Source organism: Ipomoea nil, unplaced genomic scaffold (assembly GCF_001879475.1).
Source record: "Ipomoea nil cultivar Tokyo-kokei standard unplaced genomic scaffold, Asagao_1.1 scaffold2926, whole genome shotgun sequence".
Classification (NCBI taxonomy): domain Eukaryota; kingdom Viridiplantae; phylum Streptophyta; class Magnoliopsida; order Solanales; family Convolvulaceae; genus Ipomoea; species Ipomoea nil.
The window spans coordinates 2075562-2147650 of NW_017619354.1; the positions used below are offsets into that span (position 1 = coordinate 2075562).

Below are 72089 nucleotides of genomic sequence, written 5' to 3' on the forward strand. Positions count from 1 at the left end.
TCTTTCCGCTGAAATTTTACTTTAGGATTTAGCAGAAACACAAAGACGGGATGGGAGACAAGGAAAATGAAGATATCAAATCACAAAAAATTGACTTAACCCCCTATACTGTTCATATTTTTGTTCAAAACCCCAAAATGCACCCCCCCCCCCCCTCCCCCATGTACTATTTTTGTTGGATAATAAGATAATAATAATTTATAGGGTAATATATTCATGTTTTATCCAATGCCTTCTAAATTTAGTATGATCGTATTTAGGAGTTGTGTGGTCTTATGATCATGTGTTGAATTTTGAATAGTCCTAGATCAAGTTTCTATACGCTAATTTTTGAACGCATGAGTCTCAACAACAAAAACATATCAGACATTCAGTAGAACATGAACTTTTATTGATATCATAACATTCACCCAACAACAAAAACATATCAGAAATCACCAAAATACCTAGATAAAATCCATATATCCCGCTAAAACATCAGTAAACAGAATTATATGGACACTCTCTTATCCCTCCTGCTGATCTCCTTTGATAGCTGAAACGAACTTCTCAGCATTCTTCAAATTTTGTTTCAAATTGTTAAGCTGAAACTCCTTGGAAATAGTCTTCTCCGTCATCTTCTATGTTGCGACTTCAAGACCTTCCTCCTTTTTCTTTAGCATCGCATTCAGTAGCCTATACCTCAATGTCAGAGCATTACATCTCTCCTCCAGCTTCCTTTGTTCGGCTTCCAGAACAAAAATGGCCTTCTCCAGCCTATTGATATTTCGAACCATTGATTCACGTGGCCCTGCGATCGGGACCTGGATTCGACTTCCCCTCGGGAAAGGCACCTTCAGGCTAAACAGCATCTCGGTAGTAGTTGGCAAAGGGAGAGTGAGGGGTGATGAGAGAATTAAAGCACGGCCTCCTCATCCGGAACCACAGCATCTCGGTAGTAGTTGGTAAAGGGAGAGTGAGGGGTTGGTAAAGGGAGAGTGAGGGGTGATGAGAGAATCATCGAGAACCACTTCAACGGCATCTCGGTAGAGTGAGAATGAGGGGTGATGAGAGAATTAAAGCACGGCCTCCTCGTCGGGAACTACTTCGTGTGACCTTTGGTCTGTACCAAATTGGCGAGATTCGAGATTTGAACCCATGATCTTCCATGACCACACGCCCCTTCACGTGTGCGGTGGATTCCAAACGCTTATGGGTGGCGCTGAGATTCGAACCCATGACATTTGGTCTAACTCTGATACCAAATTAAAGCATGTGCTCCATCTAAACGAAAAGCCTAAGCTGATAGTTGGATTGCACATTAATGGTTATATGCTCAACAGAGAGGACAGGTCGTACTTAACTATTTATACAGAGAACCACGGTGGAGAAAATATGAAATTCTGTTGTTGCATCGTGCCCACCCCCACATTATCATAAGAGGGAGAGTGAGGGGACACCCCCACGACCATATATAGCCACTTATGACCGTTGGTCTGGCTCTGATACCAAATTGGCGCTGGCGCAAACACGTCCCCTCACGTGTGCGGTGGATTCCAAACGCTTATGGTTCGAACCCATGACCTTTGGTCTGGCTCTGATACCAAATTAAAACATGTGTTCCATCTCAACTAAAAGCCTAAGCTGATAGTTGGATTGCACATTAATGGCTATATGCTCAATGGAGAGGGCATGTCGTACTTAACTACTTGGTGCCCGGGCCAACCCTGCTGTGGCCAACCCTGCCCGGGTCAACCCTGTGGTGCCTCATGCCAACCCTGCAGTATAATGTTGGCATACATTGTCAGCACCCAAAACAACCTTCGAGTGTATTTTTTGGCTTTTCTGTATGCCACAAAACAGCCTTCAAGTGTATTTTTTGGCTTTTCTGTATGCCACAAAATAGCCTGCATCACCAGATAATAAAACATGCCTCATGCAACACGTGGACCATAGTCGCTTATGACCTTTGGTCTGGCTCTGATACCAAATTAAAGCATGTCTTCTCCGTCATCTTCTGTGTTGCGACTTCAAGACCTTCCTCCTTTTTCATTCTTCAAATTTTGTTTCAAATTGTTAAACTGAAACTCCTTGGAATTAGTCTTCTCCATGATCTTTTGTGTTGCGACTTCAAGACCTTCCTCCTTTTTCTTATACCTCAATGTCAGAGCATAACATCTCTTCTTTCTCGCATAACACCTCCTTTTTCTTCAGCATCGCATAACATCTCTTCTTCCTCCCGCAGCATTCAGAGCATAACATCTCTTCTCCAGCTTCTCTGATACCAAATTAAAGCATGTGTTCCATCTCAACTAAAAGCCTAAGTTGATAGTTGGATTGCACATTAATGGCTATATGCTCAACAGAGAGGGCAGGTCGTACTTAACTACTTATACAAAGAACCACGGTGGAGAAAATATGAAATTCCGTTGTTGCATCGTGCGGAGCTACAGCTGTCCCCTACCCCCACATTATTTGGTCGCCAGATTTCGGACTCGCCTTCAGATAGTTTGGGCTCGGACCCAAAACCACTTCATTGGACCAAGGCATGCGCATGGGTCAATTATATCCATTTTACGAGTTGGTCCATAATATAACAATCCTGTGTGGACCATACTATTAATTAATATACATTTTGTGTACTTATAGTATATTAAAATATATATTATAAACCAAGTGGCTTGTGGTCCACTAGTACCCAGTTGCTCTCCTAAATGAGATGTGATAGGTTCGAATTTCACTTGAGGCAAGTAGTGTGTATATAAGGTTATTTCCTTTCTTTATAAATAAAATACTTAGTCTCGAACTACCATTTGACATCCTAAACTATCATTTTTTGGACACTTTTAGTCCTTCTTATGACTTTTAGTAAGGGCATTTTTGTCTCTTCATATTTTTCTTTTGTTATTTTTTCAGTTGCAACCGGTTTAATTGGTTTAGGACTTTACTAAAAATTTGTTGAAAAGTAAGGTTATTAAAAATCAGAGGTTACCTAAAGTTCTAAATGAAGAAGTTCATTAGAAATTCTGTCTAATTTTATAAGGAAATAATAATTTATTAATTATTATTTACACAAATAATAATAATTCGAATATTTATTTTACACCAATAATGATGATGATGATGATGATGATGATGATGATGATGATGATGATGATTATTATTATTATTATTATTATTATTATTATTATTATTATTATTATTATTATTATTATATGTCTTTTTATCTAATTTTACAAAATATTTTTTTACAAACCACTAATACAATCCGCTGGTCAAACCTGCAAACACAATTCGCTACATGTTAACCGCTAGCCGCGGATTACCAAACAAAGCCGAAGTGTATAAATAGGAAAAGGAACACATGCTTTAATTTGGTATCCGAGACAGACCAAAGGTCGTGGGTTCAAATCCTGCTGTGGTCGACCCTGTTGTGGCCAACCCTGCCCGGGCCAACCCTGTGGTACCTCATGCCAACCCTGCAGTATAATGTTGGCATACATTGTCAGCACCCAAAACAGCCTTCGAGTGTATTTTTTGGCTTTTCTATATGCCACAAAATAGCCTTCAAGTGTATTTTTTGGCTTTTCTGTATGCCACAAAACAGCCTGCATCACCAGATAATAAAACATGCCTCATGCAACACGTGGACCATAGTCGCTTATGACCTTTGGTCTGGCTCTGATACCAAATTGGCGCTGAGATTTGAACCCATGACCTTTGGTCTGGCTCTGATACCAAATTAAAGCATGTCTTCTCCGTCATCTTCTGTGTTGCGACTTCAAGACCTTCCTCCTTTTTCATTCTTCAAATTTTGTTTCAAATTGTTAAGCTGAAACTCCTTGGAATTAGTCTTCTCCGTCATTTTCTGTGTTGCGACTTCAAGACCTTCCTCCTTTTTCTTATACCTCAATGTCAGAGCATATCATCTCTTCTTCCTCGCATAACACCTCCTTTTTCTTCAGCATCGCATAACATTTCTTCTTCCTCCCGCAGCATTCAGAGCATAACATCTCTTCTCCAGCTTCTCTGATACCAAATTAAAGCATGTGCTCCATCTCAACTAAAAGCCTAAGTTGATAGTTGGATTGCACATTAATGGTAGGGATGTAGGAGAAATAATAGATAATTTCTAAATTTTATGATGGGAAAGTGGGACCCATTTTAAAAAGTGAGAGAAATTTTAGGGATGAAGATAGCCTTAGTTGAAAAATATTTTGTTAATTGCTTTCTTTTTATGAAAAAAAAAAAGTATCAAAATGAATATTTGATTTCGAGTATATTTATTTATTTATACAAGTTTCTTGTAGTAGTAGCAGCACTGTCCAAGCTCCGTATGGCCCAGTAGTACCACTGTTTTATCGACGGCAATTTATATCCTACACCACGGCGTACATTGCACTATGCGTCCAGATGCAAAACGACGTCGTTTTAATTAATTTTTTTTTGAAATTTCTCACCCCAGTGAATGGCAGTAGGTTTTTCTTTAAAAAAAAACCCGTTGTTCAAGAATGTACATAATGTTATACTTGAATACACATAATGTTATACATGAATATACATAATGTTATAACAAAATATACATACTCTTTTTAAAAGATAATACACATAATCTAACATAATACATAATAAACATAAACTTTTAACATAATACACATCAACTCTTAACATAATACACACAAATTTTCTGATTCGGATGTACATAATTGTATAAAAACAATGTACATAATTGTATAAAAAATACACATAACTGTATGAACCAATACACATAACGTTGTGAACGAATACACATAACGTTGTGAACGAATACACATAATCTCAGCAACTTCCTACCGCGCCTCCCAACACGACCCCAAAACGACGTCGTTTTGGGAGGCGCGCGGCGCACAGTGCTATGTGCGCCGTGGTGTAGGATATAACGATTATTTATCAACCAAACTCCACTCACCATGTGAGATATTGGAACTTGCATATTACAAAATCAGTTATGCTACTTCTTTTAAATTATTAATATTATTATTGGATAGATATATTATAAATTGACCTGGTGCGGATCAACTCGAAGAAAATTGGATCCAATTAGCACCGAGGCTCTGGACCTGGGCATGGCCGAGCCCCGTGCTCGGTCAAGGGCCAGGTCTTCGACTGGTGTGATACGTACGGCGCGGGGTGCAGTCCATCGCGGTTATAACCTCCCGCCCATTTCTCGCGGGGTGGTTGGGAGTCGCTCGGTATAAAATGTTTTCACTTTGTCTTGTTAAGGCATGCAATTCTTATCTTTGTAATAGCTTGACATGGGCCTTAATACACATTGTCTCCGTGATTTACAATTCATTGCCTTTCCATTACGTTACCTCTGTCGTTATCCATTTATTTTTTATTGGGTTGTTTGAGTCGGACCGCCCAGATCAATATAATCCATCATCATCATTATTATTAGTAGTAGTAGTAGTATTGAGAAATCAGGGATGAATTATATTGTATAATGATAAAAATCTGGAACAACTATTTAAGATGATACTTGTGTAATAATCTATAAATCATGCAGAGAAGATGTATATTATGCTTTTGGGTGACTTGTCATTATTATTTAAAGTTGAATATTTGTATAATAGTCTACAAATCATGCAAAAAATATATATAAATTACATTAAAAAGATTCTTTGTGACAAGCTAAAGTATTGGCAAGAAATGATGTTGTCAATTTATTCTGTTCTCATGACCTTATCTTCTCAACCAATTAATTAATGAGGTGTCCAAGTTGCAGATCAGAGCCAAAAGAGACGCATTTTATAATTTTATAAGTGTTTGTAAGATGCTGTAAAGATCATCCATATCCCAATCTGAAAAAGTGTTTTTTGTCCTTGTCTTCTTTGAGGAACAGCATCAGTGGGAAACTCTGGAATTTGGGCCTACTATACATTTATATGGAGTAATATAAACGCATTAACAATAACAGTTTCAAATAAATATGAATCAAAATGAGCAGATAGCATATCCAATGCAGAGTTGCCCTATCTAGAGTTTGAAGATCCAAAACTGTGTGGCTAAGCTAGGCCGGCTAAAATCTAAAAATAGCCTCTACACCCAACTGCAACTTGTCTATACATTTATTAACACCAGGTAAGAGACAGACAGACAGGCCAGGAGAGTGAAAGGCACAAAATGAATGCTGAATTGACTGTAAAATTACCCGGCCACCTCTTTTTGTTCCAACATGTAAGTTGAAGGTAGGGTTTTACCCCCTTCCACTAACCCTTATCTTAAAGTCAGATACCAACATGCACATTATATTGCAGCTGCTACTTGATGAGTGGGGACGAGGAGAATGTCTCCGCCCTCGATTTATTGAAAATAATTTTGAATTTCGTGACAATAACACGGGCCTAATGGTACACGAATTAGGTGATGACGATGGGTAATTCTCATTCTCATTCTCATCCAGGGTTTGGAGTCTTCAATCTCGATATGGTCTTGTCCTTGACATGATCAACTCAAAAGTCTCTAAGGCTATTTTTAAATTTTGAAGGGAGCAATTTGGACAAGTCGTTGTATATAAACCTTGGAAAAGGGATTACAAAAGGTTCAACATTTCCATTAATATATTAATATTCAATACACCGCGTACTAATTCTACCTTCAATTTTTCTCCTAGAAGCTAAGGTTGAATCAAAATTCACAACCTAAGGGCTCCCACACATCGGTCCGACAAAGAATATAGGAGGTCATTGTGACTCAATGACTCAACAGATAGGGTCAAATGTCAATGTGCAGAAGGCATCTGCCCACTTTGAACATAATCCCCACACTACGGCTGTCAAGATCTAAACCTTAGTTTCTTCTCTCCTCTCAAATACTGTCTAGTAAACCAATGAACTAAGCCAACCTAACCTTTGAGTATTAAGTCACAAAACTAACCATAGTAAAACATATTATGCATCTTCCTTTGAATTGGTTAATCAACGGAAAAATGACATAAATGTGTAGGAGGGGGCATGCATTTCCCAAAATGTGTATCCCCTTTTTTTTTTTGACAAAAAATGTGTAAAAGACCTTTCCCACTTGCATTTTATCATATTTCTGGTCAAACTTAAAACGCAAGTGGGACTTGCGTTTTTCGAAAAAAGTAATTTTTTTTTTTAAATTTTGGTTTCTCCTTCGAAGGAGAAGGCAACCAAACTGGTCGCCTTCTCCTTCGTCGGAAAAACCAGACTAGTTTTGGTCGACGAAGGAGAAGGTCACTCCTTTGCTGGAGAAACCAGTGACAAAAAATGATGTCGCTGGCTTCTCCGGCGAAGGAGAAGGCAACCAGTGGCCTTCTCCTTCGCTAGAGAAGCCGGCAACAAAAACTGGTCGATGGTTTCTCCAACGAGGGAGAAGGCGACCAGTTTGGTTGCCTTCTCCTTCGCCGGATAAACCGGCCACCAAAACTGGTCGCTTGTTTCTTCGGCGAAGGAGAAGGCAATAAGTTTTTGTCGGAGAAATTGAGAAAGTCTCACTTGCATTTTAAGTTTGACCGGAGATATAATAAAACGCAAGTGAAAAGGTCTTTTACACATTTTTGTAAAAAAAAAAAAAAAAAAAAAAAAAAAAAAAAAGAGGCACATTTTGAGAAATACATGCCTTTCCTATGCATTTCTGCCATTTTCCCTTAATCAACTGAGTAGTAGAATCGTCATTTCAATATGTAATGTAATGATTATTTAACGATGATTAGAGTGTCTAAGATAGAAAGAGCTAGTGGGAGCGAGCTTGGGTGCTTAGCTGTTTCCCCCCTACTCACATGCCCATACCACTTCGTCTCTTTCCCACTTCACTCTCACGCTATATACCACCAAGCCACTAGTCACACACGGCTAACCAAAGCTAAATTCAACCACAATCAAAGAGAGAGAGAGAGATCAGAGAATGAAGATCCAGTGCGACGTTTGTGAAAAGGAAGAGGCGTCGATTTTCTGCACCGCCGACGAGGCAGCGCTCTGCGAAGCTTGCAACCACCACGTCCATGACGCCAACAAGCTCGCCGGTAAACACCTCCGTTTCCCCCTCCTCCGTCCTCCCCTCAAACAATACCCGCACTGCGACATCTGTCAGGTAATTATCTATCAGTTTAGACTTTTAGTTAACACTGATTAGATTTTTAGTTGAGACAGAACACATTTTTGACAGGAACGGCGTGCATTTGTGTTCTGTAAGGAAGACAGGGCAATCCTGTGCAGAGAATGCGACTCGCAAATACACAGAACAAACCAACATACCCAAAAACACAGCAGGTTTCTTCTCACCGGAGTAACGCTGTCGACAACCGCCGCCTCGTATCAATCCTGCAGCTCCTCCCCCAGCGCTTCCGCGTCAAATGTTGTCGGCTACCACGCAAATCATCATCGTACGCCGGAGATCAATAGCTCTCCGACTTCTGATCACATCTCCTGGCCAAATTCGAACATGACAGAACCCAAACCTACAACGAGTCCAGAGGGTTCCCTTTCCGATACTAGTAGCATATCGGAGTACTTGACTCAGACCCTTCCGGGATGGCACGTCGAGGATTTTCTTGACCATTTGTCTTCTGGTTTTTGTACGTAAAAACATTTTTAATTGTATGTGCAATTCTGCAATTAATTGCAGTGTGGCTATAAAATTGGGAAGATCAGATCACTTCAATTCTGCAAAACTAGACAATTAGTTCTGTCATGCCAAGACCCAGAATATTGAGATTGCAATTCTGTAAGCCAAACGGCCTGTTAATCCCCAAATCAATCTAACGATAATGGGCATAAGTTTGAGTTGTGCACATAAAGTTACATTTTCTAAAACATACTATAAAACTAGTAGAGAAAATAATAAATATTTTTCTCGGCGTTATATACTTACTAGTATTTGCACCCGTGCGATGCACGGAATGAATATGTTGTAATATATTAAGAATATATGAATCGATAAATAATTATTTAAATTAGAACATCAAATATTATATAGTGCACTTAAAGATATGATTTGAATCGTTTATATATTTTGATGTTATCATTGCTTGAATTTGTGCAAATAATTGCTCAAATTAATAGCTAATGTCTAGATGTACGGATGCGGTCCTATAATTTTGAAGATTTTATTTATCATTGTTTAGTATTTTCATACATTAGGTAAATGTGCTTGTTCTCTAACAACTCAGTTATAGGAATGAATTGCTATCCATATTCATTTGTATGGAAGATATATATATATATATATATATATATATATATATATATATATATTGTCTAGATATATAGCAATTTTTCATTTAAAAAAAATTAATATTATCGATTATATTTACACATTATTGAAACCTCTTTGTAGACGACATTGGTAGTGACAACACAATCTTGTTCATCTTCGTCTAGAGCTAACATCTTCTCCATCAGGACGGGTTACTTTGGTGAAAATATATAATGGTAGAATATCACTCAATTAGTTATCCTTTTATATTTTCAGTCAATTCGTAATATCAGATTCATTTTCAGCCAATTATTCTGTTTTATTTTCAATCAATTAGAATATCAAATGCAGTGATATTTTTACCTAACTTCCGTTCCATTTTTAATTTACCTTTACTATTGTTTAAAATATGCATTTACTATTGATAATGTAGAATATTATTATTGGAATATTTTCCTCCAATTTTTAATTTTCATTCCATTTTTAATTAAAATGAAATGATTTTTTAGTCAATTATAGATCATTTTTTATTTGCAGTCAATTATTAATATTCATTTCCTTTTATATTTTCAGTCAATTAGTAATATTAGATTCATTTTCAGTTAATTATTCTTTTTTATTTCCAATCAATCAGTCAATTAGAATATAGATGCAGTGATATTTTTACATAATTTTCGTTCCATTTTAATTTGATGATGTAAAATATTATTAATGAAATATTTTCGTTCTATTTTTTATTTATCTTTACTATTTTTTAAAATATGTATTTACTATTTGATTATGTAAAATATTATTATTAAAATATTTCCTTTCCATTTTTAATTTTCCTTTACTTCTAACCAAAAAAAAAAAAAAAAAAAAAGACTTTGGACTTCTCAATACTTGCCCACATTGATTTTTTTTTTTTTTTTTTGGTAAACCCAGGGTTTCCACCGTTGGACACAGTGACTAATCCCCTCGCTAAATTGTAAGCACCTCTTTTGGGTGGGACAGCTGGCTTAGAGATTTAAGGCTGCTCCATTCCCAAATCCAAGGACACCTCTTTTGGGTGGAACAGCTGGCTTAGAGATTTAAGGCTGCTCCATTCCCAAATCCAAGGATCGAACCCTTGACCTTTGGTTAAGGATGGATGAGTCCTTTACACTCAACCACACCCTTCAGGTTACTTGCCTACATTGATGGGCAAGCAATTATGTTTGTAAGAGGAACATTGCTCCTCTTTTCAAACATTTTCAATGTGATATCAAAATGATCCCACATCATTTACAAAAGGAGCCCGTGACTTCCTTTTGCCTTCTCCTTTTTTTTTTTTTTTTTTTTTTTTTTAATTTTAATTTTATTTTGTATATCGTTTTTTATTATTATTATTATTATTATTATTATTATTATTATTATTATTATTATTATTATTATTATTGACAAATTCATCATTTTAACAATTTATCTTTAATCAAAACACCAAAATTATTATTTAATAACTAAGTAATTTGCTCCAAACTGCTAAAATCTAAAACAACACATATATTTTGAGTTAATCTTTCCTAACCCCCAATAATAAATAATAAATAATAAATAAATAAAACTAAAATAAGAAGACAAAGCTAAGGTTTCTTAAATAAAAACCTTTTGACTTCTCAATACTCGCCACATCGATGAGCAAACAATTATGTTTGTACCTCTTATATAGAAGAGCTCAGGAGCTCATCTTTTCAAACATTTTCAATTTGTGATGAAAATGAACCCACATCATTTACAAAGGGAGCATGTGGCTCCCCTTTGCCTTTTTTTTTTTTTTAATGTTAATTTTAATTTTATTTTGTATATAGTTTTGTTTGGATTATTATTATTATTATTATTATTGTTATTATTATTATTGTTGTTGTTTTGTTGTAATTTGATTATTTGACAAATTCACCAAAATTTTAAGAAATTCGTCTGTTTAATATTTTATATTTAATCAAAAAATCAAAATATTATTTAATAACTTAGCAATTTGCTCCAGACTGCTAAAAACTAAAACAACACATACATTTTGGGTTAATCTATCCAAACCCCCACTAATAATAAATAAATAAATTAATAAAAACTAAAATAAGAAGACAACGCTAAAGCTTCTTAAATAAGAACCTTTTGACTACTTAATACTTACCCACATCGATGTGCAAGTAATTATGTTTGTAAGAGGAGTTTTGCTCCTCTTATATAGATAAGCTCTCTCGTTTCAAACATTTTCAATGTGTGATCAAAATGATCCATATCATTTACAAAATGAGTCGGTGACTCCTCTTTGTTTTTTCTTGTTTTTTTTTTTTTTTTTTTAATTTTAATTTTATTTTGTATATAGTTTTGTTTGGATTATTATTATTATTATTATTATTATTATTATTATTATTATTATTATTGTTGTTGTTGTTGTTGTTGTTGTTGTTGTTATTGTTATTGTTATTGTTGTAGTTGTTGTTATTGTAATTTGATAATTTGGAGAATTCTCCAAAATTTTAAAAAATTCGCTTGTTTAACATTTTATATTTAATCAAAACATCAAAAATATTATTTAATAACTTAACAATTTGCTCCAAACTGCTAAAAACAACACATATACATTTTGGGTTAATCTTAGTAAAACCCCCTAATAAATTAAAAAAAAAAAACTAAAATAAGAAACCATTAAAATAAGGTTTCTTAAATAAGAGCCTTTTGAAACGTGGGCTTCAATAGGTTGAGTAAGTCTATATGAACAGATACTACATGTAACACGGTGAATCGAATAATTATGCTGTGGAACCGTGTCCACTTTGCAAGGTGGACACAATTCTATGTTCATAATTACTGAACTATATGTTCATAATTATAAAGCTAAATATTCAGAATCTTTGAACTTCATATTCATAATTATTGAACTCTATATTCACAATTACAAAGCTCTATGTTCATAATTACTAAACTATATTTCATAATTATAAAGCTATATATTCATAATTTTTAAACTTCATATTCACAATTATTGAGTCTCTATATTCACAATTACATAACTATATATTCACAACACCATATTCATAATTTTAGAACTATATATTAATAATTTTTGAACTATATATATAATTATGGACACGATCTCCACAACATAATTTGACGTGTCAATAGTACTCAAAAAATAAAATATTTGCCTTTGGACTTCTTAATACTTGTCCACATTGATGGACAAACAATTATATTTGTAAGAAGTGCATTGCTCCTCTTATATAGAGGAGCTCAAGAGCTCTTTTTTCAAACATTTTCAATGTGGGATCAAAATGATCCAACATCATTTACAAAGGGAGCTTGGATGATGATGATGATGATTATTATTATTATTATTATTATTATTATTATTATTATTATTATTATTATTATTATAATAAATGTTTGTATATCGTTTTGTTTGGATATATATATATATATATATATATATTCCTAATTTTTTAATTTCATATTCACAATTATTAAATCTCTATATTCATAATTACATAACTATATATTTATAATAATGTTCACAACACTATGTTTATAATTATAGAACTATATATTCATAATTATGAACAATTTTTAAATTGTGTCTACTTTGCAAGGTGGCCACGGTGCCACAGCATAATTTGTCGAGTCAATAATACTAAAAAAAAAAAGAGTCTTTGGACTTCTCAAAACTTGCCCACATTGATGGGCAAGCAATTATATGTTTGTAAGAAGAGCAATGATCATCTTATATAGAGGAGCTCAAGAGCTCCTCTTTCTAAACATTTTCAATGTGGGATCAAAATGATCCCACATCATTTAAAAAGGGGAGCCACCTTTGTCTTTTTTTTTTTTTCTTTTTTTTTTTAATTTTAATTTTAATTTGTATATAGTTTTGTTTGGATTATTATTATTATTATTATTATTATTATTATTATTATTATTATTAGTATTATTATTATTATTATTATTATTATTATTATTTATGAATTAATAGATTTTATTTAATTTCCATTTGAGATTTACTTACCAAATAAGCTTTACTACAAAAGTTTGGGGGGGAAAATGGATTAGGATGATTTTGTTTTTAATTATATATATATAGATATAGATAAATTGATTCTATCTCATTTTTTAAACAAAATATTCCTTAAAGATTAATAGTAAAATGAAGCTAACTTATTAATAACCGATTCTATTATATTTTTTTACGCAGAATTTTTCTTAAAGATTAATATAGTAAAATAATGCTCAATTTTTTATGCAAAATCTTTTCTAAAAGATTAATAGTATCTTAATGATTCTTTTTCTTATACTGCTTATTGATTCTTTTTCATTTTTCAGAGTGTAGAAAAAATTCACATGGCTAACATTTACTTCCATTCATTTCTATTTTTCCATATTATTATTAATATCCTTCCCAATATTATTCTATATTGTTTTGGCGTACGGCTTCCTTCCATTCATTTCTATTTTTTCATATTATTATTAATTGTTTAGGCGGGAACTTGTAAATGAGGATATTGTTTTTATTAATTAATATAGAATATAGATTACCAATTAAAATTAAAGTTTTTATTATAATTGAACAATAATATTACCAATTATTATTTGAAGATTTTGTAAAACAGTAAGTAAAATTGTATTATGGATAGGAAAATATATGTACTTTAATTTAAATTTAAATTATTAATAATTAATTCTATTTTATTTTTTAACAAAATCTTCCTTAAAGATTAATAGTAAAATAAAGCTAAATTATTAATAACCGATTCTATTACATTTTTTACGCAGAATTTTTCTTAAAGATTAATATAGTAAAATTAAGCTAAATTATTAATAACCGATTTTATTACATTTTTTTACGCAGAATTTTTCATAAAGATTAATAGTAAAATAAGACTAAATTAGTAATAACAATTCGTTTTCTATTTTTTACACAAAATCTTCCGTAAAAGATTAATAGTAAAATATCTTAATGATTATTTTCCTTATACTGCTTATTGATTCTTTTTCATTTTTCAGAGTGTAGAAAACATTCACATGAATAATATTTCCTTCCATTATTTTCCATATTTACATATTATTATTAATTTTCTTTCCAATATTATTATTAATTGTTTGGGGGTACGACTTCCTTCCATTCTTTTTCATTTTTTTCATATTATTATTAATTGTTTAGGCGGGAGTTTGTAAAGGATGATTTGTTTTTATTAATTAATATAGAATATAAATATAGATTAATATAGAATATACATTAACAATTAAAATAAGTTTTTTTTTTAAAAAAATATTATATTGAACAATAATATTACCAATTATTATTATTATTATTATTATTATTATTATTATTATTATTATTATTATTATTATTATTATTGGTTCACATAGTTGAATTATTTATTTTTTATTTAATTATTATAAACATAAATGATATTTTACTAATTAATTTATGATATTTATCAAATTTTATTTTTTAAATATAGTGTTTTATCTATGCATTGCACAGAATTTTATTTTTGTTATTATGAATTTAAAATAAAAATAGAAAAAATAAAAAGATGTTAAAATGTACAATATAATAATATAGTTGGACTTTTATATATTTAGTCAAGTATCTATTTCATAACATACAAAATTAAAATTTAAATTTTGTATGGTTAATATATTCTCTAATCATGTACATATTTAGATAAATTTATAAAAAAAATCATATAATTAAGTTGATTTATTCTAAATTGTATTTCATATGTATATATGAAATTTAAAAATATGAATAATAAAAACTAAGAGAATTGTATTTAGAAATCAATAAAAAAAATGTAAATTCTAAATTTTGTATGAATAAATAAATATTCTAATCGGACGCATATCCTTTTATGATTGTATAATACTTTGTATATACACATAATATTTATTAATATGTATATAGGAAAGTCCTATAATATAATTTCATTAATTATAATTTATATTGGTAGATTTATACTTAAAAAATTATATTTAGAAATTTAAAGAGTATATGTATGTATATTTAAAAAAAATTATAAATATTCATGCTTTGTTAATTTTATAATTTCATTTCTTTAATTATATTTCATATTTTATTAATTATAATTTAATGAAAGTGTCACAAATATGTCTACGAAAGAAATCATTTACTTCTCAATTTCATTAATTATATTAATTATTATTACCAAATATTGTGGCAATTACCACAATAATTTCATTAATTATAACATTTGTTTTCTTCCAATGTTTAAATACATTACCATAAAATTACCATAATAATAACACAAAAGAAGGAAAGAAAAATTATGAGAATAATCTATATCTATATATAATTAAAAGTAAAATCCTCCTAACCAAGTTTATCCCCAAAACTTAGGGGCATATATATATAAATTGCATATTTACCATATATGCATATTTTGTGTCTATATAGTATAATTTTTGGTATCAAACATTTGAATGGTAATAAACGGGGGAAAATGTCAACATACAAATGATAATTCTTTCATTACTATACTAATTTTAATGGTAATTCATTAATTACTATATTTCACGATGAGTCAGCCTGTTCATGCCCATCATTTTTCAAGAAACATAGAAATGAAATAGTCAATTATTAAAATTGTTTATGATTTCATTTTTAATTTTTGTCTAAAGTTAAAGATATATATTTTCGGCGATTATAACATTTTTTGTATTAACTGAAAATTTAAAAGTTTTACCTTTTTTGAGATCTCTTACCATTTTATAATTTCAATATTATGCGTTTTTGAACTCATCCATGGTGTACAAATACACTCTATATGACCATACAAAATCCATTGAGGAGACATTTGTACTAAAGAGTAAACTTCTCCTTAAATTAAATTCGGGTGTCAAGAAAATCTCCGTTTTCATTCATAATGATATTCCTATTTCTGAGTCTCCCATCACTGTTCGGTACATCAATGATGTCTAGATTTCTGGGTCTTCCACTGTTCCCTTTGATCCCTATGATTGTGCCATTGCCAGTATTTTTTTATTTGGGTTCAGTACAACGTGGATTTTTTTGGGAGGTTTCTCTAATTAAATTTTTGGTTAAAAATTTATATTTCCTTTGTATTTTATTTTATTACTTTTTTATTTATTTATACTAATATGTGAATGGAGTAACACAAAATCTAAAATTGTATTTGTTATTTATTTCTTCTTTTTAAATAATCATTATTTTTGTGTTTTACAAAAATTTAGAAAAAAATCAAATATAGCGAGATTTTTAATAGGTTAAACAAACACTCTACTCAAATGATATATATAAAAATGCTGTGAAATGCTGTAAAATGAACTCTGCTTGGTAAAAAAAAAAAACATAGAAACTTGAATGGCATGTACAAATCTCGAAGTCAACATACTAACTCTAAGTTTCAGAAAATCTTACAAAATTATCAAAATTACCGTCTTTATCATCCTCGATCGCATCTCTACAATCTTCCATAAAAACTAAACCAATAGGGTTCTGTTACAAATGTTCTTCCTCCTCAATTTCCTTTTGTTGAAGCAGAGCCTCCTTAAGTATCTTCAAACTCATACCAAATGATATAAACTGCAAAACATATTGAAGTATGTGAGAATATAGTTAGAAAAATGTAAAAAATTCATATACAAAAAGAAAGCAGATAGATGAGTCTGAGATTCTTTGATTGAAGAAGCCATTGTATTTATAGGTAGAAAATACTAATTCAAAAGGAAAGTATAATAATTTATTTATTTAAGGGAAAGTATAATAATTTATTTATTTAAGGTAATAACATTATTTATTTATTTATTTATTTATTTTCCATTTGACATTTACTTACCAAATAAGTTTTACTACAAAAGTTTTGGAGGGAAAATTTGTTAGGAGGATTTTACTTTTATATATATATAGATTGTACTTTTTTCTCCTAAATTATTTAAGTGTCAATTCCTGATATGTTAAATGAACATATTTACTCTTAAAATAAATATTTTATTCTCCAACAAATTAAGACCACGATTTGGTTCAAACCGAACAAACACTATAGCAACCAAACATAAAAGTTCTGATTACAATTTAGAACCAGAACTCGATATTTAGAGTTTATTAAAATCGCGAATCAAAACTATCGGTTAATATTCTGAACTGAAAAATAAAATACATTAATTATTGAATTTAGACTATTTTAAAAATAAAAAAATTAAAAGAAAGTTTGAACCAGCAGTTCAAACTGAATTCAAAACCGTGAACCGGCAGTTCAAAATAAAAAAAAAAAAACAAATCGCGATCATATATACTTATATGTGAGAATCAAAATAAATGTGAAAAAGAACATACACTATTTGTAAATATTATAATTCTAATTTTAAGCTAATACTAGTAGTTGTTCCGAATCGAACCTAGCTAATTACCCGTATGATGCGCCTGCGATTCACGAATAAAATTTGTTATTATAATAAAAAAAATTATTATATATTGCACAACTACTTTGAAGACTCATTTTCTAAGGAAGATATGAAATTAATGATTTTGTATAGTATAACCTTTTACAATTAGTTAGGATTAGTAACAGGGCCATCATTTAGGTGCATTGATAAACATGTCCGTTTTTGTTAGTTAGACTTGTGGCCTGTGAGCCGTGGATTTTTATAAGTATGATTATGACGTTTTGTTTAGACTTAGCATGTGCACCTATAGATGTGTAGGTGTGGCATAATATTTCTCGTACTTGTTTATTAGCTTACGCTTTATTTAATTTTAATGAGTAGACTTTATCTCTTCCTTAAGCTTTAATTGGTTTTAAAAGTTGTTGAAAATCGGGGGTGTTACAAAAATAGCCAGCCGGACGGGAAGGCGTGACTAGGCAGTCGAGTCAAGGCATGGCCCGATACTTAGCAGATGGAGAATCTCCAAGCACCCCCCCCCCCCTCATCTTGCAAGGCGTCCTATGGCAACATCTATTCATCTTTTGCTAACTAGCCAGCCCTAGCGGCAGACGTTCACCCAGGTGGGGCTTGATCCGCGCGGATAGACCGACCAGCCCCGGCAACCGGTGTGTCTCCGGCTGAATACCCCGCGGGATTAAGGTGGACGACCAGGCTTCGCAGGTGGAGCGTCCCTGCCCGGGGGAGGGAGCCCCTGAAGGCATCCCCACGGCGGTCGGGGCGTTCCAGGCCGGGTACGTATCTAGAGACGGATATCATCTGATTCTGCGGAGGCTATCTTCGTTCATTTAAGTAGCTTCCTTAATTAGTCTAGACGGTTTAGCGTAATAAGCAGGCAACTGCTCCAGCACTACGTCAGCCCTATCCCACCTTTAGACTTGACTTTACGTCAACCCTACTTACCTTGTACGAACCTCCACTACAAGAAAAATGCACATAGACAACACTAGAAAGACAACAGTTTTTAAGAAAAGTGTTGTCTTTTGTATAAAAGACAACAGTTTGGTCCAAAACCGTTGTCTTTGATACAACACTTTTGTCAAAGACAACGGTTTTTACTTAACCGTTGTTATAAGTGTGTTGTCTTTGTGCATTTTGTGAAAAGACAACACCACAACGACAACGGTTTTTTAAAACTGTTGTCTATGTGCATTTTTTATTAAATAAGACAACGGTTTTTTTAACTGTTGTCGTTGGTGTGTTGTCTTTAAGCGCACTGGAATACACAACACTAGAAAGACAACGGTTGTTTAAAACCGTTGTCTTCGTGCGCTCTTTTTTTGAAAAAAGACAACGGTTTTATTTAACCGTTGTCGCTGGTGTGTTGTCGTTGGGCGTACTCAAATACACAACACAAAAACGACAACGGTTTTATATAACCGTTGTCGTTGCGCATTCTTTATTTGTTTAAGACAACGGTTTTATAAAACCGTTGTCTTTGGTATGTTGTCTTTAAGCGTATTTGAATACACAACACTATAAAGACAACGATTTTAAAAAACCGTTGTCTTTGCGCATTATTATTTAACAGGTATATAAAATAAAGACAAAGATTTTAACAACAAGAGTCGAACCTATGACCCCAACCTTAACAAGTAAGCAATCTAACCAACTAAGCAACACAAACTCTTATGTCTAAAGGTGCAACATCTGATATATAAGTGGGTTGCTTCTGTGTTGTTTGTTAAAACCAAGACAACAATTTTAGGAAATAGTTAAAGAATTCCCTCCAAGAAGAATAGAACCTAAGACCTCTAACATTATAAACTAAGCTAAACCCACTAAGCCGCACCAACACTTATGTATTCAAGCGCAACATCTAGTATATTACCAGTTCGCTTATGTGTTGTCTTTGAGAACCAAAACAATGATTGTATAAAATAAGTTAAGAATGGCACCATGAAAGATGGAACCCAAAACCTTTAACATAACAAACAAAGCTAAATCCATCAAGTCACACCAACTCTTGTGTACTAAAGTGTTACACCTTATTTTTACCTATAATTTAACAAAGAAAGAATACAATTCAAATGTTAATTTAATAGTTCTATTTTCGTTCATATTTAAATATAAAATTATTCACCAAAATTTCAAAGTAAATTCATTAAAGTTTTATTTTCAATTATATTACAATTAAGACCAATCTATGAATTAAAAAATAATAATAATAATTATCAAGTATAAAAAACAATAGATTATATTTATAATATTTTTTAAAAAAATTGGGGGCCCTGTGCGGTCGCGCCGGTCCGACATGGCCTAAAACAGCCCTGCGCGGTGCGGTGTGGTGTTCAGAATGGTGCGGTATGGTGTGTAGGGGTTAAGGGCGGTATGATAGGGGCCGGGGTTGGTAATCGACCATTCCGGCTAGCGCATAACTAACAAGGTTAGCTATATGTTGGTAATCGACCCTTCCGGCATGCATGGGACACGTGGAGAATGGATATAAAAGAGTAGTTGATCGATGCCGTACAGTTAGCTATATCCCATTTCTTTTGCCGCGATCTTAGCTTTGTAATATAATTGGGCCGTGAGTTGTCTGGGTAATAAACCTCCGGGTAATAAAGGGCAAATTATGTTGTGCAACCATGTGCACCATGCATGGTGCACATTGTTCTATGTTCATAATTACCGAACTATATATTCATAATTTTTGAATTGAAATCTATGTTCATACCCGGTACTATTTTAATTGGCCGGGTCTAGCGACCCGGGTAATAAAACTAATATTTTTTTACGAAATTTCCCTCTAAGACAAAATTGGGAACGAAATTTTTGTCTTCCCTCTAAGACAAAATTGCGAACTAAGACAAAATTTCCCTCAGACAAAATTGCGAACTAAGACATCTCCGCCGACAGCCATTCTCGTCAGACTTCTCCGCAGTTAGAGTGCTCTCCGCCATTCTCTATATAAGAGGAGCCGAGTCGTTCGTGAGCCGCTCGGCTCGAGCACGAGCCGAGCCTAAATATTCTAGGCTCGTGACTAGTCGAACCGCTCGCGAGCCGTGTAATATATACTATATAATATAATAATATTATTATATTATAATATATAAAAATAATGATTAGAAATAAAAATTTTGAACAGTCAAAATCCCTAAAAATTTCTATTCTTCAAACTGTCGCGACTCAGACTTCATACATAGAGACTTCGTCGACTACGGAGGGACTTCGCCGACTGTAGAGAGCCGTCGCCGACGCCGCGTATCGCCATCTCCAGGCCGCCGTCGGTAATTGCTCCAGGCCGCCGTCGGTAATTGCTCCAGGCCACCGTCGCGAGTCTAGACCCTAGAGTCCAGAGTCCGCCGTGGCTCCAGGCCGCCGTCGCGAGTCCAGGCCTCCAGGCCGTTGTCGCGAGTCCAGATAGCCGTCGAGGTATTGCGGTATAATGACTTCTTGTTCATACTTCATAGTTTCATACTGCCTACATGTTCATACTTCTTTATATATGTTGTTTATATGTTGTTCGTTGCTAGCTATGTATGTTTGGGGTGCTATTAGGAGAAGGAGCTGAGAAGAAGGCTAGGATTAGGGGGAATCATACTCTAGAAGTGCTGTGAAAGAAGGTAAGGATTCATGGGTGTCCCTATTATTTTGCCCTAAGTTTTATTATTGAAATTATGGGCTATTTTTGCTACTTTAATTCCTTAGAAATTATGTTAATATGGTGTTATTTTGCTTCTAAAATAGTGTATGTTCATGTTTTAAAGTTTGTAATGGTTTATGCCCATCCAAAATGAGTTTGCTCTAACTGTTCCTGCTGTGTATGTATCTGCTATCTATTTATACACTTGTTGGTTTTCAAAATGTTAATTGGCAGCAGGATCTATGCATTTGCATTGGTTTTTACTTATGGAAATTTACGTATATGTATCTACAAATGTTTGGCTACTGGAAAATGCCTTTGACTAAAGTGGAATTGTTTACCATCTGAAAGAGATGAGAAATATGTTCTTAAGTGAAGTTGTTGTATCATTTTAATAATGTCTTATGTATGTGGCATTTGAATTTATTCTCAATTAACTAGTGTTTTAATCTCAAGAAAAAGGATATGATGTACTCTTTTCCAACATGTATATTTTAAAATTCATAGTATTCCTTTCTTGTTTATCTTTTAAAAGTATGTTTATTTTCAAACTACAAATGTTAATATTTTACGGGGCAAAGTGAGCCTTACTTAGCATTTTTATGCTAACTTTGTGTTGTCTGTATGTCTTGAACTTACCCCTTTTCAGGTTCAGAGCTTTGATTTCTTTGAGAGCGCGCAATAGTTGTGATCGTCTCTATGTTCTTCATGGACACAGTCTTGTTTGTCATATGAAGAGGTTTGCATATTTAACTTCATTTATTGTTGTTTTGCTTATTCAGTTTCGATAATTGGTAATTTGTAAAATTAAGAATACGTATAGTATAGGAGGTACGGATGAAGAGTTTTAGGAAACAGTTGTACTCAGTAGCAATGTATTTTTGAGCTGTCATATGGAAAAGATAATCAGAATTCAGAAGTAGTTGTAAGTTGATGTTTTCATGTACGTAGTTGAAGTTGGTTTATGATTTTTTTGATTCATTTTTAAATGGTGGTGCATTTGTTTAGTAAACTGGTTACTGGAACTAGTTTACTGGAATTTAACATGGAATTGTGAGTTTGAGTTCTTGATTTTTCTTCCTTGTTTTACTAAGTTTGACATTCCCAAATCTGTGCACCCAGGTGTGTTTGCATTTCTTTCCCTATATATAATTATGACTCTTCTTCCTTAGCATCATTTTGTTTACACTACTTACATATGCTTGCTGAGGTTAGCTATTCTAGGTTTCTTTTCTAGCTGTTGGATATTGCACTAGCATCAATGGTTCACTTTTATTCTTGTGTAGTGTATAAATACCTCCACTGTTCGCATTTCATTGCAAATTTATTATATCTATACTAATTTATTTACTCACTTTTTACATGTAGTTCCAACAAGTTGATTATGAAAAAGCGGTTATTGATCTGGTGCGTTCAGAATGGGCCGATATTCTATCAAGTTATATAGAGTAGGTATGATTTGACGTTGTAATCATTTAGACTTGGTTCATAGAATTGTTTTTTGTAGTATTATGACTTGGATGATGATTCGATTAGAATTGGTAATGAAAGTATTTTGACTTGTTATTTTGAACCTTGCTTAGCTTCTTCAAAATTATGTAACTACACTGGCCATGGTGAATGGATAAATTGATTTTTTTTATATGATTAAAATTTAAGCAGGTTAAAAATGGGTTGAGTCTATTTTACAATAGACAACAGTTTATGGGCGTGACTTTCAACAACAGCGATTTCAACAACACACAATAGACAACAGTTTATAACTGTTGTCTTTTATAGAAAAGACAACAGTTAAAAACCGTTGTCTATGTGCATCACTTTTAACAACACCGGTTTCAACAACATTGAATAGACAACGGGTCAAAAACTGTTGTCTTTTCTAGAAAAGACAACGGTTAAAAACCGTTGTCTATGTTCGTGACTTTTAACAACACCGGTTTCAACAACACTTAATAGACAACGGTTAAAACACCGTTGTCGTTTATAGAAAAGACAACGGTTTAAAACCGTTGTCTATGTGCGTGACTTTTAACAACACCGGTTTCAACAACACTTAATAGACAACGGTTAAAAAACCGTTGTCGTTTCTAGAAAAGACAACGGTTATTAACCGTTGTCTATGTACGTGACTTTTAACAACACCGGTTTTAACAACACTTAATAGACAACGATTAAAAAACCGTTGTCGTTTCTAGAAAAGACAACGGTTATTAACTGTTGTCTATGTGCGTGACTTACAACAACACCGGCTTCAACAACACTTAATAGACAACGGTTAAAAAACCGTTGTTGTTTCTAGAAAAGACAACGGTTATTAACCGTTGTCTATGTGCGTGACTTACAACAACACTGGCTTCAACAACACTTAATAGACAACGGTTAAAAAACCGTTGTTGTTTCTAGAAAAGACAACGGTTAAAAAACCGTTGTCTATGCGCAGGACTTACAACAACACCGGCTTCAACAACAGAAATTATACCCCTACGACAACGGTTATTAACCGTTGTCTATGTGCATTTTTCTTGTAGTGCTCATACTCATGTATAAATATCCCCACGGGATCACCATGGATCAGATCGGCACTTTTGAGGGCAAAGCCCTAGAGAAATAATATCACATTATTCTCTCTCTCTAATACTTTATCTCTCGTTTTCACTATCTCGCTTACTTACGAAATCAAACACATCTTTTCGGTAATGTTGGCCTGCCGAGCGGCCATCGAGACTGTGAAAATCAACAGAAATTATTGATCTACAGTATAAAAATTATGGATATAGATTTGTGCGCACCATGCAAGGTGAGCATGTGCTCACAGCATAACGAACCCAAGAGCAAATTTTATAAGTTTTTATTTTTAGCTCAATTCACACTCTTAATTCTCTTCCCTTTCTACCTCATTCATCTAAACCTAGCTTGCTCGTGGATTTCAACCTTCCTTTAGACCTAATTAATCTATGAATTGAACCTCCACTCCCTAGCTCCAATCAACTTTGGACTCAGGGCTCATTCCCCATCATAAACTATTACACAAATAATAACTATAGTTTGAAATACATATGATCCCTATTTGAAAATCTCATCATATCCATATATAATTTCAAGTTGGAATCGACAGCGTTGTGATTAAAGGAAATCGCCCCACTTTGCTTTAAATTATAAGGAACTCTTTCCACCAAAGAACAAAATTTTTTCTTTTGACAATAGTATTAGTCCAGCACTTCTTTCAAAACCACCAACTAATCCAACTACTATATATGTGTGAACCGCATTTTTATTAGTCTTAGCTTGTCTCAATATTTCAAATAGCTTTAATTAAGTTAGTTTCTTTATTAAGACATTTAACTACTAATAAGCATGCAAATTCTTACAAGTCAACTAATCCTCGTATAACCTTTTATTCACACCTAATCTAAACACTTTTTAGATATTAGAATCTAGTGCAAATAATTAAAGCTCATTGTATCCCAAAGTTTGTTTTGTTTCTTTTTTATTTAATCATCAAGTGCTTACTCACAAAATGTTATTTTAGAATTGTAAAACCTGAAATTTATATGCACATGTAAATGGAAAAATATGTGACAACCAGTCAACCACACCCACAACACACTACGTACTGGAAATTATGGAATTTCCGACCACATGAAAGTGATCTTAAATCAAGTTGAAAGTAAAAAGTGGTCGGAAATATCAACAAAGGTTTTTCCAGATACCAAAAGTGGTCAGAACAAACTTTCGACTTGATTTAAGATCACTTTCAGGTGGTCAGAAATTTCATAATTTCCAGTAGTGACATCATCATATATGATTAAATCTTAGTATATATAACACTATATATTTATTTAATTTATAAATGGATTATCTCAAGGTGGTGGTTGGCTTTTAAATCTTAGTATATATAACACTAGTAAAAAGTGGTCGGAAATATCAACAAAGGTTTTTCCAGATACCAAAAGTGGTCAGAAGACTCAGAACAAACTTTCGACTTGATTTAAGATCACTTTCAGGTGGTCAGAAATTTCATAATTTCCAGTAGTGACATCATCATATATGATTAAATCTTAGTATATATAACACTATATATTTATTTAATTTATAAATGGATTATCTCAAGGTGGTGGTTGGCTTTTAAATCTTAGTATATATAACACTATATATTTATTTAATTTATAAATGGATTATCTCAAGGTGGTGGTTGGCTTGGTGATGACAGGAGGGAAGTTGGGAGCATTATATTCATGTGGATCCTTTGAGGGAAGTTGGGAGCATTATATTCATGTGGATCCTTTGAGGGAAGTTGGGAGCATTATATTCATGTGGATCCTTTTCTTCTTTTTATGCATTATTTGCAATCCTCAAATTTAATTTCATTTCGTCTAGACTTAAGTTTTCTTAAAATCACCCTGAATAATTTATTGACTTTCAAGATATTCCGATAAAGCGCAGTCACTTAGGAGTGGCACTGAAATTCGAACCCATGACCTTTAGTTTGACTCTGATGTCAAATTGAAGTATGTGCTCCATCTCAACTAAAAGCCTAAGCTTATAATTGGATTGCACATTAATGGCTATATACTCACATCTTGCCTACAATTTAACTCCCAAAAACCAACTAAATTACCCATACGGACTTTTTTCCATTTCTTCAATATTACCTTTAAATGTTTTCCATGCTATTTAGTGACATGGAAATTATTCACGCATGTAATTCATGTATGTAGTTAAGTTTAAATATATATATATATATATATATATATATATATATATATATATGTATGTATATATAGTAAATAAATTCTCTTATTATTTTAAAAAGGTCTTACTTCTAGGGTCCCTAACATTTTTTATTTGCCTAATCTTTCTTAGTAATCCCGATCAAACAAGTGAGTAGGCGAAATGTCTAAACATATTAGACAACTATGTACTTGTTGACCGCAACTTTTGGAGCAATAATTCTGTTCACACCTTCTGGAGGCTACACGGCTGCCCTAAATGGAGTCATACCGGTTTGCATGAGCCAGCTCATGGCAGAGACCCTAGCCTACAAAGAAGTCTTATCCTGATTGAAAGATCGTATGATAATTTCTGTCCTCTTAAAGATTGATTGCTCTTTTGATCTCTACATCGCATTTTAACCACTCCTATGATTGAGCTCCGGTCACATGTTGGTTTTAATTTGCTGCAAGTCATTGTAGGAACATCATTCACTCTTTTTGTTAGTTTAGTTCCTAGAAGTGCTAATATCTTAGCTCACACTTTTAGCTTCAAAATCATATTCTCCAAAATCAGGCGGGTTCACTGTATTGGAACCCTGATGTCCCTTATATATGACTTTGTTTCAGATCTTTTACAGTAATTTATTTACTCGTTTTTGCTTTTTTTTTTTTTTTTTTTTTAAAAATGTACTTGTTGACCGTTATATTGTAGAAGTTAAAAGAAAACAGAACATAATACTAATAAATAAATAAATAAATAAGTGAAGTTGTCTAGGTAAATTTCCATTCACAAGGACGTACTGTGGAAGGTTTGAACTAACAAGGAAAAAGCCATATATGTTCATTTCTTTCCCTATACTAGTTTATATTTGATTTTCTTGTTCCATTATGATTACTCCGTAAAATACACCCATGATGAGGTATTGAGGTGCATGCGCTCCTAAAAAAAATTACCAAATAAACTGGCACAATTTGAGTTTTATTATTCATTATTTTAAATATATTTGTGTACCATATTTGCATATATTGATCATATATTATTTCAAGGAAAAAAACTATTTTTCTTTATTTTTAATAAGAACTCTTTTAATAGTCTCTCGATGTGTTGGTATAGAGGTTATAAAAATATAAATACTCAAAAATGATTCAGTGATGACTATTGACAAAGCCTCACATTGAAGAATGAGAGATATTCAATATATGATTTGAATATCTTTAGTGTCTAATGGTTCGTGAGTTGGTAGAGAGAGATTGAAATTATCATATATGTCATATTTATCAAGAAACAAATTATCTTGCATTGCAAACTATACACTATATATAATAAACAACAAAATATCAATAGATTTTCCACGAACATTACCTAGTCAAAACTATATTATTGTGGAGTGGATTCTTGTCCGTTACCATAAGTTGTAAGAATCGACTTTAATTTGGCATACCAAGTCAAAACTCAAAACAATGAAGATAAGGTATTGTGGTTGTGACATAGGGAGTATATTAATTGCAATAAGAAGTCAACAATCGTAGATTGGAAAATGCATAACCAAAAAAAATGGGCACAGTCCAAAAAGGAGAATTGAATATATATAAATATATAATAGCGACTTTGACGTGGGTTGGCGTGCACAACAAAGTGGCTAACGCCTACTCGCCTAACCACTTGGTTTAAATGATATGAGTTGTGGTCTGCATGGGCAACTCAACTGGTCATAGATGTGAAAGTTTGAAAGAATGATCAGGGATTGAGTCTCATCAACGCAATGTGGGAGTAACCTCTCAAAGTGAGGGACTCCTTATGCGCAGTAAGCAAATGGGTCGCAATGTAGGAGTAACCTCTCAAAGTGAGGGACTCCTTATGCGCAGTAAGCAAATGGGTCGCAATGTGGGAGTAACCTCTCAAAGTGAGGGACTCCTTATGCGCAGTAAGTAAATGAGTCTAATTTTTGTTGTTCATGTTCAGTTGAGTTACCATAATTTACATTCTCCATAATTTATATCCTTCCAGATGTTCTGTCTATCGGGGATGTGTGAATCCTTAGAGTTGGGGTTCAACCTTTCGGATGAATGATATGACTTGTGGTCTAAAAGATCTTTTGTGGAGATGATCATATCTCCACTTAATCACATAGGCTTTCTTACATACATCATACATTATTTAATATTTTTGTATGTTTTTTTGACTTCTACAGCGTAAAAATTGGCTTATTGACCGATCAGAAAAAGATAGCAAGACAAATGACCTTAATTTATAAAATATTAGATTAATCATGTGGTCTTGACTTTTGACACTCATCCAAATTATAGCATCATTAGTAGTTTTATCTCCTTTTCAAGTTTCACTTTTACGTACAAGTCATTACCGCCTTTACAGTTCTACTAAGGCTCGATCGAACCTATATAACTTTACATATGAAAGAATCACTTCAAGCCACTTAACCATAAGATTTTTGGTGTTCACTTTTTATATTATCATTATAATGAAAATTCACTAGTGAAGCTGTATAGTAATATTTAAATTATTTATTTATTTAGGAACTTATATATATGCAATTTACAACATAATTTTTACAATTAGAGATTGTACATGGTACAAATATTTTAATTGCACTGTAATGAAATTACAATATATTTTAAATGAGACTGAATAACATGTCTTATATGTTGATTGTATATTGCCAAATGAAACTATAGTTTAATTAAAATGATAATTTAATTGTACTATGGACCATGTTTGGTAAAAAAATTGGTCTATGGATCAATTTTGACTTATTTGATTACTATTAATTGTTTGATTTAGTTAAAATATCAATATAAGTGTTTGGTTAATTAACTCTTTGTAACTTTAAAATGTTAAAATTCAAAAAGCTAATCCAAACAACTTTTTCAATTAGTTTTTTCATAAAAGAAATTATACAAAACAGCTATTAGCTAACAGCTAATTTACCAAACACTTTTCTACAACAGTTAATGTTATCCACTAGTTATACCCTCTAATTAACACAATCAGCTAACAGCTAACAACAATTTACTAAATAGGGACATAATGAAACTACAGTGTGTATAAAATGAAAATAAATAACATGTCTCACATATTGAGTGTATATTATCAAATGAAACTGTAGTTGAATTAAAATGATATTTTAATTGTGTTGTAATGAAACTACAATTTATATAAAATGAAACTGAACAACAAGTTTAATATATTTGAGTGCATATTGTCCAATGAAACTGTAAATTAAATTTGAATTATATTTTAGTAATGTTGTAATAAAAATATAATGTGTATAAAATAAAATTCAATAACATATTTTACATATTGAGTATATATTGTCAAATGAAATTATAATGAAATTAAAATAATATTTTAGCTGTATTTTAATGAAACTATAGCATATATAAAATGACCAGGACTATGTGGTCTAATGGTATCCGGGTTGGACTTCCATTTGAAAGATTATGAGTTCGAGCCTCAGTGGAGGCGTTATTGGTGAAAGTATATGAACAGATACTACAATGTAATAGGACCAGTAACTTTCAAAAAAAAAAGAAAAAAAATGAATTTGAATATGCCATCAAAATAGAATTAATTGGACGGAACGCCTTTTCATCGAAAGAAAGAGCACCATTTTGATGGTCCACAATAAAATTTGCCAAAAGAGATACTCCGTAGTAACGTAGTTGTACAGTCTGCTGTGCTGTGACTGCTGTCCTATTGTAACGAACAACTCATCATCCGCCAATAATAAGTTGGGCATTGCGACCGATATTTTTAATATCAGCTCCGTGCATACACGCATTGAAACTTGAAAGCCATCGTTTCCGCACGCTCTATAAATCAACGACCCTCGAACTCGTGCCAACATTCACGAGTGATTGTGGAATTTGGTATCTTTCTCAGGCTCAGAAAGTCACAACTCACAAGTACGGTTAGAATTTCGAATCTCTCTCTCTCTCTCTCTATCTGTGTATCTGAGTGTATATATGTGATGGAAATTCAGTTTTGATTTGTAGCGGGGAGATTGATTGCGTCGTGTTTCTCTGCTAGGAAGCGGGTCAAAGAGGAATGGGGAGTTTGGGAGCGATGTTGAAGCATCCGGACGATGTGTATCCGCTGATAAAGCTGAAAATGGCGGCGAGGCAGCTGGAGAAGCAGATTCCCCCGCAGCCGCACTGGGGATTCTGCTACATCATGCTCCGCAAGGTCTCTCGCAGCTTCGCTCTCGTCATTCAGCAGCTTCCAAACGAGCTTCGCGACGCTGTATGTTACTGTTTCTGCATTTACGAGTTTGTTTCCCCCCGAATGCTCGATTATTTTCATTTGGAAATCTATGCATTTGTGTGTCCGTGTGGACTTGTAGTGCTTTTATTGTTTTCTCAGTTTATGGAAATTTTGTGTCTGTTTATGTGTTTTTGTTGCGTAGTGACAGCGTTGAGTTCAGAGCTCATGAATTGAAGTGAATATCGAGCATATGCGCGAGCTCTACCTTTGTCTTTGACTAGGATAGGAATAAAGTTGAGAAGTTTTTCGGTATATGGGAAAAGGAATTAAACGATGAAGGGTCTGAAGCCTCTTTTATTTTGACTGTTTTCTTTGTTTATAGAAGATAGATAGCTGTTTTTAATAAGAAAAAATTAGTTCAAATATGCTAAGCACTTTCCTATTTTACGATTGATTTCTATAAGAAAAGGATAGGCTACTATGGACTTACAGCCCTATGATTCAAGGCATTTTCACTTTGTGGTATTTGCTTTATTATTCTTATTGCAAATGATATGATATAACTTCTCTCAAAATTGCAGGTGTGCATTTTCTATTTGGTTCTTAGAGCACTTGATACTGTTGGTATGTTCAATTATCTGTGCCTCTCTTCTTTTCGTCCTTTAGTAGTTTTGATTAAAGAAGTGTGAGCCCAAATGCAACACAATAAATATGTGCTTGATCCCATTGCAGCTCTCATTGTTCACAAAAGCTGCTTCCCTGTAAACAGTATCATTCATACCTTGCCTGGGATTGTCCAGTTGTGTAGTGATCCTGGGGTTTTGAGAAATTACTCCATACTTCAGTGAAAATAAAAAATAAAAAATAAAAAAAAATTCCCAAACCTCAATCAACAATGATGACTTAGCTGGTTTTCTGTTTTAGTAGTCTACCCCAATGCGATTCACTTGAATGGAATAACCACTGTTGAAGTGGCCACACAAATTTGATAATATCTAGTCTGAACAATTCACCCAGCATATTATTGTAGACTTGTAGTTTGCTCCGTTTCTACAATTCTTTACTCTGGATTCGGACATGGGAGCATTAGGAAGATTCTTTCTAGCTTATATGACATAAAGGTAGAAAGATAGATTCAATCCTCGAAATAAATTCTGAAACAAATTCACAGTTGAAGTAGGTCAGAGTTTTTGTAATATCAGCCACCAATTATTCATAATAATCCATATGAAATTCTATGTAATGATCATATCCTTGCATTAAGCAGGTTACTTTTTCCACATTTCTTACAAATTTTTTTTATTTGTTTTTTCCCTTCTGAATAGAGGATGATACAAGCATTGCTTCAGAGGTTAAAGTACCTATTTTGATGGCTTTTCATCGTCACATATATGACCTTGAATGGAATTTTTCATGTGAGTTTCTGGATATGTGCCTTCGGTTCGTAAATCATGTAATCGCTTGTTCCATTCAGTTCCTCAAATACTTTTTTTTTTTTTTTCATTTTCTGTGCATTATTATATGCTATTTGCTTTTACAAGTTGCAACTTCTTTATCAGGTGGTACAAAGGACTATAAAGTTCTCATGGACCAATTCCGTCATGTTTCTACTGCTTTTCTAGAGCTTGGGAAGAAGTGAGTTTGTTTTAAAACATATTACTGTTTTCTCTAATGAACAAGTCTTTTATTCATTTATTTATATTTATATTTTATAAATACTGTGAATGGACTTGCTCATCAAAGTGATACTTTTAATATTTTGTAGCTATCAGGAGGCAATTGAGGACATTACCAAGAGGATGGGTGCAGGGATGGCAAAATTTATATGCAAGGAGGTATTTTGCAATAAGCAATCTGTGTATGTGTATATATCATGAGATTCACTGCTGCTACTGGGAAGCCGGTTCATGGGTAGAGTATTCATGGAACACTTGCTTGTTACATTCTTGCAGGTGGAAACAGTCGATGATTATGATGAATATTGTCATTATGTTGCTGGGCTTGTTGGGTTAGGGTTGTCAAAACTTTTCCATGCCTCAGGTAAAGAAGATTTAGCTTCAGATCATATCTCCAACTCAATGGGTTTGTTCCTCCAGGTATTCTTGTATTAAAAACGTGTTGCTTCTATCCTTGATCCTTCAAATTATCTATTTACTTGGAGGATTTATAGTTTTTCATTATTTCATTGCTGAATTTCAGAAAACAAACATCATTAGAGATTACCTTGAGGACATTAATGAGATACCAAAGTCTCGAATGTTTTGGCCCCGTCAAATCTGGAGTAAATATGTCAATAAACTTGAGGTTTGTATATTTAATGGAATATTTCTTAATTTTTCTTTTGTGTTTTTCATGTCCTCTGGCATTTCAGGATCTAGAATCAGATTTTAGTTTGGCATGGTGATGGATTTTTTTTTCTCTTTTTTCTTTTAAATCATGCTGGTTGGGCCTTTCTCCTTTATTACATCTCTATTAAAATGTCCATCAGGATTTAAAAGATGAGGAGAATTCAGTCAAGGCAGTGCAGTGCCTGAATGACATGGTCACAAATGCTTTATCACATGTAGAGGATTGTTTGACTTACATGTCTGCTTTGCGAGATCCTTCCATCTTTAGGTTTTGTGCTATTCCACAGGTATGATGTTATAGTAGTTTTAGGTTTCTCAAATTGATCATGATACCCCTCTGCCCCCAACCTGTCATGCACAAAGCATTCTTTTTTTTCTGTAATTACTTCACTATCAGAATAAGATTTATTATTTGCTCGTACTTTCAGATCATGGCCATCGGAACATTAGCCATGTGCTACAACAATATTGAAGTCTTCAGGGGTGTTGTAAAGATGAGACGTGGTATGTTATAATCACTTCAGATGCTCCATTTGGTACTTAATGTATGGCTAGTAGTATGAAATTATTAAGTTGCCTCATAAACACTACACAGTACTAACTGGGTATTGTGCACCCTTTTCTGTAAGTATAGCTCGTGGACTTCAAATGTCTTACAGGGCATAATATATTAATATTGTATGCATAACTACATTGTGTTGGCCCTATAATTTACTTTTTATTTGCAGCTACTTAAGCAAATCTTGTTCTTTTAATTTCTGGTTCTGGATGTTCAGATGCCAATATTTGACATGACTGACACTTCTCAGGGGCAGAAGTTTCTTTACCAGAGCATAACCATATGTGTATTGTAAAGAGCTTCCCTTTCAACTTCCTAGAGGAATCTAATTGTCTTAAAATAAGTTCTTTACATTTATTTGGTTGTTGTGCTCCTATTTGAACTATTTTCATGGAAATGGCAACTATTCTCTATGATTTATTTTCATGATGGACTTTGAGAATTTTGCCACCACCTTGGGATATACATGTTGCTACCTTATTTTGTGTGTGCTGTGCTATTTTTGGGTATGAATATTAAAATGTAGTGTTATGATTAATATATTTTGTTTTGCTTTATAGGTCTTACTGCTAAGGTCATTGACCGGACCAAGACAATGGCAGATGTCTATGGTGCTTTTTTTGACTTTTCTTGTATGCTGATGTCAAAGGTATGGAGATTTAAATATTTAATATACATCGGAACAGAGTTTGAATGTGTTAGTCCTGAAAGTTAATACTTTTCCTAGGCTAGGCAACTGATATCTGCTTAAATCAAGATTGATACTCCAAAGATTTATTGTCTTTTGTGCTACCCGTTTGTACTGTAGGTTGACTACAATGATCCTAGTGCAACCAAAACTGTGAAGAGGCTTGAAGCAATTCTGAAGACTTGCAGGGAGTCTGGAACCTTGAATAAGAGGTTTGTGGCATAATATAACCTCGTCCTCTACCAAACATATATTTTTCTGTATATGAGCTGATGCTTTTGTGTTTCATTAGGCAATCTTACATTATTATGAGGAGGAGCAAGCCCAATTACTCTCCAGCTTTGGTGAGTGTTTGTGATTAGTATATACTCCGTACCTTTCTTTTCTAACCCTTCATGCAATGGACATTTTCTTACTTCTTGAATATGTATTGTAGATTGTCTTCTTTATCATTCTGGCTGTTCTTGTGTACCATTTTGGAAACCAGCGTACTTTCGCATGTAAGTTTCTGAAACTGACCGCAATATTTTTTTTTTTTTTTTTTGTTGCTATTAGTGCTCTTTTCAGCTGATACCTATAATTCTGCAATTTCAGGAATGATGTTATTAGGAGATTAAAAGGAAGTATTAAGCTCACCTTTTCACTATCCCTATAAGCTTGCAGGAAACCAGCAGAATAAAGAAGTGTGTTCTTTGGTTTCTATTAGTATTTTGGGTCATATTATGATGTAAAGCTCACATGCTAGTTATTACAGTACTTATTACAACATTATAGTAGGTTTCTCGTTGTGCTGTGCTGTGCTGTCCAGATGTTATGTTAAAATGACAATACGATAAAGGTGGTCTTTTTTCTTCAAAAGCAGGTGTATGAACTCATATTGGTGCCTTTACAAATTACAATACACAGCCATTCTAATATACAACTGCTCTAACAGTTCAACCACTACGCTCCCTTTGCTCTATGTCCAAAGGGTACCACTTATACTGGGCAATAATAAGTGTTGGAGTAAAGTTTCATCTGCCCTAATTAACATATACGGAGTAGTATAAAAGTGAATGATTTGAAAGGTGATGAATTGAACTGTAAACCATCAAAATTGGCACATATAAACATTGTTATTAGTGTATGTATTTCAATTCCTTGCCAAATGATGATAAAAATCCATTAGTTTGTGAGAGTGTTTTGAAACCGAGACATTACTGAAGTCGCCACCCAACTGCTGACAAACTATTCTCCCCAACAGCAACAAGTCACTGATTACAGAAAAAGTTAAACTTGTTGAAAAAGTGGGTTTTTTGGGCCTACATCCAAAGTCCAAACCAGAAAAGCTTACATATGCACAAGATTCAACGCATTTCCATATACCGAGAATTGAATGGTGTCAACTCAGGCTGCAGGGTGCGCTTTATTTGCACTACTCCAATGGTGCTATGCATGTTGATGTTATAGTCTATCCAATATGGTGTCTTCACCCAATGGCGCAATAATCAAAATGAAGAACAGAAGAGACAGAAAATTAAAGCACATTTTATGTGCAATGCAATTATGCACACAGAGTAGAGACCTGCAAAAGTGCAGAAGATAGTGGGAAGACATGGTGGCCAAAGTGATCTGAAGCACTGAAAGAGTGGAAGGGAGCTGGTGACTGGTGAGTGTTCAGCTCTACCCAAAGTGGGGTTGGGTTGGGGTGAAGTGACCCCTCAACCAAACCCACCATGTGTTTGTTCTATTTCCTCAAAGTCAAGTCAACATTTTTCATCATCCAAGTACACCACCCTTGTACGTATGATCCAATATTCCCTTTTAAAATCTTTGCTTTTTTCCCTTTTTCTTCTATTTGAGGATCTTATAGTAAATGCATACACACTGCACAGATGCTACTCTATGCAAATGCAATCCCTGTTCACCAACAGTTACCTTCACTTGTTGGATTTGAACGTTGCTTAATGTTGATCCCACAGACCTGAAGGACCGGACCCTCTCGCTATATATATATATCACTAAGCTGAATGTATACTGCATTCAATTCCATGAATCTTTTTCTTGTGTTGTGATAAATTTTAACCAATAATGGACGCAACGCGGATCGTTAGCATTGTTTTATTTGTTTTCATCCGACTGCAACACTCATTTGGCACTGCTGCAGTTTCAAGCAATGTAAGTTTCTGTTGTATATATGTTGTTAACATAATGGCTTGTTTATTCAAAGAAGTGCATGTGCAATAAAGAATAATGTGTTAACTAGGACCCTGTCCCCGCTTTCCTGTAAAAAATTTCCTTTGATTGTTTGCTTAAATGTTTAAGGTCCACATTATCTATTTGGGGGAGAGACGTCATGATATGCCTGAGCATGTTGAAGACTCTCATCACAGGATATTGTCCGACATTCTTGGAAGGTTCTACCATAGTTTCCAAAATCCTATTTGTTTATGTGTAGTGTGGCGTAATCTTTATAACTGGCTATTGCATATGGTTTGATTAGTCCGCAGTGACCTTTTGCAAATGGAAATAGGTTATATTCTTTTTGGATCATGGAAAGAAACTTGATAAACTATGGCTGTTTTGAATTTTTTGATGGCAATTAGAATTGTCTAATTTGGAAAAGCTCACTACTCACTTGATTTATATGTAATTCTGTATTTGTGTCCTTAAGTGATTTTGTTTTGATTCAATTTTCTTTATTCAATTGTACGGGGAACTACGTGTAACTTAATGGGGCTTTGGTTGTTAGCAAAGAAGCTGCCGTAAAATCAATTCTGTATAGCTACAAGCATGGGTTCTCAGGCTTCGCTGCTGTCTTAAGTCCAATTCAGGCTAAACGAATTGCAGGTATGCTAATGTGCTACTGAACTCAGTTTTGGTTTATTTCCTGTGTGTTAACCTGCCTCTGTAATTTGTGGCAACCACAGATATCCCGGGAGTTGTTTGCGTATTTCCTCAGAGAATTTTAAATTTGCACACAACAAGAAGTTGGGATTTTCTGCAAGTAAAATCTCATTTGAAGAATGGAATACTAAGAAGGGCTCATTTTGGAGCTGCTTCTATAATTGGTGTCATAGATTCTGGTTAGTGTGTAATGGTGCCCATGGTTGTTAACATTTACATTGCAGCTTGACTTATTATTCAATTTTTGCTTAGTGCAGGGATATGGCCTGAATCTGAAAGCTTCAATGATGATGGGTTTCATAGTGTTCCATCCTATTGGAAGGGAATGTGCCAAGAAGGAGAAGAATTTAATCGTTCCAACTGTAACAGGTAAACACTATTTTCAATGAAATAAAATTGAGAGATGAAGAACAAAAATGGATTAACTTATTGTACATTTATTCCTACAAATGGGCTAAACATTTCCAATTATTTCATCAACAAACCTCTCAATTTGATTTAACCGTTTGGCTAACAGGAAATTAGTTGGTGCTCGTTGGTATATCAAAGGATATGAGGCTGAATTTGGGAAGTTGAACCCAAGTGATGGGCTTGAATTCTTGTCACCCCGAGATGCAACAGGCCATGGGACTCACACGTCATCTACTGCAGCTGGGGCGTCAATAGAGGGTGCGAGTTTTGCAGGACTAGCAAAAGGGTTAGCCCGAGGAGGAGCTCCTTTAGCTCGGATAGCAGCATATAAAGTGTGTTGGTCCGTTGGTGGCTGTAGCTCTGCTGACATACTTGCTGCGTTTGATGATGCAATATCTGATGGCGTTGATTTACTTTCAGTATCTTTGGGTTCACTCCCTCCTCTTTCAAGTTATGTGGAGGATCCTGTGGCAATTGGTTCTTTCCATGCAGTCACTAAAGGAATTCCTGTAGTTTGCTCAGCCGGGAATATTGGTCCCTCTCCCGAAACAGTTGTAAATACAGCTCCATGGGTGATTACTGTTGCAGCAACTACCATTGATAGGGCCTTTCCTAGTGTGATTACCCTGGGAAGCAATCAAATATTCGTGGTACTAACTTATCTCTCATCTATTACCATAAATTTCACCTGCTACAGATGAAATGACAAGAATTGGATTCAAAAAGATCCATAAGCTTCAGGTTCAGTTTGGGACTGAAACATTTGTATGTTTTGCTCACATTTTCAGGGCCAGACTCTGTTTGCAGGGAAAGAATATGACAGGTTCTTTCCTATCGCATATGGTGAAGACATTAAATCTGGTGATGCAGATGAAAATGAAGCAAGGTGAAGTATCTTCCAATGAATTCTTGAATATCGATCAAATCTTTCCCAATGCCTCTCAAGAATAGTTTTTAACAGAAGTTGTGAGACTGGATCCTTGAATGCAACTTTAGTGAAAGGAAAGGTCCTCCTTTGTTTTGAATCCCGATACCAAAGGTCCGCTGTTGCTGCAGCAAGAACTGTACAGGAAGGCCAAGGTGTTGGACTTATCTTTGCGCGGTTTCTTACTAAAGAGGTCACCGTGTGCTTAGACGTCCCCTGTGTCCATGTGGATTTTACAACTGGAACATCTCTCCTTACTTACATAGCATCAACCAGGTGATTTCTGTTGTCTTTGCCATTAAAAACCGTCTCGATTCTGTCAATACAAGTTGATCCTTGTGCTAGAATCAAATGGCTTGCAATTAATTATTTACACTATGATATGCTTTCTCTGCAAAAGTAACCTTGTCCTCTTAAGAACATAAGTAACATACCTTTTTTTTTTTCTGCTTCAGCAATCCCATTGTAAAGTTCAGCCTTCCAAGGACGATTGTGGGGCAGCAAATCTCCCCACAGGTAGCACTCTTCTCTTCTCGAGGGCCAAATTCCCTATCTCCAACAGTACTCAAGGTAATGGGGATTAGTGTATAAATTTACCCATTTTGCTGCTACACTGTGCACTCACCTTGCTTATACAGTAATATACTTCTTTCTTCCTTTTCTTTTCTTGTATTTCGCACTTTCGCAGCCAGACATTGCTGCTCCCGGGGTCGATATTTTGGCATCATGGTCACCTGCATCCTCTGATCAGTCATTGGATTCCAATAAAACTCAACTTCCCAATCTTAACTTCAAGATTGTATCAGGAACCTCCATGGCATGCCCTCATATATCTGCGATTGTGGCTCTGTTAAGAGCCATCCACCCCACCTGGAGCCCTGCTGCAATCAAGTCCGCCTTAGTCACAACAGGTAAGACCACAAAAGACCTCTAGCTGTATATCTCCCTTCGACACGAAACTAATTATTTGATTTGATCTTCTTCTGGGCAGCCTCTTTAACAGATCAGTATGGGCAGAATGCAGTTGCAGAAGGAGCTCCACCCAAGCAAGCTGATCCATTTGACTATGGCGGTGGCCATGTTGATGCTAACAAGGCCATAGATCCCGGCCTAATATATGACATGGATCGAACTGACTATGCTCAATTCCTTTGTTCCATGGGATACAACAAAACAGCCATCAGTTGGCTCACCAGGTCACTGCTTCCATGCCACGCGCCATCCAATTTCCTCGTGAACTTGAACCTCCCATCAATAACCATTCCCGCGTTACAGAGGAGCCTGCAGGTATCAAGAACAGTGACGAATGTAGGCCCCGTGGTTTCCATTTACACTGCACGGATCCAAGCTCCCCCCGGCATAAAAGTAAGAGTGGAGCCATCCCTTCTGTTGTTTAACTCTAGTGTTAACAAGGCAATGTTCAAGGTCACTCTGTGTTCCAAGCTGAGCATACAAGGAAGCCACTCCTTTGGGAACTTGTTTTGGGAGGATGGTCATCATGTTGTGAGAATACCCTTGATTGTTAGAACTATCATTCCAGAGTTTCAGGTTTGAAAATGAACATGGATCCATCCTTGCCTTTGTATTAATTCCTTTGTAATATTTCAATATTTTTATACTTTGTTCTTCTTCAAATCTATAATTAAGTCTTCTAATAACCTCGAGGTGTGGTTAACTGGAAGGGACTTATCCATCCTTAACCAAACGTCAAGGATTCGATCTTTGGTTTGCATATAGAACAACCTTAAATCTCTAGGCCAGTTGTCCCACCTCAATTCAACGAAGGGATTAGTCGGAATTAGTCATTATGTTTGACTATGGAAACTCGTTAATCTTTTTCAGTATGCTCATATTAAAAAATGTATCAAAAAAAAAATGTGTATCTATTATTATTTAGATACATCCCACGCCGCAGCATAGACCACAATTTATATAATATAAAAATAATAAACAAATATAGGCATTGAATTACTAACACCTAGGAGTAAATGTTAGGTTGTGGGTTAATTGCTACCCAGTTGTACGGAGTAATTGACAGGAATTGTTGTTGAAGATTATAACTACTTGATAAGGCCATCAATGTGACATGTTACAACATTAAATATAATGTTTGGAAAACTAAAATTTTACCCATGAATTATAGATTAATAGCAAACTATTTTTTTTAATGTTATATGGACCACTTTTATTCTTCAGAATTGTTAGGGAAATGGTGTTTTCAATTTCCTTATTAACATTTTTGCTAAAACGTATCATTACTTTTCAAAAAGCTTAATTAGCAAATGCTAGTAATAGAATTTTATATTTAACTCACTATTTTTTTTTTTTATTTTTGAAAGGACTCACTGATTTAATATATTGTATATTAAGAAAAAAAAAAGAATTTTACATCTATTCTTTTTTTTTTTTTACCAAATTGCAATTTAATTAGACGACTTAATAGTTTAAAATATAAATGCCACCCTAATTGTATCCTTTTTTTTTTAATCAAACATAACTCAGTCTTCATTATCAACATGTAATACAAATAAAGGCGGAAAAGAAAGCCAATAACGATGATCAGACAAAGAACCGGCCTCCTTTTTTTGGCCCAACACCGCCCACGGCTGCCGGTTTGTCGCCCGAAGCCATGCACCATACGGCTTTTCACCTATCACTTCGCCATCTTCAAAGTTCCTAGCACAAAACCGCTCAGAGTGCCCCAGCAGACCACACAAGAAGCAGAAAGTGGGTAGCCACTCACCCCCCCCCCCCCCCTGCTTCTTTAGCTTCATCTTCCGCTTGAGCGGCTTCGACATGTCAACCTCCACACTTACCCGCATGAAATTCTTCCAAGACCCTTCGAAATTGCTTTGGTCAGCCGCGACAAAACGCCCAACAAAGTTGCCAATGGCCTCCGCCACCCGGACTGCCATGAACCTCAGTTGGAGATTATGTACCTGCACCCAAAATTCTGCATGCGACAGGACTACATCAAGCGGCGACTGCTTATCCTCCACTCGTTTCACCAGCAGCAAATTTTGCTCAAACGACCACAGTCCATCCTCCACCACTCGCTTTAGGTCAAATTCATGGTAGAACTGGAATACGAATAAGTTGTGTTGAAGTTCCTTAATGGTGACCCCCTTTCCCGGACGCCAAACGCCCGCCATCATGTCCCTAACCACCGGAAACTTGACCGGCTTATCCGTCAGGAGACGACCCACCAACAGCCCGCCATACTTCTCCTCCTCAAGGGATAGCGTAGCGCACCCCTCTAGAATTGATTGAGATGTCGACGCCATCACGCTAACAGGATCTAGTGCACACACCGCTAAAGAGAGAATAAACCTATCAGATATGACCACAAAACAACATCCTCCCCCAGTCTCCCTTAAAAGGTAATGAAAGCCCGCCAAGCACCGCCATTCATGTAGAAAACCGCCACCCACCACAAAAATCACGAAAGAGAAACGAAAGAAACCGCCCGTCATGGAAACGGGAAGAAACCACACGGCACACGACCGAGAGAGCATTAAGTAATTAATTCATTAATCTTTTAATTATTTTCCTAAAATCCTTATTTACCAAAGTGAAGCACTATATTAGAATGACAGTTATTTAACAGATTTTTGAATGGACGACCCATGAAAAGATTCCCGCCAACTATCAACTATCAATCTATCATGACCTTTCATAAAGCACAACCGAAAATCCCGGTGACTTTTTCTTCTGTACCCTAATTGTATCCTTATTTGATCTATTGTGGACTTTACACTTTCATTCTCTTTTTAATATATTTTATATTTTTGTGTTAATTTACAAAGTTTTACATCACTCCTAAAATATCCTTTTTGAGGGATACAAAAGTTATGTTTGAGATATTTTATTGAACTACCTAAATTGCCCCCATTCAATAAGGAAGAATGGGGTGGTTGTGTCATGTGTGTTAACTTGAAGGACTAAAATCGCACTTTTAAATCAAAGATTTTATGGTTAAGCGATATAAATAATTACATATTAATACTTATTTGGGAAAATGGCACTTTTTCCCCCTATGTTATATACTTATAGCACTTTTTCCCCCTCAATTATTTAAGTGGCTCTTTTTCCCCCTGAAATGTTAAATGGACATATTTACCCTTAAAATAAATATTTCATTTATTTTTATTCTCCAATAAATTATTACTATAATTTGGTTCAAACCAGATACTATAGTAACCAAACCAAAATATTCCAATTACAATTTATAATCAAAACACGATATTTAGAGTTTATTAAAATCACGAACTGGAATGGGCGGTTCATGTTCCAAACTGAAAAAATAAAATACATTTATTGTTGAATTTAAACTATTTTAAAATAAAAAATAAAATTTTAAAATAAAGACGGTTCAAAATCGCGAAGGGATCCGGAACCGTCGGTTCATGATCCAGTTTTTTTTTTTTTATTCTTAAATTTAATAAATTGAAATCCAAATATTGGGTTCTAGATCTGAATCATAACTGAAAACTTTTAATTCGATTGCTATAGTGTCTGGTTCAGTTCGAACCGAACCGTGGTAATCGCTACATATACGCAATAATTTGTTGGAGAAGTAAAATAAATAAAATGTTTACTTTAAAGGTAGAAATGTCAATTTAATATATTAGGGGAGAAAACCACCACTTTTAAAATAATTGAGGGGGCTAATGTGCTTACATAAATAATTGAAGGGGAAAAAGTGCTATAAGTATATAACATAGGGGGAAAAAGTGCCATTTCCCCTACTTATTTTATTATTATAACATATATATATATATATATATATATATATATATATATATATATATATATATATATATACACACACGCATAGTGAGTCGAATAGAGTTCTAGATCAATTTTATACATAGAACTCGAATCTAACTTGACCTACTATGAATTTATTTTTTAAAATCCACTCCTGACTCACCACCGACTATCATCCAAAAACTTAATCCATGCGGGATGAATTCGGGTGGTTATTCTCGAGGCGGATTGAAATTGTCATCCTAGGATGGAATCAGAATATTAAAAACTTGAAGGACGCAAAGTTAAAACATAAATTCGAAGTTTCGAGGTGAAATTAAATATTTTATTCAGGTAGAGTAGAGAAAAAGCAGAAAAGAAAATTACGGAGTGAGTAATTCATTTCGTCATGTATCTTTAAATCCGCCGTATCATCTGCGCATGTAAATCTGCTTCTATACTTACACACACAAGTAGTGATTTTCGGTTGAGTTTTGGGAGCTCGGCCATGGCGATTGCAGCTGCAGCTGTTATCGTCCCGTTGGGCGTTCTCTTTTTTATCTCGGGTCTCTTCACCAATCTCATTCAGGTATTAAATTATCTTTACACAAAAGATTTCGCCGTTTCAGCCTGTGTCTGGGGTTTTTGATGTTTCATGCTTTGATTGAGCTTATCCTAAATCTAAGTAATAGGAGTCTTTTGTGGCTTCACTCTGCTAGGACGAGAATTCAGGATTTATGGAGTAATTTTGTTCGATACTTTCTGTGTGTGTGTGTGTGTGTGTGTTTTAATTAATTAATTTTCTTAGTTTTTTTTTAATGAGATAATTTCATTCAGTTACTTTGTAGAATGATGCTTTTCTGGTTATGCAACAATATTGCTTGAGTTAATAGGCTCTGTTGTTATTGTTGTTATTATTAATTTTGAAAATAATTGGCAGGCTATATGCTTTGTTCTTATACGGCCATTGTCGAAGAACACATACAGGAGGATTAACAGGGTGTTTGCAGAACTGTTGTGGCTTGAGCTCATTTGGCTTGTTGATTGGTGGGCGGGTGTCAAGGTAATGATTGAATTCCCACACTTCTCAGTAGCAATCTTTGCTAATAATGTGCAGTATGTTACAACTTACCCATAAATTGCCATAATGTGCCACTTTTGGTTGAAAATTTGAAATGATGTGCCCTTTTTGTGGTCGCATTTGTTTCCTATAATTTGTGCAACTGAAAATGGTAATAATACATTAAATTTACTTGCAATAAGAACAAAATATTAATTTTCATTTATTGCTTTTTATCTTTCTTCCTTATCTGTGTTTATATACTTGGGTAGTTCTATTTGTCATATTTGAAATATTCTTGTTGCAGGTTAAATTATACACAGACCCCGAGACAGTTAAACTGATGGGTGAGCTTTTATTTTGGTTAATGCAGAAGCTTATATGTAAAAGTTAACATGTTTTGTGGTGAGTGGTTGTTGACATGCACTGTTAACTTTTCCAGGTAAAGAACATGCTCTTGTAATATCAAATCACAAAAGTGACATAGATTGGCTTGTTGGATGGGTGTTAGCTCAGGTTTGTTTTGTATTTTGCTTTAGTTAATTTATGCCTCTGATTTAATCTTGCTGTGCTTGTTTATATACTTTGTGCAATTGTGTAAATATTTGTGTATATGTTATTTGTATACATCCATGTACATGTTTCATTCTTTAAGCATATCAATGTGTGTATGTATGCCTGAAAAAGTGAGTATATGCTCATATATGCACCCACTAATATCAAATTAGATTGCTCTTGAGCTAACCTTGAATATTTTGATTTCAGCGATCAGGTTGCCTTGGTAGCACATTAGCTGTAATGAAGAAATCATCCAAACTCCTTCCAGTAAGTTTTTTGTGAACCTCCATTCAGCTTGTCTCAACTGTACTAGTTGGTGGAGTGAAGCTCTCTATATAGAGCTCTGATGTCCTCCATTATTTGTACAAGTTATGAATCTTGAATTTAAACCCCAACTGTAGGAGACTTGGATCTCTGCAGTTATAATGTTATTGTATTTATCTTTGGCTGATGCTCCCTATGGAGGGATGAAGCCTTTATTGTCCTTCTGTATTTAAATCAGTATAATGAAATTCTTTAAATTCAATGGATGAAGAAAATCAAGTACTACATAGCTTCTTTGCTAAGGCGACTAAACTTTAGCCCATTTTGTTCGTATGCTGTGAGAATCATGTTGCAAAAGAGTATACTGTTATCCCATCTGCTATTCACTTGTAATGATTAAACAGATTTAGAAGTATACTGAAATGCTCACCATAATTTCTTTGCAAATTTTCAGGTTATTGGATGGTCCATGTGGTTTTCTGAGTATCTTTTCCTTGAAAGAAGTTGGGCCAAGGATGAAACTACATTAAAGGTATGACTAAAAAGTGAGTTGCAGGCATATATGTTTATTTGCTGTACTCAGTTTCTTGGTTTTGATTTGGAGTCTCCTAATGGAACTTTGTGGGATCTTACTGCAGTCAGGTCTTCAACAGTTACGTGATTATCCACTGCCTTTTTGGTTGGCACTTTTTGTTGAAGGTACTCGCTTCACACAGGCAAAGCTTTTAGCTGCTCAAGAGTATGCTACCTCAACAGGCTTACCTGTTCCAAGAAATGTTTTAATTCCTCGTACTAAGGTGATTATAGACTTTATAGTTTCTTACCTCCAAAGAAGATTTTTTCCATCTTGCTTTTGTTATACAGTGTATTCTCTATGTAATCCCAAATTTTGTGATGTCCCAGATTCATGTATATTGCCTCAGTTCATTTGTGTTTGTAATATATGTATCTATTTGAACTTTGATTATCTGGTGTAACTTTGCACAAAGATGTGCACTGGACCCAAAGATGAAGATTTCATGACTGAGGTCTGGTCCGTCATTGTTGGTTTCTATAAAGCATTAATAGATGTGTCCCCATGTTGTATTTTTTGTTTGGCGGTAATGGTTGAGGTTGGCAGATTGTTTTGTGAGGTCAAAAATGCTTCTTTGAGATGAGATCTTCAGAAATGTTAGGCATGGGAACTGGCGTCCTGAATTTGATATCTTGATTGCTTCAGACATAAGGTTACTGTCCAAATGCGTTCTTTTATTTCTTCTGTTGTGTTGAAGTCTTTGATTTTTTATTTATTTATTTTTTTTTTAAGTTTTTGATGTTTGAAAAAGTTTTCCTTGTATCAATGCTTTACAAGATGCTTTATTGTGTTTTAGTTTTTCTATTGTGTTGCTTAAATTGAAGTCTTTCATTTGTTCTTTCTATTTCTAGCTTGATGTTACGTCTGATTCATATTGGTTTGAAGAAGTCTTTTTTTTGGTATTCGTGCATTCATTTCAGGGTTTTGTTACGGCGGTAAGTCACATGCGATCATTTGTTCCTGCAATATATGAGATGACAGTAGCCATTCCTAAGAGTTCTCCACCACCAACAATGCTACGGATTTTCAAGGGGAAATCCTCTGTGGTAAGCCAAACAATCTAAGAAGTTTGATGTTATCTTTAAATCAATTTACTGTTTCTGAAAGATATGAACAATTAGGAATTCAAATCTATACTGAGCAATCTTGACCAAACTGTTGGTCGGGCTATAAGGATTTACTCAGAGATTTGATTTTGTACGTTGGGCTGCTTGGCTTTAGGCCCTATTGGTTTATATGGTGCACATAGGCCTCCATTCTTTCCTGAGATACTTTCTCTCATTTGACAATCGGGGGTTGGTGTTGGGTGTATTGAACTTGGATAACTTTATGATGTCACATAGCCCATTATCCTGCAAGTTAGAAGATTGGAATAATGTGATTTGATCTCCTGGTCAACTTTATTGCAATTATAAATTATGCTTAATATCTTTATTGACATATATTTGGTTAATAGGATCATAAGAACTTATCCTGTAAGTACTCAAATACTTTGGGGTTAGTATTACTATTATTATTAAACGGTGCAGGTCCATGTTCACCTCAAGCGACACTTAATGAAGGATCTGCCAGAAAATGATGATGATGTTGCTCAGTGGTGTAGGGATGCCTTTGTGGCAAAGGTTTACCCTCTCTTTCTTATTGTATTTTTTTTTTTTTTTTCCTCCAAAGCAATAGAGGAGACTTAATGCATGGAAACTGGTTATGTATTGGTTTTTGGAGTAACCTTCTTATTCATTCCAATAATAAGCAGGACAATTTATTGGATAAACATAATGCTGAAGACACCTTTGGACAAGAGCTGGAGCGAGATCTTGGCAGGCCAGTGAAATCACTTGTGGTAAGATACTTGCCAGTGCTCCATATGTATGATATAGGAGGTTGCATATGCTAATTTTCTTCTTCGGGGAAAAATATATATAGGTGGTTGTGTCGTGGGCATGTCTGCTAATTCTAGGAGCGGTAAAATTCTTCCAGTCTTCGGGGCTTCTATCGTCATGGAAAGGCCTATCAATTTCAGCAGCTCTCCTGGGAGTTGTTACAATTCTCATGCAGATACTGATTAAATTCTCTCAGGCTGAGCGATCGGTGCCCGCAAAAGTTGCACCCGCAAGTACAAACACCAGTAATCAAGTTGCATCAGACAGTAGAAAACGAAAAGAGCAGTGATCCATCTTTATTTCTGTCTTTCTCTCAGATAGTTATGACCCCTCCCCTCTCCTCTCCTCCCTGGATTTCCAAAGTTGAAGTTGAACATGATGTATGTATTATGTAATCTCTATTATTGTGTACTGAGTTGAGTTGAGTTGTTTCTGTGTCTCTCTCTCAACTTGTCTTGCTGCCCAATATGACCACCACGTTTGTGATTTTAAGCATTTGAGATACAGATTTTACTTTACATTTATTAATTCATCCTGTAAGCAACACATTTTCTTCCATTTCTGCAGAGAACATGTAGGAGTAATAATTCCATTCCATTCCATTCTCTCTTGGTGTCTCATTATAGTAATATACAATTCAAGAAATTGATTTTATTCCTTAACCATGCTTACAAGGAGATTAATGAATCTAGAATCATCTCTTTTAAGTCGTGCTCGTACGACGAAATAAAACTCTAGAAATCAAGCAATGATCTGAAAACTAGTATAGAAAGTTGATGAGCATACTGCACAAGTACAAGTGTAAAACACCCCTCCAGGCTCCAGGTACCTGTAAGATTAAAGAATACTTCCAAGAATCAAAGAGGGTTTAGTTCAGTCAGGCCCATTATCTTGCTGGTTGACATGGACAAAATATTCTTTGCCAGTTTACCAAATCATCTGAAAACCACATAATTGATGGATGAGCTAGCTAGCTAGAGGGTTCGGGCCCGTCATGGAGAGCGCAACACACAGCTGCCTTGTGATGTCCCTGGTATACTTTGATTTCTTTGCCACCAGACACGGACCATAATCTCGCTGTTGTGTCGGAAGAAGCTGCAAAATTTGAAGGTTGTGATTATTTTAGCGTGTACTAGAGATTGGGTTCAGCATTATAATGTTTGAAATCGGAAAGCTAGACATGTCAGCTAGTTACAAACTACAAAGCACACAAATATGGTGATAAGTCACCCCAAGATTGATCAAGCATTCTCAGATCAATAATTTGTGATTCAGAAAACCAAACAGGTAAGGTACCTGTGATTAGAAAAGCACCATCGACAGAGAAAACACAGTCCCAGACCCAGCGTTCATGTCCTAAAAATGCATCCAAATAAGAAATATCACATTTGACTTTATGAAGAATCTTATGGGTAGTGAAATAAGAGAATGAGGGCATTAGAGATTTAACATAAAAAATCGAAGAAAAAGAACCACATTAATTTGGTATGTACCTATGAGAGTTTTCTCCAAGGTAAATCCATCCACATTCCATATCTTGACAGTATGATCAGAAGATGCTGTGGCCAGATACCTGCAGATTACCATTTCAGGGAGGGAAAAAATATTGGAAAACAAAACAAATAATTCCAACATCCTATCCTAATAGGCTAAAAGCACCCTTATTTGAGGGTGGCAGTATAGTATTTACCTAAAATTTCAATTTTCAAAGAAATATAAGCAAAGCAAAGAATAAGCATGAAAGTCTAACCGGTGAGGCTCACTCAACTCCGGGGAAAGGAGACATTTGAGGATGTATCCATCATGTGCTTGTAATTTATGAAGGGGCTCAAAGTTGGTCATAGTCTGCAGTAGTAGTGTAGTTTAATGAAAATTTGATCATGTTTATTTGCCTATTAGGTAATCAGCTACAAAGAAAGATGTGAAGGTGAAAATCTTAATTATGAAGTGCCAATACAAGAAAAGTCCAATACTGAAAGAGCAAACTTGATCCAATTCCCAGTTTAAAAGATGAAGATCCAGTTTTATTCTACCACTAGGCAGAGCCGATATTAAAGAAATATGAGATTTGAAAATCTTTAACATAGTACTGATAAATTAAGATGGGGGGACAAGGTGGTAACCTGGGTTCCCTGCAATAGACGCCAAACATAACATGTTCCATGATTATTTGCAGCCACAACCAAGCTTCCATCCCACATTACAGTCAAAGACCTGACTGCGGTATCCACCTCTGGAACCTAAAGTTCAAAAAAGCATATAAGCAAAAATTTGCACTAAATTATATGACTCGGCTGATAAATTCCACTACTAAAAATGAGGTCCCCAAGTCAACAGTTTTTTCAGTAATAATTTTGCCAGAATCCACAAGTTCAGTAACATATGAATGACAAAAAACAAAACTCAACATACCAATTCACAGCTGCATGAATTAGCTGTCAAGTCCCAAACTCGAATATTTCCATTCTGGTCACCAGATATCAGCTCAGTCTGCAAAGCATAGTAGATAATGAAATTGCATACACAGGAGAATTCCAATTTATAGTTTCTGAACTAAATTTAGAAAGATCAGATATCATCCTAAAGAATGGAATAAGTGTTAAGGTTTTTCTTTTAAAGGACTAGAAAAGGATATGGAAGGCACACTCATATGCCTTTTGCAAACTATCTTGAAAGAAAGGAATAGACATGCATTTTGCCATGTTAAATAAATTAATATTATTTCAAAAAATTATAACCCTTGAATTGATCTGTGAACCTAATCAACTTTTCCAAATAAGAGATTCAAACTTTTGTTTATTTGTATAGGTATTTAACTAAGGAGTTGGGATTGGTATCATGGTCAAGTGCTCAACCTTGGACTTCAGACCTTGATAAAAGCCATTTTAAAGAACAACAAAAGGTTGTATCTGTTAGTCTGTTACATTCTGCTGTTTGAAGAAAATGGACACTAGTTGCAAAATCCATCCAATTTTTATAGTTCCAAAAAGAACCTCAATGAGCATAGCAGAAAGCTCAGAAAAATAGAACAAAAACAGTCATTTCACTGATAACAGTGAAAATCAAAATTGATTCCCATCCCTGTTAAGTGTAACTGTGTAAACTCAGATATATATTAAAAAATATCATACAGTGTTGCAAAAATCGGCCTAGGCACTAGGCGCACGTAGGTTGATGCATATTCTGATGTAGGAGGCCGTCCGATTAGTCGGCCAAGTTGACCAACTAGTCAGCCAAGTCGGTCAAATTTCCTCTGCGTCACTGCTGCCTTCATTGGAGTTCGCACCCTCAATTAGCATTACTGAGAATTTATTTATAATTGACAAGCCGGAATTTGAATTTGAATTTGAATAAAATAAAAAGGAGGTTTTCTTCCTCTAGCCTCTGCTCATTCATTCCTCTCTTCTTTCACCATAGGTATATCGTCATCTTCCGTTAGCCATAGACCTGTGACACGAAGCCAAATTTCTAACTCATATCATAGTCACCCCCAATCGCCTTCGCAAAGCCCCTCACCTTGTCGGACGGTTGGATTTCCTTCGCGTGTCAAAGCCCATCATTGCATCTCGCTATCACCGCTTGGAAATCATCTACTCATTGCTGTTGTTGAAGTTGAAGAGAGATGGTAGTGCTTCATTGGTGGAAATATGAATTTTTGGGACTTGAAATTAGGCTAAGATTTTGTCTTTGGAGAGTTTGGGTTTGGGCTAGGGTTAGGCTTTATTGTTTTATTTTTTTATTAAAAAAAAATTATTAAGGAACCATGGCACCTAGGCACCAATCCACCGCCCAATGAGCGCCTAGCGCCTTTTACAACCTTGATATCATAAATTCAGTAAAACTAATTCATCAAACATGAAACTATAGTAGAAAACCTGATTTGGGTGCAAAACAACTGTGTTGACCGCTGCACGACTTTCATATTCCCTCTGAAAACCCGGTGCCCTGTTTTTCAAAAGACATGTATAGAGAGATCATTGAAAACAGAATAAGAAATCAAATACAGGCCATGTGCTTGATTTATATTTGAAAAGTACCTCAAATCCCAAATCTTTACTGTGCCATCTTCAGAACCAGAATACATCCAATTTCCATCACATTGGAATCCAACTGCCATAACATTGTTAGTGTGTGAATCAAAGCTTTGTATCTGCCAAAGAAAGAATAAATCAGCCAATTCAAATGAACACATGTTTATATATACTTAGAACTAAATGGATGAGAGAAGAAAAAAAGAAAAAAGAAAAGAATGTGAGAATATCAAGAAATTTACAGGCTGAGGACGGTCTGAATTGATGTCAAACAATCGAATGTGAGGGTTGCCTGCTGCAGCCAGGAAATGCTTGTCTGGGGTAATCTCAAGCCGGTTGACTTGCTATAATGCCATTAAAAAAAAAAAACAGATATTTTCAGTTAGAAAATGAAAAAGATAGTTAAATCCAAATACTCTATTCCTACACTTCACAACTTTTTCTTCACTAAGGTGACAAGAAGAAAACATAGCATATGTTTTCTTGTTTTCCAGCAGTCAAACCAGATCTCATCCTGTTAAAAGGTCTCAAACCAGAGGCATTGAAAAGTTTTTATTTTTAACTTCTAGCAATGTGCTACATTATAAGCAAGATGAGAGATTGTTATGAACCATGAACAAAGATATGAAAATGCTACAGTTCATTATCCTTCTATCATGCCCAATTCATTTAAATTCACATACATAGCAATGCTCAGATTGCATACATTGCATTTTCACTGAAATGTCATATCCAAATACTAACTGAGCTGATTTGGAGAAGCAGTTAAGCCAATAACATAAAAGATTTATACCATCAAAATGGCCAGAATTCCATTGTGTAGTGGAGGAAGGGCTAAAGAGGACTTACTGATTCAGGGTATTGGATAGTCCGAAAACAGCGGGCACTCTTCGCTTCCCAAAACCGAATAGTGTGATCATAGCTAGCTGTTGCAAGCACAACCGATGGTTGTGTCATCTTCGATCCTTTTCTCCTATTTGTTAGTCTGCGTACAATCGGAAAAAAAAAAAAAAAAAAAAAAAAATGACATTTCGGCAAATCAGAGAAAAAGGGTAGAACAACATGGTTTCCCGTTTCCATTTCCCATTTACCTTAGACAGCTGCGTGGTTGTGATCATTTAGTGGCGAAGGTGGGTACTAGGGTTTTGTTTTATGGGATTTTTGTACGAGATGCAGAGTGATGCCGGAGGAGCGGATATATCCCATAGCAGGGAAGAAGAGAAAAGCTTAAGACTTGTGAACAATGCTTCAATTGCAGAGATATAGACGGCAAAACGAGGTGGTTATGGAGGTGTAGCGCCGCTTGGAAGGATCGGGGCGGGCGGAGGAGAGACCTCTTTGCTGAATTGCTGCTGCTTCGGCAATGTTCGGAGTGGGAGCATACATATTCATTTCCCTCGACCCCACACCCCCCGAGGGATAAATTAAGGGTGTGTTTGGAAACCTGGAAAATGAGTTCTGGAAATCATTTTCCAAGTTTCCATTGTTTGGATGTGCTTGGAAAATTAAGTCAACGGAAATCATTTTCCGTTGACTTTGGAAAATAGGCTTGTTTTGGAGGAAAATGACTTTCCCTTTTTTTTGGGAAGTCATTTTCCAACTTTTACACCAACATCATCAACACCATGCCACCACCACCTCATTACCACCATCACCACCATCACAGTCGCCACCACCACCACTATACCACCGCAACCACCGCCACCACACCACCACCACCAACACCATACCACTGCAACCACTACCACCATCAACACCATACCACCACCACCACCACCACCACTACCACCACCACCACCATACCACCGCCACCACACCACCATCACTACAATCACCGTCGCCGCCACTACCACCGCAACCACTGTCGCCACCACCACCACCACCACCATACCACCGCCACCGCCACCACCACTATACCACCGCCACCACCACACCACCACCACCATTACACCACCACCGCCACCGCCACCACCACCATACCACTGCCACCACACCGCTACCATCACACCACCACCACCACCGCCGCCGCCATCACACCACCACCACCACCGCCGTCACCACCACCGCAACCACTGCCACCATCACACCACCGACGTCGCCACCACCACGACCATACCACTGCAACCACCGTCGCCGCCACCACCACCGCAACCATCGTCGTCGCCGCCACCACCACCACCATACCACCGCCACCAATCATCACCACCACCACCATTGCTACCACCGTCATACCACCACTAGTTGTTGTTATTATTATTACTAGTATTTGCACCCGTGCGATGCACGGAATGGATTTGTTGTAATATATTAAGAAAATATAAATCGATATATAATTATTTAAATTAGAACATCAAATATTATATAGTGCAATTAAACATATATAATTTGAATCGTTTATATATTTTGATGTTATCATTGCTTGAATTTGTGCAAATAATGGCTCAAATTAATAGCTAATGTCTAGATGTACGCATGCGGTCCTATAATTTTAAAAATTTTATTTATCATTGTTTACTATTTTCATACATTAGGCAAATGTGCTCGTTCTCTAACAACTCAGTTATATAAATGAATTGCTATCTTTATTCATTTGTATGGAAGATATATCTTTTTGTCTAGATATATATCAATTTTTTCATTTTAAAAAAAAAAATAATATCACCAATTATATTTACACATTATTGAAACCTCTTTGTAGACGACATTGGTAGTGACAACACAATCGTGTTCATCTTCGTCTAGAGCTAACATCTTCTCCATCAGGACGTGTTACTTGGATGAAAATATATAATGGTAGAATATCACTCAATTAGTTATCCTTTTATCTTTTCAGTCAATTCGTAATATCATATTCATTTTTCAGCCAATTATTCTTTTTTATTTTCAGTCAATTAAAATATCAAATGACTTTTACCTAACTTTCCATTTTTAATTGATGATGTAGATATTATTATTGAAATATTTCCGTTCCATTTTTATTTACCTTTACTATTGTTTAAAATATGCATTTACTATTGATAATGTAGAATATTATTATTGGAATATTTTCCTCCAATTTTTAATTTCCATTCCATTTTTAATTAAAATGCAATGATTAGAAGAAGATACTTTGGACTTCTGAATACTTCCCCACATTGATTTTTTTTTTTTTTGGTAAACCCAGGATTTCCACCGTCGGACACAGTGACTAATCCCCTCGCTAAATTGTAAGCACATCTTTTGGGTGAGACAGCTGGCTTAGAGATTTAAGGCTGCTCCATTCCCAAATACAAGGATGAACTCTTGACCTTTGGTTAACGATGGATGAGTTCCTTACACTCAACCACACCCTCCAGGTTACTCTCCTACATTGATGGGCAAGCAATTATGTTTGTAAGAGGAGCATTGCTCCTCTTTCCAAACATTTTCAATGTGAGATCAAAATGATCCTACATCATTTACAAAGGGAGCCCATGACTCCCTTTTATCTTCTTTTTATTTTTTTAAAAAATTTTAATTTTATTTTGTATATCGTATTATTATTATTATTATTATTATTATTATTATTATTATTATTATTATTATTATTGAAAAATTCGCCATTTTAACAATTTATCTTTAATCAAAACACCAAAAATATTATTTAATAACTAAGTAATTTGCTCCAAACTGCTAAAAACTAAAACAACACATACATTTTGAGTTAATCTTTCATAACCCCCACTAATAAATAATAAATAATAAATAAATAAAACTAAAATAAGAAGACAAAGCTAAGGTTTCTCAAATAAGAACCTTTTGACTTCTCAATACTCGCCTCATCGATGGGCAAACAATTATGTTTGTACTTCTTATATAGAGGAGCTCAAGAGCTCATCTTTTCAAACATTTTCAATTTGGAATGAAAATGAACCCACATCATTTACAAAGGGAGCATGTGGCTCCCCTTTGTTTTATTTATTTTTATTTTTTTGTTAATTTTAATTTTATGTTGTATATAGTTTTGTTTGGATTATTATTATTATTATTATTATTATTATTATTATTATTATTGTTATTATTATTGTTATTATTATTATTATTATTGTTGTTGTTGTTGTTGTTGTTGTTTTTTGTTGTAATTTGATTATTTGGCAAATTCACCAAAATTCTAAGAAATTCGTTTGTTTAATATTTTATATTTAATCAAATAACTAAAAATATTATTTATTAACTTAGCAATTTGCTCCAAACGGCTAAAAACTAAAACAACACATACATTTTGGGTTAAACTTAACCAAACCCCCTAATAAATTTATATATAAAAAAAAAACTAAAATATGAAGCCATTAAAATAAGGTTTCTTAAATAAGAGCCTTTTGAAATGTTGGGCTTCAATAGGTTGAGAAAGTTTATATGAACAGATACTACATGTAACACGGTGAATCGAATAGTTATGCTGTGGAAATGTGTCCACTTTGCAATGTGGACACAGTTCTATGTTCATAATTACTGAACTATATATTCATAATTATAAAGCTAAATATTCATACTCTTTGAACTTCATATTCATAATTATTGAACTCTATATTCACAACTACAAAACTCTTTCAAAAAAAAAAAAAAAAAAAAACTACAAAACTCTATGTTCATAATTACTAAACTATATGTTCATAATTATAAAGTTATATATTCATACTTTTTAAACTTCATATTTAGAATTATTGAATCTCTATATTCATAATTACATAACTATATATTCATAATTATGTTCACAACACTATGTTCATAATTTTAGAACTATATATTCATAATTTTTGAACTATATATTCATAATTATGAGCAATTTTAAAAATATGTCTACCTTGCTAGGTGGAGACGATTCCACAACATAATTTGACGTGCCAATAGTACTCAAAAAATAAAATATTTGCCTTTGGACTTCTCAATACTTGTCCACATTGATGGACAAACAATTATATTTGTAAGAGGAGCAATTATATAGAGGAGCTCAAGAGCTCCTTTTCCAAACATTTTCAATTGGGATCAAAATGATCCAACATCATTTACAACGGGGAGCCCGTGGCTTCTTTTTGTCTTTCTTCTTAATTTTTTGTTTTAATTTTAATTTTATTCTGTATATCGTTTTGTTTGAATGATGATGATGATGATGATGATGATGATGATGATGATGATGATGATGATGATGATTATGATTATTATTATTATTATTATTATTATTATTATTATTATTATTATTATTATTATTATTATTATTATTATTATTATTATTGTTGTTGTTGTTGTTGTTGTTGTTGTAATAAATGTTTGTATATCGTTTTGTTTGGATATATATTCATAATTTTTGAATTTCATATTTACACTTATTGAATCTCTATATTCATAATTACATAATTATATGTTTATAATTATGTTCACAACACTATGTTTATAATTATAGAACTATATATTCATAATTATAAACTATTTTTTAACTGTGTCTACTTTGCAAGGTGGACACGGTGACACAACATAATTTGTCGGATCAATAGTACTAAAAAAAAAAACAGTCTTTGGACTTCGCAATACTTGCCCACATTGATGGGCAAGCAATTATATGTTTGTAAGAGAAGCAATGATCCTCTTATATATATATAGAGGAGCTCAAGAGCTCATCTTTCCAAACATTTTTAATGTGGGATCAAAATGATCCCACATCATTTACAAAGGGGAGCCACCTTTGTCTTCTTCTTATTTTTTTTAATTTTAATTTTAATTTCTATATAGTTTTGTTTGGATTATTATTATTATTTACGAATTAATAGATTTTATTTAATTTTCATTTGAGATTTACTTACCAAATAAGCTTTACTACAAAAGTTCGGGCGGGAAAATGAATTAGAATGATTTTGTTTTTAATTATATATATATAGATATATAGATATATAGATAGATTGATTCTATTTCATTTTTTAAGCAAAATCTTCCTTAAAGATTAATAGTAAAATAAAGCTAACTTATTAATAACCGATTCTATTACATTTTTTTACGCATAATTTTTCTTCAAGATTAATAGTAAAATAAGGCTAAATTATTAATAACTAATTCTATTCTATTTTTTTTATGCAAAATCTTTCCTAAAAGATTAATAGTAAATATCTTAATGATTCTTTTTCTTATACTGCTTATGGATTCTTTTCCATTTTTTAGAGTGTAGAAAAAATTCCCATGACTAACATTTCCTTCCATTCATTTTCATTTTTCCATATTATTATTAATTTCCTTCCCAATATTATTCTATATTGTTTTGGCGTACGGCTTCCTTCCATTCATTTCTATTTTTTTTTTCATATTATTATTAATTGTTTAGGCGGGAACTTGTAAAGTATGTTATTATTTTTATTAATTAATATAGAATATAGATTACCAATTAAAATTCAAGTTTTTATTATAATTGAACAATAATATTACCAATTATTATTTAAAAATTTTGTAAAATAATAAGTAAAATTGTATTACGAATAGGAAAATATATGCACTTTAATTTTAATTTAAATTAATTAATAATTAATTCTATTTTATTTTTTAACAAAATCTTCATTAAAGATTAATAGTAAAATAAAGCTAAATTATTAATAACCGATTCTATTACATTTTTTTTACACAAAATTTTTCTTAAAGATTAATATAGTAAAATAAAGATAAATTATTAATAACCGATTCAATTACATTTTTTACGCGGAATTTTTCTTAAAGATTAATAGTAAAATAAGGCTAAATTATAAATAACCAATTCTATTCTATTTTTACGCAAAATCTTCCGTAAAAGATTAATAGTAAAATATCTTAATGATTATTTTCCTTATACTGCTTATTAATTCTTTTTCATTTTTCAGAGTGTAGAAAACATTCATATGACTAATATTTCCTTCCATTATTTTTCATATTTCCGTATTATTATTAATTTTCTTCCCAATATTATTATTAATTGTTTGGGCATACGGCTTCCTTTCATTCTTTTTTATTTTTTCATATTATTATTAATTGTTTAGGCGGGAACTTGTAAATGAGGATTTGTGTTTAATAATTAATATAGAATATAAATATAGATTAATATAGAATATAGATTACCAATTAAAATTAATTTTATTTTTAATATTATATTTGAACAATAATATTACCAATTATTATTATTATTATTATTATTATTATTATTATTATTATTACTACGGAGTAATTATGGCGATTCCATAATTACGCCAAAAAATAAATACACTTTTGACCTATACAATGAGGAATTGAGCATGAACTTCATAACTGTCAAAATCGGCACCATGAGAATAAAATAACTTAACAAATCAGAACTTCAGAAGTCCGATTACTTCAATAATCAACGCAAAGAACTAAGAAGAATATAATAATAGTCAATTGATGTATTAAAGGCGATTACTGCTATATCTTGTCGTGTATATTACAACAGAAACACTTAACCACCCCCCATTCTCCAATCACCCATGAGTAACACATTTTATTGTGTGGCACTTTAAATTCTTGACTAATGACAGTATAGCAAAAAAATGAAGAGAGAGATTAGAGGAGTCAGCACTCAGCATCCCTTTAAACGGGCAGGAGTAGACACCACTCAAAGCAAGATTCAAATGAGGCTGCCTTTCATCAATGATAATGAAACTTCAATAGAAGCAAAAAAATCAATATATGAAATGGACTTGGAGTAACCGTAGAAATATTCAGAATAAATCATAATCTAGGCATATGATATGAATAGCTTTTTGATGAAAAAAGTATTAAATTTGGACAACACAACCATGAAAAACATATTGTATCTAATCCAATCAAACTACTCGGATGCTAAACCTACCGTTAATTTCGACTGAACTGAATGATCAAGGCTGAAGACTTAGTGGGAAAAAAGGGATGCAATATAAAATGAAGACTTATTATTTTTGTAGTCATCAACTCATTGTATTTATAGGTGAAAAATATGAGAATTATAAATTTGTAAAAATTTTCAAAAAGAAAGTGTATTTATTTATTTAAGGTATTGCCCTAATCAATTCATTATATTGATATTCCTAATCAATTCATTATATTAATATTCCTAATTAATCTTATTCCTAATTAATTCATAATATTGATATTACTAAATTTCCATTTTTCATTTTCTTACCAAATAAGCTTTATTAAGTATTTGACCAATAAAATATAAAATATTTAATTAATTTGACTACAAAAGTTTGGGCGGGAAAATGAAATAGGAGGATTTTACTTATATATATATATATATATATATATATATATATATATATATATATATATATATATAGATTATTATTATTATTATTATTATTATTATTATATTATTATTATTATTATTATATTATTATTATTATTATTATTATTATTATTATTATTATTATTATTATTATTATTATTATTATAACACCACTACCACTACCACCACCACCACCACCATAATATTTTTGATATATTATTCGTTATTTTTTATTATATTTAAAATTATTATTATATTATTATACATGTTGTAATATTCTAAATGAAATAATTAAAATATTTTTTTTTTTTTTGAATGCTACTAGCTCTATTACATTGTAGTACCTGTTCATATACTTTCTCAACCTATTGAAACACAAAGAGCTAATAATGCCTCCACTGAGGCTTGAACTCACAACCTTCCAAATGAAAGTCCAACCCGGGTACCATTGGACCGCATAGTCCTGGTAAATAATTATAATGTTTAATTATACAATTCTACTCATTTTTCAGAAAATGAACCAAACACACAAAAATAGTTTTCCATAATGCAACCAAACACTTGAAAAGAAAATGTTTTCGGGAAAATGACTAATTTTCCAGAAAACATTTTCCAGAAGTCATTTTCCTGCTTTCCAAACGGACCCTAAGGTGATTTAACTTGTACGGGTTTAATTCACTTATTCGTTAAGTAGTATTTAAAAAAAGAAACTAATGTTTGAACTACAGTAGTGTAGAGAATATGTTTAAAGTAGACACATTTTTTGTGCACACTAGTATTTAATGTCGTCATTGGGTCACAGTAATTACATCCTCCCACATGTTCTGTCGAACTGGTATGTGGGAGCTCTTGGAATTGACTGATTGAAGTTTAGCTTTTTGGGAGAAGAAATTGAGGTGATTCAGCAATTCATTAAAATAACAATTTGGTCCTGTTTAGTAAAATAGCTAGTCTATCAGTTAATCTTGATTTATTGTTGTTTGACTTGGTTAAAATCAATATAAGTGTTTGATTAATTAATTTGTTTGTAACAATTTGTTGCTCCAAAATACTAAAATTCAAAAAACTGCTCAAAGTAGTTTTTTCAATCCGTTCTTTTATAAAGTCAGTTTGCATGTAATCCGCTATCAGCTAACAGCTAATTACCAAACATTTTTCTACCATCAACTAATGTTATCAACTAATTAAACTCACTAACCCAATCAACTAACCACTATCAACTAATAGTTATTTACCAAACACTCCCTTTGTATTTAGAAAGGCATTTTTAATGTACATATAATGTTGTTAATCATGAGTTCGTACCTAATTTGGCTCATTTGAAAAAAGTATAAGAGCATTAACATCAGTTTGGAATTATTCATAGTTTTTTATGAGCTTACAAGGAAGAAAAAAAAAAAGAAAAAAAAAAGAAAAAAAAAAAAGGGAAAAGCTTGACCACGTCTACGCAACTGACGGAATTTTTACTTTTTATTTTTAAAAAGTAACAGGAAACGTGCCAGCGGGCGCGCTCCTGTGCGTTACGCATAGTGATTTAGTCTTGCCATGCATTTTTTTTTTCACATGGTGGCCCCCACAATAAACTTAAAATTGCAAGAGAAATAACTTGCAAAAGAACTTTTCACCACACTTGTTAAAAACCCCTCCGAGATTTATTGATCTGCCATGAGCCAAGTAAAAACCCCTACTATGGATGCTCTAAGAAATTTGTTTAATTGTCAAATTTTTGTTGACATCATTTAATTTTTTCAAAATATCAATATGTTAGAAAAATACAAATAGTTTTAACATATCAAAATACGTCCTCGTCAGTTAAAAATAAAACCCTTAGGAGGCGTTTGGTTCGGGTTATCTAAGATAACCAATGTTATATTTAATTGGTTATATAAGATTCTTATATTTGGTTGGAGTTATGTAACATTCTCATGGAATAAAATTTACCTTCCACATCACCTTTTTCCCTATTTTGAAGGAAATGTGATTCCCTTGAAATTCTTAGGTATTAAAAGATTCCCTTAGATTTTTTACTAACTTTGCCCTTCATTTTCCATCCTATTGCTTTGTTTTTTACCGGAATTAAAAAAAATAATAAAATTGAAAAGTAACCTTTCGGTCAAAGCAAGCAATTACTCAATTAGCTAAGTTTACTTTGCTTAACATGAAAATCGATCAACTTTGCGAAAATCACATTTGAATTTGTAGAAATGAAAGAATATGTATGTATGCAGCCACAAGTAAACTTTTCGGATGAAGGAATGTGTATTTTATATATATATAGAGTAAGGTTCAAGTGCAGCATCACCGATAATTCAACAAATACACATCATCAATGTTAGGAAAATACATCACAAAAACACACACAAATTAGGTACGCATCATAAAAAATACACCATTAGGTGTGAGTAAAAACACCATACAGTGTTCGAAAATACATCATTGCGGGTGGTGAGTTATATGGTGTATTTTTTGGGTCTGTTGTGTATTTTTTGATATTTTTTTACATTTCATTGTGGTGTGTTTTCCTTACACTGTTGGTGTATGTTGTTAACACTGTTAGTGTATTTTAAAATTCCGCTGCACCTAAAGTCATCGTCGCACATATATATATATATATATATATATATATATATATATATATATATATATATATATATATTATCGGGATTCACAAGAATGGTTGGGACAACAAACATCCATCTTGTTCGTACTTTGGATACCCGTATAACCATAAAAAACTTTTGAAGTTTCTAATTCCTTTGAATTAAGGGGAATTGGGGACAAAGAAATTTTTGGAGTTACCTTTTATCTAGTATCAACAGCTTGATACTAAAAAAAAAAAAAAAAAAAAAAAAAAAAAAAAAAGATCTTTCGCAGGCGAAGGAAAGAATAAAATTTCCAGCACATTGATACGGATAAGTCTTTCTTTTTCTAAAAGCATAAGTAGTAAACATTTTGGACTTGGGTTCCCATACATGCAAACATACAAAAGAAAACCAAACAAAGATAGTTAGCATAAATAGGACTCCAATAAGCATCGAAGTAGATCTCTACTAAACAAAACCAAAAAAAGTCATGCATTAAAACACATTACTTTGCGTCTACTATATATATAGACACACACACACATCAAATTTTGCATGGTTACATGCATTGGAATATTGAAATGCACGAAAAACTATTGAGAGTATTAATGTAAATAATCATTATAACATAAATAACAATACTTCAATCAAACATGTTTATATTATATACCTCAGTTTTAACCAAACATTGTATTGAGCATATAACCATTAATGTACAATCCAACTATCAGCTTAGGTTTTTAATTGAGATGAAGCACACGCTTCAATTTGGTATCAGAGCCAGACCTTTTAGGTTTTTAGTTGAGATGGACCACATGCTTCAATTCACAAGAATTTAACATTTCTAACAATCTAACATTCTCAGCAATCCAACATTCCATGAACCAAACGGTCCCTTAAAAATTGCCGTAGGTGTCGAACTTTTCCACCAACCATGAGAGTCTTCATTAACACCCAACAATCAATGTTCTTTGAAAAAAATTTCTATAGAAAATAAATTATTTAAAATATTGATTTATTATTTGGTTGGTTATTGAGAGAAATAAGTAGTTGGGAATATTTTTTTAAAAAAAATATTATTAACTCTGTTATAATGTAGTATTTGTAATTTTGTACCATTAATTAAAATACAAATAGTCAATAGTCAATTTCTTTCCACGAGAATTCAAACTCATAACCTCCTATTTGGAAGAACCACTTCATGCCACTAGACCATAATGTCATCAGCTAGTTGAGAATAATTAATACTCGGGGAATTGTTTCACACCCCTACAATTCTTACAAAATCCATACAATTTATACCCACTCGCTAATGTAGCTATTTTTGTGTGGTTAGTTGTTTCTTTTTATTATTATTACTAGTTTTTTACGCGCATTGCGCGATTGGGATAATGCCCAATTTTTTTTTTTTAAATAAGTACTTTAAAGTATATTAAGGCAAGATTATATTGAAATTGTTCATGCATAGATAATTGAAGGTTGAATTTGCGTATTTAAATAGGTAATTCTTCTCCCAAAGGTTGAGTCCCCAACCCCAAGGGCCCCCCACACTCCGACCCGACAGAGCATTGTGGGAAGTTGTAAATCACGGTGACTCAATGGTTCAGCAGACAGGACCAAATGTCGGTGCGAACAAGAAATCTGCCCACTTTGGACATAATTCCCGCACTGCCGCCGCCAAGGTTCAAACCTTGGTCTCTTCTCCCAAATACTGCCCACTAAACCATTGAGCTAAGCCCGTGCGGGTTAAATAGGTAATTCTAAGTTTACAAATGCAAGATAATATAGTCAAGATTGATTATAATTGTCAATAAAATAATTGTATAGGTATGGTTGAAACCAAATACGGGACATAAGGGAGAACAAATAAAAATTAGGGCATAAAATATTAAATATATACTAATATTGTTTGAGGAGATTTCGACATTAGGATTTGTGGTTAAGTTCTATTAAGACTTTAATATTAGAATTAGATTAATAGTGTAATTATAATTCTATATTAGACGTTAATATTAGAATTAGACTAACGGTGAATTAACGGTATCTAACGGAAAAGTTAAATGGATAATCATATAATTAAGGATAAATTAGAAAAATTTTTAAAAAAATCAAAACCTGAACAATTTGAACCATTCATTTGATTTAATAATTTGGCGGTCATTTTTTCTACCCAATGTTAATAATTAAATAAATTCGTCGGTCAAATCCGCTAACTGCTGATTGTCAAACAAGGACATTGCAAGGTAGTTCTCACTTCAATTTGTTGTGTGATTTGAATACTCTCTTTGTCACAAAATCTCTCAAGTAGTTAATATGGTTGGCTTTATTAATTATATTTTTTTTAATTTTTTCATGGTATTAATAAAATACTTGGTAAATAAATATATAGCATTATTTTGTATTATAACTTTGATATTTAATTAGAAAAATAGTGAACAAAAAAGATAATAGACAATATTGTGAATATAATCAATTGATGAATTTGAATGTAAAAATATTTACATTTGAGAAAAATAAAGACAATATAACTAATGAAAATATTTCTCTTAATTAATTTATTGATAATGAATAATTTTTTTTCACTGAATTAAGACATTGTAAGGACAATGTAGCAAATATAATCAATTAATAAATTTGAATATAAAGAATTTTTATATTGTAGAAAAATAAAGACAATATAACTAATACAATTATTTCTCTTATTTAATTTATTGATAATGAATAATTTTTTTTTGAATAAAGGCATTGTGGACACATAATTCTAAATTAAAGAAATGCATATCTATAATTTTTTGTTGTAGCTACTAAATTATTATTTATATATATATAATTTAATAAGAGTAAAATAGAGTACTAATTATGCCAACTTTGATTGGGATGAGGTTCGAACCTAAGACTTTTTTTTTTATTGAAATCAATGAGTAAGTTAACGGTGAACTAACGGCAATTCTTAAAATTTTAACGGAATTAGTAACGGTGTGTGGGTATTTTAGGAAATTTTAGTGTAAAATTTAAATCTTTATCAATTTTTTAATCAATCTGAGCCATTCATTTGATTAAAATCTGTGACCGCCATTTTTTCTACCCATTATAGGCCTAACTCTCTTGAGCTCTTATTAGTATATATATATATAGTATAGTAGATTATTATTTTTTATTTTAATGTTCGTTGTATCTTTTCTCTAAAAATATGTGAAAAATAAAATATCAAAAACAAAATGAATTCATTTTTATGAAATTTGAAGAATTCATTTTCAATTATAATAATTTATCCATCAATCCAATGGATTGATAGTTAATTAATTATGAGGAAGAGTTAAGAGTGTATTGCTAATTATGTATAAATTGATTGTTACTTAAGAAAAAGTGTAATACTATTTTTTAGGAAAATGAAATATTTAAGAGTTGAAGAGTTACTTATTAGGAAAAGTGTAATGCTTTTGAAGAATTTAACCCGTCTCAGGAATGTGAGGCAATCTTATAGGAATTTTTGTGTACCTTTTATTTTTCAAGAAGTTCATAAAGAGATGTGAAGTTCACACAATTTAATATCAAGAAAACTTAAGATTAAAGACACGATCCCATTACTCAATCATAGATTCTCTAGGCTTTAGAAAGGCATCTTGTTAGACTTTCATATGAATTTCCCAATTTTGGATAGTCAATTCAAAGACATGAAGATCAGAGAAGTTGCTAATATATATGAAAGTTATGATTGAAGATCTAATCTAAAGGCTAATAAACACTACCATTCATCTCCAGCACAAACATAATCTCTCCCCAATCAACAAATCCAAATCAACTCTTCTTGCGAGAAAAATAAAATATTTATTTATGTAAAGTTATTTTTTCATTGCAACTTTTCCTTTATTCTTTTGAAACCGTTAACCTTTTCAACTAACTAGGTCTGATCATTCTTGATTTCTCTTGAAACATTCTCATCCACCTCACCTTTTTGATTGGCTTCTTTCGTAACCTTTCCATTCACAATTATACTCAAAATCAAGGACTAAATATGCATATGAGCCTGTGTCATGCCCACTCCTATTTGCTCATGCAAAATGTTTCCCTTGAGTAGAACCTTTCAATACAAGTCGGTGGGGTGAGGTAGACCGAAGCCCGCAGCCCGGGGGAGGGGGCACCAATGGCTTGGCCCACTTTGCTATGCTGTAGGCCTCCAGCTAGCTCATGGGCAAATTATATCCACAATGCATTATGCGCTCTGATTCAAAACGACGTTATTTTTATAAGTTGGGGGAGTTAACGCAACGGACACCGTTCTATCTGTCCAATCCTGTTACAGTTTTATTTTTGGAGTTGACACAACGGTTACCGTTCAATCCCGTTACAGTTTTATTTCTTTTGTGCTTATGTGTATTATGTTAAGAGTTTATGTGTATTATGTTAAAAGTTCATATGTATTATGTTAAGAGTTTATGTGTATATGTGTAAGAGTTTATGTGTATTATGTATTATGTTTGATTGTGTGTATTATGTTAGGAGTTTATGCATGTGTATTTTACTATACAATTCTGTACATAAGAAACATGGAATTTTTTAGGGCGCACAATGCATGAGGAGCACAAGTAGTTTTTTCGTTCTCTCGAGATTGAGAGTTATGACACGTAATATGCAAATACAAGCAACTAGACAGTACATAGCACTAGAAAATCAACAAGAAGCAACGTTGACATATAAGTTCATTTTTAATATAATGAATGCTCATTTTTAATGTATTACATGTTTATCTTTAGTGTACTAAAAATGAATATTTATATGTACTCCACGGTATAATTTGTCGGAATACCTGGCTATTGGTTTGTAATTGAGTTGGTCGACCATAAAATCGGGTTAATGTAGGATGAATAGGGAGGAAAAATAGGAGCAAGTAGGAGTGGCGGTGGGTGTGCTCTACCACATATGGCGAGCCCGCAACTCCGCCGTTTGGGACAAGGCGCTGTCGCAACCTGGACAGACTTGGAGACGCGCGAGGATGGCCGAGAACGCCTATCGGCAGGTCCACCAACGGAAGCAGCACTCGGCGTCCTCGACATTGCCAACACCCGTGACACACACCAGATTGAAATGCTTTGTGGACGCTGGCTACAAGCAAACCACGGGGGATGCAACGTACGGGGTGGTTCTTCTAGGCCACGATGGTTCTTTTGTTGCGGCAAAATGTGGCAAGTTGCCTCGGGCCTTTTCGCCGCTCATGGTAGAAGCGTTAGCTTGCAAGGAGGCTCTCTCATGGCTTAAGGAGCACAATACACTGGAGGTGGACCTTCTTACTGATTGCATGGAGCTACGGAACATCATACATTCAAGCTCAACAGCTACTTTATCCTATGTTGGAATGATAGCTGACCAATGCAGGACATCTTTGTCATCATTTAATTATTGTTCTTTAAATTACATCTCTAGAACATTAAATTTACCTGCGCATACTTTAGCTTTGTTAGCTTTTGATCAGGATCAATCTTTATACTGGGACTCTGTCCCTCCTAATTCTATTTCTATGCTCATTTAATAATACAGCACCATTATTTTCAAAAAGAAAAAGGGAGGAAAAATAATATTAAATTAATAGGGCCAAAGACCCTTAAAATGGTGTAATGGGCTACAAATGGAATAAATAAATAAGAGAATAAAACCATGCCCAAGTGACCGAACTTACAAGCCCAAACAAGGTGGATTGACCATAGACTAACAAAAGTTGGAGGTTCACGTGTAAGATGTACGGATTATCATTGTGGGCAAATTATGATGTGCATCCGTATGCACCCAGCATGGTGCACACGAATACAAAAATGACGTCGTTTTGCATAAAACGCGCGCCCTACTTAAAAAAAGAAATCAGTTTCGATTCCCAGCAACAACATTATGTTATTCATTTTTAGTTCATTCATTTTGAATTTTTTTAGTTATGAAATTCTGGAAGTGTAGTTATGCAATTCTGGAAGTGTAGTTATGCAATTATGGATGTGTAATTATGAAGTTATGGATGTGTAGTTATGCAATTCTGAAATTATAGTTATGCAATTCTGGAAGTGTAGTTATGCAATTCTGGAAGTGTAGTTATGCAATTCCGGATGTCTAGTTATGAAATTATGGAAGTGTAGTGAAATTATGGATGTGTAGTTATGCAATTCTGATTTTTTTTAATTTTTTTTTTAAAGTTAGACGCCAAAACGACACCGTTTTTGCATTCGCATGGTGTGGTGCATACGAATGCACAGCATAACGCTCCATCATTGTGTTACACAAACGGGCAATTTATATCCTGCACCACGGCGCGCGTTGCATTGTGTGCCCAGATGCAAAACGACGTCGTTTCAATTTTATTTATTTTTTTAAAATTTCGCTACACAGTGTTTAGCAGTTAATTTTCCTTTAAAAAAAAATCTCATGTTCAAAAATGTACATAATGTTATACTAGAATACACATAATTGTATACATGAATGCACATAATTATATAACAAAATACACATACTCTTTTTTAAAAGATAATACACATACTCTAACATAATACATAATAAACATAAACTTTTAACATAATACATATCAACTCTTAACACAATACACAAAAATTTCCTGATCCGGATGTACATAATTGTATAAAAAATATACATAATAAAAAATATACATAATCATGTCAACTTCCTACCGTGCCTCCCAAAACGACGTCGTTTTGGGAGGTGCGGGGCGCACAATGCACTGTGCGCCGTGGTGCACTAAAAAAACCCGTCTTTAATCACGGTTAATTGTATGTGAATTTTTCCCGAGTCATCCATCCTGATGGTCTGATGGTTTTAACTCTAGACGAGGATGGATAAAATTGCGTTACTACTACCAATGCTGTCTACAAAGAGATTTTCAATAATGTATAATTCAAGTTATTGATATTATGGTTTTTTATATACAAAGATGACAAAATTGCTATATATCTACATAGAAAATATATCTTCCGTATAAATAATTTCTATAACTGAGTTGCTAGACACCGAGCTAATTAGTCCAATTAATACAAATTCTAAACACTGATATATAAAATCTCTAAAGTTGCAGCACCGAATGCGTATATCTACACGTTAACTATTAATTGGGCAATTATTTACTCGAATTTAAGTATTGATAACATCAGAAAACATAATCGGTGCAACTCAATTCTTCAATTATATTATATAATATTCGATGTTATAATTTATACAATTGTATATCGATCTGTTATATTCGATATGTTATAATTTTTAAAATATTATAACAAATTCATTCCGTGCAACGCACGGGCGCAAATACTAGTATACATAATAAAAAATATACATAATCATGTCAATTTCCTACCGCGCCTCCCAAAACGACGTCGTTTTGGGAGGTGCGGGGCGCACAGTGCACTGTGCGCCGTGGTGCAGGGTATAACGATTGACACAAACGACACAACAATTCATAGGCATGCCGGATGCCCTGAATGTTCGTCCAAAAAATGGCAACATAGACAAGCTAAAGGTTCTAGTAGATTTTTTTGTTTTTTTTGAAAACCCAGGTTCTAGTAGATTTGACTAAGGCTCTGTTTGGCAAATCTAGCTGAAAAGCTATAAGCTAGGAGCTGAAAGCTGAAAAAGAGCTGAAAGCTGAAAAGCTATAAGCTCGGAGCTGAAAACTGAAGAGCTGTTAAGCTAGCTGTTATGATTGAAAGTGTTTGGTAAAATTAGCTTTTTGATAAGCTGATAAATGTTAAAAGACTAAAAATGACATCTTCATAAAATTTAAATTAGTTTGTTTACATATAAATTTAACATTTTGTCTTTAAAAAAAATTAACATTTTAAAATAAAACTATTAGCATAATCATGATATAACATCTCATAATGAAGTAGCAATATTGTTGCAAATCTCATTTGCGGTGAAAGTTGCGGATAAAGGAGAAGAGAAAAGGGTTTTAATTGGGAAGGTAAATTATGTCATTTTTTAAAAATAATAAGGATAAAGATGAAAATAATAATAATAATAATAATAATAATAATAATAATAATAATAATATTTGCAATGAAAGTTGCGGATAAAGAAGAAGAGAAAACGATTTTAATTGGGAAGGATAAATTATGTCATTTCTTTAAAATAATATGGATAAAGATGGAAAAAAAAAAAGTTAAGAAGCTAGGAGCTTATTTTGAAACACTACCTAAGGTAGCGTTCCAAAATAAGCTCTTATTTTAAGCTCGGAGCTTATTTTGAGAACATTACCAAACAGAGCTTATAGCTTATTAGTAGTTTAAAATAAGCTATAAGCTCCTAAATAAGCTCTGCCAAACAGAGCCTAAGACCATGTTGGTATGAAAATTGGCAATATAGACAAGCTAAGTAATATCTACCTATAGGATGTTCCGTTTAAGATATGCCCTTGAGAGATTTGTTGCTAAGATTGATTTAGAGGATATGCCGTTTAAGATTCACCTAGGAATGTTTGCCTCTACCGTTAAACCAAGATTTCTTCCAGTTAAAATTTATCTTCCGAAATAATTTTCCGAGATAGTACTTTCTATCATGTGTAATCTCTTCGATTTTGCAATCTGCTAAAATTAACCGAGGGTGATTAAATTCTCGTTAGATTCAAGAGTTATAATTTTTTTCAATTTTTAAATTTAGAATTTAATTTGTAATGTGTTATTTCAAATTTAAAGTGATAGTAATTAACAACATTCAAAATTTGAACACCATTGTGATCAATTATATCCTACAAATTAAATTGAAGTTTCAACACTCCTAGCTAACACCCTTAAACATAAACAAATCCGTTAAAATTAAAACGAAAATATGAATATCACGAGCTTTGAATTAATCTCATTTACCAAACTATTTTGGTGAATTTCTATTTGGAACATTTGTGAAAAGTTCGTACATTAAAAACTCTCTTTATAAACTCAGCAGGCCAGGCCAGCCGTAATTAAAATTCTGGTCTACATGCCCACAGATAGATAAACCAATAAATACGGCGGCCGTGATGTTAGACCCGTCAAAATATTATATATATATGCATGCGACTTTATTCTTTTCTATATATCCCAGGCCACTTTCAACTTTTTAATACAATTCAAAACTCAATTTTATATCTTCAAACTTTGAAATTTCTTCTCGATAACTTAAAAAAGTCATCTCTTCATGGCCAGCCGGCACTGTTACGTTGCTTGCTTTAAATACCTCTCTCACATGTCTAAATGAATCAGTCCACAATGTCTACAACAATTACTCAGAATATATTATTACCTTCTAAATGATAAAAACTGTTCAAACTTTCTTTTACTGCAAATTATATATCTAGCATTTGTAAATTATTGCAGATAAACAAAAATTATTTGAATAATAATTGTAAATTTTTCTGATTGTCATCACTTAATAAAAAAATTCAAACTTAAAGTTCACTGTTACTGATTGCCTTTAAATATTTTTCTTTTTTAAAGTCAATTTTGGCCGCCGGCTGGTAATGCAGGTATGTTAATATGTTATGCTTACCTTAACAATGATATCATGAGCACAGTCCAAACGTTTTATTTAATTTTTCTTGGCCTGCACGAAGTCTGTCACCCTAGAAGTTTCTTTCAGCCTAGTCAAAAGAGGCAAGCAAAAAATGTCATTCTTATACTATTTATCATGGTTCATGCACCTTACGATATCCTGCAGATTCACATTAGTAGAAATTATGAAATTTTTCAGTACCTGAAAGTGATTTTAAATCAAGTCGAAAGTCTGACCACTTTTGGTATAATTTCATAATTTACAGCAGTGTTCATGGTATAATTTGTCCAAAATATTAGTAAAGGGATGACCTTACCATATATACACAACCATAGTCACAACAAAGATCGATCAAGTAACCTTAGTTTCATCATGGATGAAAAAAATAGGCTGAGAGTTTTGATGTTTCCATGGTTAGCTGTGGGGCACATCTCACCGTTCTTTGAGTTAGCCAAGAAACTCGCCGACAGAGGTTTTTGCATCCACATATGTTCCACTCCAATCAACCTTAGTTTCATCAAAAACAAGATTCCCAGCCAATATTCTTCTTCAATCCAGTTGGTAGATCTTCATCTACCGGAATCGCCAGAACTCCCTCCTCACTATCACACCACCAATGGCCTCCCACTCCACCTCAATTTCACCCTCCAAAAAACCCTCAAAATGGCCAAACCCAC

The 72089-nt window shown here is 33.5% G+C and overlaps 6 protein-coding genes and 1 long non-coding RNA gene across 17 annotated transcripts in view; 6 read left to right on the top strand and 1 right to left on the bottom strand.

The window, feature by feature from the left end:
- The first annotated feature begins 7735 nt into the window (after positions 1–7735).
- Positions 7736–8653, top strand: LOC109161761 (B-box zinc finger protein 20-like). Its single transcript, XM_019310264.1, has 2 exons — positions 7736–8073; positions 8149–8653. The coding sequence occupies exons 1-2, from the start codon at positions 7888–7890 to the stop codon at positions 8563–8565; spliced, it is 603 nt and encodes a 200-aa protein (XP_019165809.1). The 5' UTR covers positions 7736–7887; the 3' UTR covers positions 8566–8653.
- A 12073-nt stretch (positions 8654–20726) lies between these two features.
- Positions 20727–22610, top strand: LOC109161770. The gene is made up of 4 exons (XR_002050952.1): positions 20727–20991; positions 21093–21182; positions 21852–21941; positions 22571–22610. It is a non-coding gene; the product is annotated as an uncharacterized LOC109161770 (long non-coding RNA).
- Positions 22611–29716: 7106 nt separating this feature from the next.
- LOC109161942 (squalene synthase-like) lies at positions 29717–34589 on the top strand. Of its 6 annotated transcripts, none has more exons than XM_019310519.1 (15): positions 29721–29843; positions 29959–30175; positions 30718–30760; positions 31462–31551; positions 31696–31771; positions 31902–31971; positions 32089–32232; positions 32336–32440; positions 32625–32771; positions 32913–32988; positions 33604–33692; positions 33852–33943; positions 34024–34075; positions 34168–34231; positions 34326–34589. In XM_019310519.1, coding segments are annotated over exons 2-15 (1245 nt in total). In that variant the 5' UTR covers positions 29721–29843; positions 29959–29980; the 3' UTR covers positions 34328–34589. The 6 variants fall into 6 exon arrangements, with proteins under 6 accessions (XP_019166067.1, XP_019166064.1, XP_019166063.1 ...); XM_019310518.1 differs by having other exon boundaries at positions 29721–29838; positions 29916–30175; XM_019310517.1 differs by having other exon boundaries at positions 29721–29838; positions 29929–30175.
- A 234-nt stretch (positions 34590–34823) lies between these two features.
- On the top strand, positions 34824–39542 carry LOC109161941 (subtilisin-like protease SBT3.6). Of its 4 annotated transcripts, none has more exons than XM_019310515.1 (11): positions 34824–35372; positions 36036–36127; positions 36463–36560; positions 36641–36796; positions 36875–36986; positions 37135–37678; positions 37817–37914; positions 37990–38229; positions 38409–38523; positions 38642–38864; positions 38945–39542. In XM_019310515.1, the coding sequence occupies exons 2-11, from the start codon at positions 36072–36074 to the stop codon at positions 39505–39507; spliced, it is 2205 nt and encodes a 734-aa protein (XP_019166060.1). In that variant the 5' UTR covers positions 34824–35372; positions 36036–36071; the 3' UTR covers positions 39508–39542. The 4 variants fall into 4 exon arrangements, with proteins under 4 accessions (XP_019166060.1, XP_019166059.1, XP_019166057.1 ...); XM_019310512.1 differs by lacking the exon at positions 34824–35372 and adding an exon at positions 35445–35888; XM_019310513.1 differs by lacking the exon at positions 34824–35372 and adding an exon at positions 35445–35888 and having other exon boundaries at positions 37993–38229.
- Positions 39543–43046: 3504 nt separating this feature from the next.
- On the top strand, positions 43047–47556 carry LOC109161943 (1-acyl-sn-glycerol-3-phosphate acyltransferase 2-like). Its single transcript, XM_019310523.1, has 11 exons — positions 43047–43291; positions 43643–43765; positions 44070–44109; positions 44205–44278; positions 44528–44587; positions 45039–45116; positions 45223–45381; positions 46079–46204; positions 46688–46780; positions 46912–46998; positions 47082–47556. Exons 1-11 carry the CDS (start codon positions 43211–43213, stop codon positions 47325–47327), a joined length of 1167 nt encoding a protein of 388 aa, XP_019166068.1. The 5' UTR covers positions 43047–43210; the 3' UTR covers positions 47328–47556.
- A 118-nt stretch (positions 47557–47674) lies between these two features.
- LOC109161944 (protein LST8 homolog) lies at positions 47675–52493 on the bottom strand. Of its 3 annotated transcripts, XM_019310525.1 has the most exons (12): positions 52161–52493; positions 51919–52054; positions 51312–51413; positions 51076–51188; positions 50914–50983; positions 49451–49528; positions 49162–49278; positions 48789–48883; positions 48532–48611; positions 48335–48394; positions 47962–48133; positions 47675–47907 (listed from the first exon to the last, which is right to left on the bottom strand). In XM_019310525.1, the coding sequence occupies exons 2-11, from the start codon at positions 52024–52026 to the stop codon at positions 48009–48011; spliced, it is 948 nt and encodes a 315-aa protein (XP_019166070.1). In that variant the 5' UTR covers positions 52027–52054; positions 52161–52493; the 3' UTR covers positions 47675–47907; positions 47962–48008. The 3 variants fall into 3 exon arrangements, with proteins under 3 accessions (XP_019166070.1, XP_019166069.1, XP_019166071.1); XM_019310524.1 differs by having other exon boundaries at positions 47675–48133; XM_019310526.1 differs by lacking the exon at positions 48335–48394 and having other exon boundaries at positions 47675–48133.
- Positions 52494–71668: 19175 nt separating this feature from the next.
- The window catches only part of LOC109161593 (beta-D-glucosyl crocetin beta-1,6-glucosyltransferase-like), a 1605-nt gene continuing 1184 nt past the window's right edge, over positions 71669–72089 (top strand). The window contains exon 1 of the mRNA XM_019310062.1: positions 71669–72089. This exon is cut by the window's right edge and continues 1184 nt beyond it. Coding sequence (XP_019165607.1) covers positions 71719–72089 — 371 coding nt within the window. The 5' untranslated portion in view covers positions 71669–71718.

Bases quoted from the DNA above. Each gene is read 5' to 3' on its own strand.
- LOC109161941 (XM_019310512.1), top strand. From the start codon at position 35,802: ATGGACGCAACGCGGATCGTTAGCATTGTTTTATTTGTTTTCATCCGA. The intron at 38,524-38,641 runs GTAATGGGGATT...GCACTTTCGCAG, and splicing joins TATCTCCAACAGTACTCAAG to CCAGACATTGCTGCTCCCGG. The intron at 38,865-38,944 runs GTAAGACCACAA...TCTTCTGGGCAG, and splicing joins GTCCGCCTTAGTCACAACAG to CCTCTTTAACAGATCAGTAT.
- LOC109161944 (XM_019310525.1), bottom strand. From the start codon at position 52,026: ATGACACAACCATCGGTTGTGCTTGCAACAGCTAGCTATGATCACACT. The intron at 48,884-49,161 runs GTTACCACCTTG...CTACTACTGCAG, and splicing joins GTCTATTGCAGGGAACCCAG to ACTATGACCAACTTTGAGCC. The intron at 48,395-48,531 runs GTACATACCAAA...ATGCATTTTTAG, and splicing joins CTTGGAGAAAACTCTCATAG to GACATGAACGCTGGGTCTGG.
- LOC109161761 (XM_019310264.1), top strand. From the start codon at position 7,888: ATGAAGATCCAGTGCGACGTTTGTGAAAAGGAAGAGGCGTCGATTTTC. The intron at 8,074-8,148 runs GTAATTATCTAT...CATTTTTGACAG, and splicing joins CGCACTGCGACATCTGTCAG to GAACGGCGTGCATTTGTGTT.
- LOC109161942 (XM_019310519.1), top strand. From the start codon at position 29,981: ATGGGGAGTTTGGGAGCGATGTTGAAGCATCCGGACGATGTGTATCCG. The intron at 30,761-31,461 runs GTATGTTCAATT...CCTTCTGAATAG, and splicing joins TAGAGCACTTGATACTGTTG to AGGATGATACAAGCATTGCT. The intron at 31,972-32,088 runs GTATTTTGCAAT...ACATTCTTGCAG, and splicing joins CAAAATTTATATGCAAGGAG to GTGGAAACAGTCGATGATTA.
- LOC109161943 (XM_019310523.1), top strand. From the start codon at position 43,211: ATGGCGATTGCAGCTGCAGCTGTTATCGTCCCGTTGGGCGTTCTCTTT. The intron at 43,292-43,642 runs GTATTAAATTAT...AATAATTGGCAG, and splicing joins TCTTCACCAATCTCATTCAG to GCTATATGCTTTGTTCTTAT. The intron at 45,117-45,222 runs GTATGACTAAAA...ATCTTACTGCAG, and splicing joins AGGATGAAACTACATTAAAG to TCAGGTCTTCAACAGTTACG.